General features: G+C 50.6%; 1 protein-coding gene across 1 annotated transcript; it reads right to left on the reverse strand.

The window, feature by feature from the left end:
* Positions 1-2,434: 2,434 nt before the first annotated feature.
* On the reverse strand, positions 2,435-35,067 carry IRS2 (insulin receptor substrate 2). Its single transcript, XM_045481987.1, has 2 exons — positions 30,496-35,067; positions 2,435-4,965 (listed from the first exon to the last, which is right to left on the reverse strand). The coding sequence occupies exons 1-2, from the start codon at positions 34,490-34,492 to the stop codon at positions 4,961-4,963; spliced, it is 4,002 nt and encodes a 1,333-aa protein (XP_045337943.1). The 5' UTR covers positions 34,493-35,067; the 3' UTR covers positions 2,435-4,960.
* Positions 35,068-71,479: the final 36,412 nt, after the last annotated feature.

The raw sequence follows: 71,479 nt of genomic DNA on the forward strand, positions 1-71,479 counted from the left end.
CCAGAACTCTCTCTACGTGTAGTGGCCAAGGCCATGGGTCACTTGAGAGTTGAGCTGGATTCAAGGAAATCATTTTAGCCCCAAATCAAGGAGGTACTAACGACAAGCAGGTGCGGAACCACCAAGAGTTAAACAGCATCCTATGGAGCAGTGCAAGCCAGCCGAGTAGCAGAAGAGACACCGGCCGGAGGAGAGAAAACCCAGCCAGATCCTGGAGGGACGTTTGGCGTTGCCCAAGGGCACGAGGCCACACAGGTCTGTGTCGAGGACCATCTCCACCCCGCAGTGAGTCGTAGAAATCAAAGAAATGTGGGAGACCCGCACAGGGAACGTGGTGGAAAAGACACACCGCCCATTTCAAAGGAGCAGTTATGACCCCCTCCGCCCTTCAACGGGGGGCCAAGCGTGGCTGTGATAAACATGGCACGCCAGCTCCACTCAGAAGCTAGCACGCCCCGTCCAATATCCACACATAAGCGAGTGGCCCGTCTGCCGGGGCCCGCTGGGAAACCCGTTCAGGGATGTGGGACCGGGGACCCCAGGTCCTGCAGGACAGCTCACACACTGGGCACAGCAAGAGGCCGGGAGCCAGTCTGCGTCCTCCAAGTTGGCTACTGAGACCATCCAGTGCAGTGAGAACTGCACTCTTCCAAGATCAACAGAGGGGGATCCCCACCCTCCCCATCGTTGGGTCATATGGGACTCAGCCTTCTCTTCAAAGTTTCCAAATGGTGCTTGGGCGAACATTCGTGGCATTTGTGGACCTTTGCGACAACTCCACACTTCTTCGTTTCCAACTGGCTTTTGGGTAAAGACATTTGCTGATTTCTGCCTTGTACGACTCCCCTAGAATGGCAGCTTTTAGCTGCCCTTCCATTAAAATAGTTAGATTTCGGGGCGCCTGGGTGGCGCAGTCGGTTAAGCGTCCGACTTCAGCCAGGTCACGATCTCGCGGTCCGTGAGTTCGGGCCCCCACGTCGGGCTCTGGGCTGATGGCTCAGAGCCTGGAGCCTGTTTCCGATTCTGTGTCTCCCTCTCTCTCTGCCCCTCCCCCGTTCATGCTCTGTCTCTCTCTGTCCCAAAAATAAATAAACGTTGAAAAAAAAAAAATACTTAAAAAAAAAAAAAAGAAAGAAAGACAAACACATAAACCAGTGGATATTAAAACAGCAAGGCCCGGGGCGCCTGGGTGGCGCAGTCGGTTGAGCGTCCGACTTCAGCTCAGGTCACGATCTCGCGGTCCGTGAGTTCGAGCCCCGCGTCAGGCTCTGGGTTGATGGCTCAGAGCCTGGAGCCTGTTTCCGATTCTGTGTCTCCCTCTCTCTCTGCCCCTCCCCCGTTCATGCTCTGTCTCTCTCTGTCCCAAAAATAAATAAACGTTGAAAAAAAAAAATTAAAAAAAAAAAATAGTTAGATTTCAGGGGTGTCCAGCCTGGAGGCCTTTCTCCTCCTCTGTGTCCAACAGGAGCCCTGAGGAGAATCTGTCCAGGCACGACCAGGCTGTGTGGCCCCCCCGACACCACACAGCTTTTGCCAGTCTCATGCCTTAAAAGCCAACATTGAGGGGCACCTGGGTGGCTCAGTCGGTTAAGCATCCGACTTCAGCTCACCTCACAGTTTGTGGGTTCGAGCCCCACGTCAGGTCTGTGCTGACAGCTTGGAGCCTGGAACCTGCTTCGGATTCTGTCTCCTCTCTGCCCCTCCCCCACTCGCACTCTGTCTGTCTCTCTCTCTCTCTAAAATAAATGTTAAAACAAACAAACAAACAAAAAGCCGACATTGAAAACCATCTTCCAAACTGCTCTGGCTTCATTTGTTCAAAAGAGGGGACACCCATGTTATGGCACTACTTTAATTTTAGGGCAAAGTGCGGGCACAGAGGAATTATCTCTAACAAGGAGGGGAAGCAATCCTTGATGAAAGTCTACAGTCATCATTTCCGTTATTTGCTGCCCCCGGAAGCGCACCTCCCGGCCGTGATGACTCTGTGTGGATGGTTCGTGCGCACCCCCGGGGGGCTGCGGGTCGGCTTGGACGCTGGCTCCTGCCGCTCAGAGCCATGGGCCCTCTGGCAAAGTCATTTCGTCTCTTGCGCCCCGGCCGCCCCATCTGTACAAAGGGGAGGGCGATTCCCACCGCCCGCGGTTGTTGCCCACCGTAAAGGAGCTCGCGTCAGCACAGCGCTGGGGACAGCGCCCATCCAGCAACCGCAAGCATCCTACATCCTGTACAATGTTTCCTTCGTACGCTTACTTTTCATTAATTCTGTGACTTGGGGAATGTTCTCGGCTTGCCAGAATGAAAATATCTAAATGAGAGGAGGCGTCCAAGTATCTCAAGAGCTTCACGTTTTTACTCTGAAACACCAGGAGGTGAGTGGCTTTATGTTGAACTCAGAATCCTCACGCGGGAAAAAAACCTCCACGAGGCCTTATCCGTTTCATAAATAACGTATTTTATTTTATTGCATATGGCTGTTAAGGAGAGCATCCATGATCAAGACAGACTAAATACAGTGCACTATTCTAATTCCATTTATTGCTGTCTCCAGCAACGTCACATCGACCCTTATATACAGCGTGTACAATGGAAGACAGACCAAGGTTAAGTCTTTTGTCATATCACAATAGCAAGAAATATATTTAACATCTTGATATCCAGAAACAATACGTACCCAAAAAGAAAACACTGTTTAATAACTGTTAAAGTTTATATAGCAAAAAATATTTTAAATTTAAGGTAAGTCAGGCAAAATGTACAAAGACCCAATATACATTGCGAAGTTTTAGCAAACATAACATTTATACATTTTGGTTCCATTCTGTAAACTAAATTAAAAGTGTAAATATTGCATATGCCTTTTTTCTTTTTGAAATGTACAGGATGGAGGAAAATTTAGTATATTATCAACTTTTTATTTTGCTTGTTGTAAGCGGCAGTCTGAACGTGAACCATTTGTATAGAGGCGTGACTACTCTAAGTATAGAGGACTACTTAAATACACATCATACACTGTATCCAGCAGGGTCCAGAGTCAGTCCCACTGTACCTGGGGGAGGGGGTGGGGTGGAGGGGGGCGGGTTACATAGCAAATACCACCCATCGATCCCGAGTCCCAAAACGAAATCCAAACTTTGGGGCGTTTTTATACATTTTAATAAAGTATCTGTATTATACACTGAAATCGACCTTCAAACTAACATCGTATGGTCTATACACTGTTGTGATGTGTAATTTTAGAAAAGTAAAACTTTAAAAATGTTCGGGGGGGTCACTTTACATTCAACTTTGTCTTGCAATACAATCCTCTGTTCTAAAAGTTCAGCACGGAAGCAGGAAGACTTTTGCATTGCCATTAAATATATTTTTAAGACATTGAATTTTTTGGTCTTCCTCTAAAAAAGCCTCATTTTATTAATGCATTATTCTATAGTGATATATATCTATATATTTATATATATTTTTCTCCAAAAAGAAAAAAAAAAAAAAGCTCACATCTCCAATGAATTAGTGTAGCCTCTCTGGGACCATCCGAGCAGACGGGGAGCACGGACACGGACGTGCCTGCGGGAGGAAGGTCTATAGCCCTCTGTCACGTGGGGCAGCAAGACGACGGGACATTCTGCCGGTCAAGGTTAGCAGTTTCGGATGACCCCTGCAATGATTACCGCAACACCGATCTTTTCAGAACACTGAAAATATAAAATGAGGGTAGTCTCGTCAGGAAGTTTTCTCGACTAGTCACACGTAACGTGACGTTCTCTGTCGTCTTTTCTTTCTTCTTCCCTTAATGACACAGGGGCCAGAATACCTCTTTTATCAATTTCTTTCCTTCCCTTTCGTTTTTTAATTTTTTTTTCTTTTTCTTTTTTTGTATTGTTGCTCAGGGCAGCCTCGTTGGCCGACACGGTAGCGTGGAGTAAAGATAACACATTTTTGTAAAATCTGCCAAAGCCGCGACCACCCGTGAATCGCTAGCATGCCTACGTGAATTTTTGGTTAAGGAAACGCAGGCTCGAGAGTCAGGGTAGCAGAGACATTTGAGCTTATAAATAGGATCAAAGGCTTTTGCAATCTGATGTACCTACATAAACGTCTACGCAGAGAAGATTAAACAAGTCTGTTAAAGGTAAAAAGATATATTCACCCCCTCCCCAAACCCCTCCCCACCCCCCCGCTACCCAATACAGTTGATGATTTTCAAAAGTAGGTTGCTTCAGTTACATATAATTATTATTATTATTATTTATGAATCCATCTTCAAAGTCCAATCCCAAATTGCATTTCCGTTGAGAAGTGTCAGTCCCACGCTGGGCTCTGGCTGAGTAAACACGCAGGTACCTGGACTGGATCCACGGAGCCGCTGTTTCCTGGGACCAGTTAAATAAGGCTGAAGGCCGCACTCGAGACACTCAGCAGACATCTATGTACAGGAGGTCCTGCCGGCCCCCGGCCACACAAATCCGGCTTCACCTGGAACTGAGGTAGGACTGTGGTAGTTTTGAGTGCATGCCAGTAAATACCAGATTGCCCCACTTCCATGGGTGTTGGTAGCATCTCCCAGCATGCTGAGGGATAAATCTGCTTTGCCAAAACGAAAGTGAGAAGAAATTAAGACACCGGCCACAATTTAAAGGGCCAATGGAAACATCCGATTTTCTTGAGAATACCTTCTTCGGCGAATTTTGTTAAAAAAAAACAAACGAAACACAGCACGAGCAGCAGAATGACGAATGCCCCCTGTGGGAACCAGGGGGAGAGGCAGGTGTCCTCGCCTGGGGGGTTCAGAGTCTAATACAGTCGTAGATGTTCCAAAATGTAGTCATTGCTCAGATCCAAAAGAAAATTTGTAAGCAGCTTCAGATTTAAAAAAAACAAAAACAAAAACAAAACAGTGAGCATCTTCTTTGAAAGTCATTCTCTGATGCGTGACGTCACGGTGATAAAGCCAGACAGATCCTCACTCTGGAAAAGAAAGGAAAAGAGTCAGCGGTGACTGTCGAGGGCACAGTGCAATCCCCAGTTAGAGAAAAGGTCCCTCTCAAGCCGCCTTCACCGCCCGTGTCTCTGGCAAACACAACTCCGTTTTCCAGAAACAACTTGGAGGGGGAACCCCCCCACCAAGTGTCCGAGGAAGGGGAACAGCCAGGTTAGGGTGACTGTGAGTGTGCTTTCGTGAGGCCCTGGGCCGAGTAGGAGGCGGAGGCAGGGGGGCCCCCTTGCCCTTGCCCTTGGGGAGACAAAGGGAGCTGAACTCCGCCTCGGGGGACCCTGGCACAGGATCGCCTGTCCCGGAAACGACCATGCCGCACGAGCTCCTGCAGAGGCACCCTGACCGCAAACCCTCCTGGCCAGGCGGCCGGGTCCAGGTTACGCCATGTGCTCCCAGGAGCCCCGTGGGCGACAGGGTGTTAGGACCCGCCAACAACTCTAACTGTGCACTCCCTTCCAGGCCCGAGGATCAAGCTTCTGTAACCTGTTCCCCATTTCTATCGTTTCTGGCATATTCTTACTTAACACGTTCCTCTTTAAGAAAATGACCAACTTGGGAGACTTTGACATTTCATAGCAAATTGTCTTCTTAAGCTTCTTAGTTGCTTTTTTAAGATTATTTTGAGAGAGAGGGAGAGAAAGAGAGAGAGAGAATGAGCAGGGGAGGGACAGAGAGATTGAGAGAGAGAGAGAGAGAGAGAGAGAGAGAGAGAGAGAATCCCAAGCAGGCTCTAGGCTCTGAGCTGTCAGCACAGAGTCAGACACAGGGCTCAAACCCATGAACCGTGAGATCATGACCTGAGCCGAAAGCAGGAGTCAAACACTTAACCCACGGAGTCACCCAGACGCCCCAAGGCTTCTTGGGTTTTTGATCAAAATGCCAAGTGGCCCTGTGCACCACCCCCAGGGTCACCCACGGGCCCTGCTGGCCATACCCTGCCCTGTGGTTGTACTAACCCACTTGCGCTTGGAACGCTGCTCTAAAATCATTACAGCCCCTCCCAGACTCTCAGTTTACTTTTGGGGGGCTCTAATTCTTCTCTGTTCACCTTGAGTGCAGAGGGCTGATCCCAGCAAGAGGAAACTCCCAGCGCACCCTGCGGCCAGGAGTGGGCCCTGGAGGCCTGGAACCAGCTCCCAGAGTCGTGTCCTGAGTGCAGCCAAAAAACAAAGGCCTGGACACACAGGCCACTGTCAACTGCCAACATTCAACGCCCAATGTCCACATATCTTTTTCATGACCGTGTTTTTAAACATGCCCTACAATGTGATCTTTTGGGGCAGTGCTACCATATTTTACTATTTTCACAAAGCCCTATGGCCTTTAAAAAACAGGTAAACTCTTTCCGAAAGTGGAAACAGGGGCCAAACTCTGTCCTGGGGAAAGACGCGCCCTGTAGCTGGCTATTTCGTCCTTGTCCCCATGAGAGACCGCGTGAGAACCCACATCCAGCTGCTTCAGTCCCTTAAAGAGCGGCTGTTTGCTACAATCCACCCCGGACTTACGTCTCCCCAAATGAGTACGCGTTTTGTCACTGAGGCCGAGTGCCAGGCGGACCCCCAGCCACCCCAAAGCACATGGCCAAGATGCAGTCAGTCTGCTGACCGAACACGGTTGGTTTATTTATTTTTTTACACTAATGATTAAACGCGGCTGAATCCCCTCCTGTTAGCCCTACATCCATTATCTTGAAAACGGCTAAGCCAGTAAATTCCTCACTTTCCCAGACTTCAGCACAGTCCTAGAAATGCGGGTGACAGTTACTGAGAAATGTACCTTCCACTGCGACCAGCAGGCTTGTGGGGCCGCCGCTGAGCTTACCCCATGCGTAAGGACGCTTCGCGTCATGAAACAACTCCTACCACGAGATCGCCGTGCACCCGAATTGGGGTGAACAGGTAACTGTCTCTTTGTGACGTGCAAGTATCAAAATCTCACTTCTATGCTTGAGCGTCGCGGGCAAGTTTGGATACAGGCAAGGCGATCCTGGCTCGCGCGTTTGGGCGCACGGCGATTTCTCCGGGGCCGGGGCCTCCCTGAGGCCCCTGGGTGCTGATGGGTGGAGGGGAGCCCCCATGGGCCTCTGACCTCCCGGGGCAGGGAGAGGAAGCAGCTTTCGTGCCTGGCGCTGAAGGGTGGCCAGGCCGCGGTCACCGGCAGGGAGAGAGCTGGGGGCATGCCAGGCGGGGTGGGGGTGGCAAGGAACACGATTCCCTCGGACACTGAGGCCCTGGGCTGCCCACTGTGATCCCACATGTGGGCTAGGAGAGCCCCTGACGACTGCAGAGGTGACCCCGAGCGCACACACACACCATCACAGTGACAGGTACCTGCTGTTGGCCATGGGAAGGATGCGGGAACTGCAGGAAGAGGAGAGACACCAGCCACCAGCGCAGAGACCGAGGTCGGCATGAAGTACGCAGAGCTCCGAGCACGTTTATGCACACAGATGTGCGCGAGAGCAAACACATGCACACACACCCCGGTGTGGTAGCAGGAGGGCTGAGACTGAGGGCCCCACGGCCGAGGACCCCGGGTCCACGCGGCCACCCAGCATCGCTCCAAACACCCACCCCTCGGTTTACCACCTTCGTGCCTGGGTCCCCCACCACCCGCTGCGGTCCCAGGAGCCGGCGGAGGCCTCGCGCCCAACAAAACAGCTTGGTTTCATCTAGCATCCTTGTTCGGATGCAGGAGAAGGAAGGGAAGCGGAGAGCAGGCTGGGGACACCCCCAATCAGGTCACAAGGCCCATGGCTTGCTGAGGAAAAGGATACGGACAAAATGGACCAGAGGCAAGTGCCACCAAGAACACACACAGGAAAAAGGGGATCGGTTTGAGAAATCTAATTGTAAGTTTTAATTTGTTATGGAAAGAAGGCCTGGGCAGAAGCCCTCTGCCTCAACTGAGACCCGAGACACCCTCCCAACGTGAGGCTGCTGCCCACAGCTAGCGGGGGCCCCGAACCACGGTCTCAGGAGGGAAGCAGTCAAAGGAACAGGTGGCCACCTGAAGGTCGCCTTGGAAGGAGGCTGGGGCTTGCAGGGTCCACAGGCAGCAAGCTCCGGACATGGAGCCCAGGCCAGCAGGCCACCTGGAAACCCCCTCCCCCCGCCCTGCTCTCCCAGCCCCAGAAGGAGGGCTGGAACCCCCTCTTTCTCCACCCTGCTCCCCCCAGGCCCAGAAGAAGGGCTGGAACCCCCTCTTTCCGCCCTGCTCCCCTAGCCCCAGAGAAAGGACTGGAACCCCCTCTCTCTGCCCTGCTTCCCCTAGCCCCAGAGGAAGGGCTGGAACCCGCCCCCCCACCCTGCTCCCCCAGCCCCAGCCGGAACCCGCCCACCCCCTCCACCCTGCTCCCCCAGCCCCAGCCCTGGAGGAAGGGGAAGCAGGAGCTAGAGCCCGAGAGCCGAGCACACTTGCCTTTCCATTTGTTTACTGACTTTTACTCTATGTTAAATGTTTGTTTATTTTGAGAGAGAGTTCAAATGGGAGAAGGGCAGAGAGAGAATTCCAAGCAGGCTCCGTGCTGTCAGCGCAGAGCTGGAAGTGGGACTCGATCCCAGGAACTGTGAGATCACAACCTGAGCAGAAATCAAAGAGTCAGATGCTTAACCGACTGAGCCCCGCAGGTGCCCCCTGACATCCTCGCTTTTAAATATTTATGCTTCCTAATGGGGATTCCAGCAAAATTTCACATACCGTATGATCTGCGTTAATTCTAGTAGAAGCAAAGTACAAATTATTAATTGTACAATCAATCCGCCCTGAACATTTGTGAAAATGGGAGATATTCCTTGAACGCGTCAAGTGTAGCGGCAAAACAAAACAAAACACATGAGGACCCACGTGTTGCTTGTGCAGGCGTTACCAACATACCTGGATGCCGGATTCCGGAGGTAATGCATCTAAAGAGAACCTAAACTTATCGGCCTTCGCTGAATTTGTCATATGATCATACACTGTGCTATTCTGTAGCTTAGACACTACTTTGTAAAGAAACCCACTCACAGCAGCAATGATCTAAAGTAGTTGATTTAGGGGCACCTGGGTGGCTCGGTCGGTTAAGTGTCCGACTTCGGCTCGGGTCATGATCCCACGGTTCGTGAGTTCGAGCCCCGCGTCGGGCTCGGTGCTGACAGCTCAGAGCCTGGAGCCTGCTTCGGATTCTGTGTCTCCCTCTCTCCCTGCCCTTCCCCCACTCGTGCTCGCTCTCTCTCTCTCTCAAAAATAACTAAACATTAAAAAAAATACTAGTGAGGGATGTTTGGGTGAATCGGTCGGTTAAGTGTCCGACTTTGGCTCAGGTCATGATCTCACAGTTTGTGAGTTTGGGCCCCACGTCAGGCTTTGTGCTGACAGCTCGGAGCCTGGAGCCTGCTGGGGATTCTGTGTCTCCCTCTCTCTGCCCCTTCCCCGCCTAAAAAAATAAAGAAACATTAAAAAAAATTTTTTTAAGTCGTTGATTTAAGGGAAAAATACTCTCACACTCGTTCCATATGACATGCCACACTGGCCACGTCTTCTCCATCTTCTTTTTGTTCTATCACACATGACAAATGATGTTCACAGGAAGGACAGAGTTCCATGTACTGGTTACCACCACTCCTGAGGATGGGGGGGGGGGGGGCGCGGCGGCTCCCTGCCTGTTCTCTTCCATTTAAAAGAGCATCGGAATGCAAATGAGCAAAGCACCCTCATTAAAGGCCCCACCTTCAATTCAATCTGGGCTACTTTACAGAAAAAAAAAAAGGGAAAAACATAGAAAACAAATCACTAAATAGTGCATCACTAAACAAGTCGCAGAGCATCTTTGCCATGGACAGCACAGATGTTGGAACACGGTCCCGTCATGCCACTGGTGAGCTGGGCTCCGTGATTACAAACACATTTGTGGAAAGGACAGTGAGCATCAGGTCCAGAATGTTTTAGAGACGAATCGGGGAAATCGGCAGCAGGGCAAATAAATTCAAGCAACGTTTTGGATACACGTTCTGACCCATTGCTTCCTCGTTCTGATTTCTCATGAATATGTGGGTTTGGACGTGCTTGGCTTCACGGTCAATATTTGAGTGGCCAGAATTCAGGGCACAACGCTGTCCACAGAGACCCCTGGTTCTCTCTCTGCAGAGAGCCTCGTGGGGTGCTCCCCAGATTCCATGTGGAGCCCCAGGGAGGGCCGTATGTGGAAATCTGCGTAAGGCCCCGCAAGGCCTCACTCAGGGCGGCTCCATGCAAGTCCCGGGACTTTGCAGACTCTGCGGTGTGTGTTGGAGGCGGGGGGGGAGGGTGCTCCCAGCACAGCTGCACAGAACAGCCTCCCCCCCTCCCCCCCTCCACTGGTGACCAGCCCCCCCCCCCCCCGACCAAAGAAAGCACATCTGTACTTAGCAGGTAAAAACGACGTAACCTTTTCAGGCACATGGGAGTTAGGGGTGCTGCGGGTACCGAGCTGCATGACAAATAAAACAACATACTTCTCAAATCGAAATTTCTATTTCTAGTGGAAACTACGCTTAGGAAGAAAGAGACCCGCGGCGAGCCCAGACACGTCACCCTGTGGCCCACTTAAACCTTTGATGTTAAACATAGGATTACTAGAGAAAATAAACTTTTCAGTTACGTGAGAAATTCCTAGAAAAATAAACCTGATAATTCAGTATCTCCTTACTTGACTAAAAGCAAAACACTCGTGAATACACCCAAAAAAAAAAAAAAAAAGTAATAAAGTAAGGTTAAGTGTGATAACCAACAAGCCAGAGATTCTAAGAAAAACGGTTACTCGAACTTTTCATTTAAATAGGAAAAAAATAAATAAATAACATAAGAGACAGGGAAGAAGTTCCCGGCAGTAAATTACTTTACCAACTCTCCTCGTGAAAGACGTAAAAATGTCTTTTATAGGAATTCCACTTTCTAATTTTTTTCTTTTTTTTTGAGAGAGTGAGCGAGTGGGGACGGGGTTGAGAGAGAGAGAGGAGAGAGAGGGAAAGGGAGAGAGAGAGAGAATCCCATGCAGGCTCCACACTCAGTGCAGGGCCTGACTCAGAGCCCAATCCCACGACCCTGGGATCACGACCTGAGCCGAAATCAAGTCGGACACTCAACTGACTGAGTCACCCAGGCGCCCTGAGATCACCCTTTCCTCTGACAAGTGAAGTCATTTCATCCTGAGTGCTCGCTGTTGAAGAAATTTCCCAGCACCAAGTTGCAATTTGATGGCAATGACGCAGCAGGAGACGGGAGGGGGTGGGGGAGGGGGCAGGGGGTCAGAGGGAAAAGGTCGAGTCCTGGTATGGGGCTGGGGTTCATAAAAGGTAGCTGTCCTCCTTCAGTTCCTGTTTAATCCTTCACGAAAGACCTTGTCTTAATCACGGAACATCAGAGCCGTCGGGTGTCCTGGCCTGTGAGCTACTGCACTGAACCTTCCCTCCACTGAGCCAAGCCTCCCACGGGGGCCTGCGTGAATTCTCCGATGCCTGGCCTCAGCAGACCTCCACCCGACCCTCCAGCCTTCCTTTCTTTTCTGTGCTTGTTATTAAAAAGCCGGACGCACCCATCCCACAAGCTATGCTTCTATGGTGAGAGTTTTCCATCATCCCTGTAGCAGCAACGTCCAACAGCATAGGAGAAATATTACTGATTATTCTTCAGCCCAGACCCCCGAAGGACAAAAGCGCCCCCTGCATTGCTGGGGGACCCTGCTCTTAAATTATGAAATGTCGGACCCTCCCAGGTAGAAACCAGGTGAGGGAGCATCAGTGACAGGTCAGCAGCAAAGGACAGCCCACCCCCCAGGGCTCTGCACGCACGCCTCCACTGGGGCCATCGCTGTCCATTTCTACAAGTAACGAGAGAGGGGTGGGGCTGGGAAGGGGGACAGGAGGTCTCTGACTTTCACTTGGGCCCCGGGAGTTTACACTTTACCGCCATTAACTCGTTACAAAACTCCCCAGTGACACAAAATACCACACAGGCAATGGCTCACTGCCACATGCACCTGTCTCCCCAGTGAGCTGAGGACTCGAACCCTGCCCGTCCCCAGCATCTGGCACGATGCTTGTTAGAGCCTTTCTAAAGCTTTGATGAATTAAGTTGAAATAAAAACCCATGTGGTTTATGCCATGTCTCACAGGCAGAAACGCTTAAAAAAAAAAAAAATCTTCTAAAGGAGGAGGCAACTTTAGAACTGTCTGAGGCCCAAGTGAAAAGAAAACCCTTCTCACCTCACAACAGAGTGGGTTCTAAGCCAGAGGGTCAACAAGGTAGGGCCAAATCTGACCTGCTGCCTGTTTGTGTAAATGAAGTTTTATTGGCACCCAGGCTCATTCACTCGCATATGATGCTTCTGCATTTCAATAGCAGAGGCCTGTGGTTGGGCAGCAACCTTCCCCCCCACCCACCCCCAGCATGGGGAAGGCACCCAGGAGAAGGAAGAAGGTTGAAGTGGTCAAGACAGGGCCATCTATCAACATCTGTGGGTTACACCCGGAGACTCTTCGAGTCCCCGGGAAGATTATCTGTGAACTTGCATCCTTTAGAAATGCAACGCTGTCTGCTGAAAACCATGCTCTCCTGTTACAGGCTCTACTGAAAATGAGGAAGGAAGCCATCAAATCATTTAGGAAGCCAGCACCCTTTGGGGAGTAATTTCCCTCACCTATGGCTCTTTTACTTGGTGTTTCATACGGAACGCAAAAGTACTAAGCACGTATGATTATTACTACATCCTGTGGCACGACACTTTCAACATTAACAGAGGTGAAGTTATAATACACTGGACCTGAAATCCAAGAGGGGTCCAAATAACCCTTTTCTCTTTCTCGGGTCGCTTACGAACGTGAATGTGGTATGTTTCTGCACCGAGAAACAGTACGGATACTTGAGCCAGGCGATAGGACGTGCAGTAAAATTGCAAATATCCTACAAGCAGTGCGATTCGTTCCTCAGATTTCATGCATTATTACGCTTAGGAGTTTACACTGATGTAAAAAATACGTATTTTACGTATCCTATAACAATGTTATATTGTTTGTATCTGATGTTCTCAAACCTAAATATTGTGTTTTTCCTGCAGAATTAAGGAATGTATAAGAATTTATTCAAAATATATCCACCCCACAAAACCCTATTGTTACAGACCACTTTGAATGCACCTTTCTTTCTTTTAAATATCTAAATATTTAAGACTTGCTACTGGGGTTATTTTAATTTTATGACTTCGTTCCTTTGTTTTTATTAGTGAAATCGAAATAGGCATTTTCCGGAAGTCTGAAATTAAGCCAAATACAGCTCAAATCCCACTATAATATCACTGAATAGGAAACAGACCTGTGAGTATAGTTAAAACGGTATGCCTTCAGGATTCTAAAATATACTCTGTTTTTCACATTTAACATACAATAATTTGGAAATGTGTTAAAAATAGAGCGTAATAATCAATAAAGTGCTTGTCTTTCATCACAAGAAAAAAAAATGTTTAAAGAGAACAGGGGGAAATTCTGGAACCCACCACGTCTCCCCCTCCCCCGCCCCACCCCTGCCCAACCACCTCCTTTCCAGGTAGAGTGTCCACTGTGCACAAGCGCTTGGTGGCCTGACCGGTCCCTGCTCCTGAACTACAGGCCACCCCCTCCATATCTAGAACGTCCACATCGTACAGGATGTTCACGTTGTCCACTGGGCGGGTCAGAATCGATCTCACTGAACAGCCCTTGTGAGAAGGGGCAGCCGGCAAAGCCAAGGCTGGGGGTCGCACCCTGCCCACCCCCAGCAACTTCCCGCCACGGTCACTCATCTCGAAGGCATCCCGGGAGCTCAGGAATGACTCAGGTCAAGCCGTCCCTGTGCCTTAAGCCAAACGCCATTCCAAGGGCTCACTGCGATGTGGGTGCGGACGGTCACTGGCCCGCCCCGCAGGAGTAGGGGTCCTGGGGCCCAGGAGCCAGCATTTACCTATCTGTTCCTTCCAAAAATGGGCACGTCATTCTCCTTGCCTGGCGTTGCTCCCCGGGCCACCGTGAAACCACCCAAGGAGGCTCTATGTATGGGAGTTATAAACCAGGAAGTGGAACACCTTCTAGAGACACATGGGACTTTGCTCATGCACAGGGACATCTGCTTCCTGCACCGCTCGCCCCCAGGCAGCTGGGTCCCCCCCTCCAACTTTCTTCCAGCTCCTTTAAATGATGTATACACGTAGCCACATGTTTCGTTTTGAACTACAAAGACTTCGTCTTAATGAGCCCGGGCGGCCCTTCGCTGCCACAGGAAGCCTGACTCCTCCCGCCCCCTCCCCGGGCTAACATGCGTGGCCATGGCTGTGGCATCGCCCAGCGCGCCTGCCATCACGGCCCTTTCTTCATTCAAAACTATACCCGCGAATGACGTCACGAGCAAGTGCGACTTGAAGCAGCAAATAAACAACCGATGAAGGCACAAACACAAAGGCAAACAGCTCCCGGAATGAAATGAATCAGCTCGTTTTAATTGGACAGAAGCGGAACAGAAGCAGAATTGTTTTTCCGGGGGTAACTCCGGGCCATTTAAAGCTAATAGCTCCCAAACGCGGCACAGCACGCCTGGCCTGGCTGCTTTCTTCACGTCCTGCCGGCGGGACGGGACGCCCGGGCAGGGGCCGCGTGTGCCCGGTGCAGACAGCTGCCCCGTCACGAGGGCACAAATGCTCCTCCGCACCGAATGTGCCCGCAAGCACGATGCCACCAGCCAGCTGGGCTGGGTTCCGTTCTCGCGGCCTCACGCACGCAAGTGCACCTGCCTACGGAGCAACGTGCAAACTCCCTTGCCCCCGAGTTAAGATCCACATCCAAGTGAAACGCTATTGGTTAACCTTCCAGTAATGACAAACGCAAAGTGCTGAGCTACAAACCGTCTTTATAAAGTTCAGCTGCTGGAAAAGAAAACCGAGTAAGACAGCAGGGCGCTGCTCCCGCCTCAACCGCACCCCCCCCCCCCAGCCCCCACTTCACAACCAGACAGCACCCGGGGCAGGACAAACACCTACAGGTGCTTTTCCAGCCAGAACGACAAGCGGTCTCCCGGTCACTCACGACTGGAGTCTCAACAGAGTAAGGCTGCCGACTCCCCTCTGCGGCCTTGGCGGAACTTGGCGGCAGCACCTGGCAGACATTTCAAAGGCTCAAGTGCTGGGGGGGACCTCACGCACCAGCGGCTCTGGACCCCAGGATGCCTGGGTCAGGCTCCCATCCTGGGATTTCCCAAGGCCTCCTGGGAGATTGGACAGAGCAGGCGGGTTGGACACCTTGGCCCCCCCACCCCTCCTGGAGGCCCAGGGAGACACCACTGAGACACGTGATCACACACGTGCGTCACCCTTCCCTGTCTCCTGAGAGAAGAAAGCACGAAGGGGCAAAATATCCAACCACAGAAAGACAAGCTTCCCCAGCTGCTGACGCCCGGGAGGGGGAAACAGTCAAATCGGTATGAAGACATCACTCGTGGCACTCAAAGAAGGCTGCACTGTCAGCCTGACCGGCCCATCACATTTCCCGGGCAGAATCTTCTAGGGCTTTTAATAATGGCTTTAAAAGAGGGGCGCCCGGGGGGCTCAGTCTGTGAAGCGTCCGGCTTCAGCTCAGGTCACGATCTTACAGGTTTGTGGGTTTGAGCCCTGTGTCAGGCTCTGTGCTGACAGCTCAGAGCCTGGAGCCTGCTTCCGACTCTGTGTGTGTGTTTCTCTCTCTCGCCCCTCCCCTGCTCATGCTCTGTCTCTCAAAAATAAATAGACTTTAAAAACAAACTTTTAAAAAAGAATGGATTTAGAAGAGACGGGCCTCCCCGACCACCTCTCTGGGAACCACCGGGACAGAAGGCGACAGCAGACGTAAGCTGCACACACAGCATCACCCCCTCCCCCCGACCCCTGCACAGCACAGGCTCCGTGCTCTCCCTTCCAGAGTGCGGCCGCCAGCAGGGTGTCCCATCCAGGGAATCCTTTCCACCAGGTAACAGCTACCGGTTGTGTCACCTTGTGACACTCAGCACATAGGAATTCATAGAGAATAATTCTTAGTTTCTCCATTTTCCTCAAACAACAACAGGCCGTTTTGTAATTTCTACTTGATGTACTGGGGCGACACGAGGGGGGCTTCCAAGCGACCTACGCAAAGGGGAACAGGAAGAAGGTGAGTCCATTCGCCCCGCTGTGCATGGGGAGCCCAGGACCGCTGGTGAGTCGGGGTGTGGGAACCTTCGGGGCTGCACGGACAAGGGCGGACCCCACGAAGGCCCAAATGCGAGCCCGGACCCTCCCCACCCCAGACCCGCTGCCCCCACTCCTGCTGGCTGCCACCAGGCCTCACCCATCAAGCTTCTAGAGTTACCTTAGGAAACAGAGACATCAAGGAGGCCAACGGGCACACGCGTATTTTCTAGAACACGCACTTGGAGAATCTAAATGTTCCATCTCTGGTCTGGAAGAGGCAGGAGGGACCCCTGAGCAGCAGGAGCGACGACGGCCAGGACAGGTAAGCAGGTAGTTAGGTGAGGTCACCGGTCCTGGTAAAATGGACCAGTTTATGTATGCTGACTTTTTTTTTTTCCCCACATTATTTCGGAAAAACTAAGTAAAACTAACCCTGAATCCTGAGGACAGACCCAAACACCGTGCCAAGTTCTTAAGACCACATCAGCTAGAAAGAACTGCCCGCAAGGCCATCTGCCAGACGGCCATGCTTCTCACACACACAGCGAAGGAGGCAGGGTCCCTGGACGCGGGCGGCACGCCAGCTTTTCTCACGTTCTGGAAGCCTTGGCTGCTGGCTCACTCCATTAGCGCCTTCCTGTCAAGGGACCGGGACTCGGGGGTAAGTGGCCGCGTGCACACTGACCCAGGTCCAGACGCACCAACGGCTCATCCAGGCTGAGGGCCTTTATCCCCCCAAAGAAGGTGCGGCCTCACCAGGAAGACACAGAACCAGGCAGGAGCAAACCTACCAGGCCAACAGCTCCCCCCAGTCCCAGACAGTCTCTCCAGGCTCAGGCTGGTTTGCTTCTTAAGTTTGTTTATTTATTTTTGAGAGAGAGAGAGAGGGAGAGGGAGAGAGAGAGACGGGGGGCAGCACGAGCAGGAGAGGGGCAGACAGAGAGAGAGAGAGAGAGAGAGAGAGAGAGAGAGAATCCCGAGCAGTCTCCATGCCGTCAGCAGGACTCAAATCTAAGAAACTGTGAGAGCGTGACCCGAGCCCAAACCAAGACGTGGACGCTTAGGGGTGCCCGGGTGGCTCAGTCGGTTGAGCGTCTGACTTCGGCTCAGGTCATGATGTCACGGTTCATGAGTTCGAGCCCCGGGTCGGGCTCTGTGCTGACAGCTCGGAGCCTACAGCCTGCTTCAGATTCTGTGTCTCCCTCTCTCTGCCCCTCCCCCCGCTCATGTTCTGTCTCTCAAAAATGAATAAATGTTAAAAAAAATTAAAAAAAAAAAAAAAAAAAGACTTGGACGCTTAACCGACTGAGCCACCCAGGAGCCCCTCAGGTGTTTTTTCCTTTAAAACATAAGGGGTTTCCTTTAACCACCCCCCCCACCCCCAAAAGGAGATTCTGAGGACTCGATAACATTTAGAAACGTTTTAGAGATTACAAAGTGCCTTACAAATGTCTGTGTAATCAAGTATGCAATTCCGCCAATAGGCGGGTGCTTTTATCTTGTTCATCATCTGCCGGGGCCCCTCCCCCCATCACATCTCAGTGCCTCAACCCACCTGCAGGGCTGCTCAGTCTACATGCGACTTTTGAGAAGGAAACTCAGGAGTGGCAGGCAGAAAAAGACACAATGGCAGAATTAGATGACTCCAGTCGAAAAGCTTTTAAATGCTCTATATATCGTTTCAAAGACTGTTCCACTTCATGCCTGTTAAATATGACATGAAGTCTTTACAATGGCTGACTGGACTCTACAGGTCACTGTCCCTGGTCATGTCCCCCTCTTCACCTACTACTCTCCTTATGTCCCTTGTCATCAGTCACACTGATCCACTTCTTATTCTGGACCATACTAGCAAAACTTCTGCCCCAGGGCCTTTGCACGGCTATTCATTCCCTTTGCCAAATGGATTCTCCCCCTAAATATCTACAAGACCTGCTTCCTCATCACCTTCAAGTCAGCACCTTTTCCCTCTCTCCCTTCCCAGCTATATTTTCTGGAGCATTTATCACCACCTACAACACCTGCTGATCTGAACACATTTAAAAATTAAATGTATTTCCTAGGTTTCAAATATAAACCTGAAGTTACATTTGTATTTAAACTGAGTACCTTTTGTGTTTCTTTTTAGCTTGGAAACCAAACCTCTCTCTTTGTGGCCTACACTCTAATATTTTTCAAAGGAGCGAAACATTTGATAAGTATTTAACAACTGACAACTGGCATCTTTGTGATGAAAACATATTTAACAGTCTGATTAAATCTGGAAGTTGAAGGGAGACCTAACCTTTCTGCCTCAGTCTCTCCTGCCCACAGCCCATCTTTCCACTCTCCCAAGCAGCCATTAAGCGAAGTTCCTATTGGTGTGTGTTTGTTTTTTTCCGGAAAGAACAGTTAAAAGGCGGGAAGATGTAAGAAGGACAGAAAACTTCCCAGGAAGCCGCTGGTCACCAGGGGAGGGGGTCCCTGGCTAGGTCATAAAAGGACGGGATCTATGCTTTCAAAAGGGCTTCCGCGGGGTGCCTGGGTGGCGCAGTCAGTTAAGCGTCCGACTTCAGCCAGGTCACGATCTCGCGGTCCGTGAGTTCGAGCCCCGCGTCGGGCTCTGGGCTGATGGCTCAGAGCCTGGAGCCTGTTTCCGATTCTGTGTCTCCCTCTCTCTCTGCCCCTCCCCCGTTCATGCTCTGTCTCTCTCTGTCCCAAAAAAAATAAATAAACGTTGAAAAAAAAAATTTTTTTCAAAAGGGCTTCCAAGCCTCCTGCACACCATTAAAGGTGTGTCATAAGAAAACACAGCCCTAGTTGGAAATCGTTAGGACAGGGACTCAAACCTACATGTTCACTTTTTACGGAGGGCCCACCGGCAGACAAGCAGCAGCAGTCAACATCTCAAATGTGAGCTTCCTACAGGCAGCTAACAAAGCTCTGGGGTTGTTGAAGAAAGAATGAGTTCATGGCAAGAACTCGCTTCAGACAATCAAAGAGAGAGCATCTTGGGGCACCTGGGAGGCTCAGTCGCTTAAGTGTCCAACTCGATTTCAGCTCAGGGCATGATCTCACGGTTCAGGAGTTCGAGCCCCGCATCGGGCTCTGTGCTGGCAGCATGGAGCCTGGCTGGGATTCTCACTCTCCCTCTCTCTCTCTGCCCCTCCCCCACTCTCACTCTCTCCTTCTCAAAATAAATAAACATTTTGAAATGAGAGACAACATCTTTGTTAAGCAGGAGTGGATGGTGAGCCAAGAAGAATCAGATGGCACAGGAAAGGGAGGTCATAACCTCGTGTTGGGAAGTTTCTGGAAGACTACCCCTGAACGCAAAGACTGGGCACAAAGAGAAATCCCAGGACGGTTACAGGGCAGGCTAGAGAGCCGCATCCAGGAGCTGGGTGGGTTTTGCATCCAGCAAAACCAAACCTATAGTTTCTGAGAAGTAAACTGATCCAGAAATGGTGCCTGATGGGACGTACCCCAAGAGTGTGGGGGGGAAGGGACTCAACGCTGGAGCGGCTCCTTCAGAATCTTCCAGCAAGGCCACCCCACTGTGAAGGGTGGGCACAACACCCCCCCGCCCCCGCCCAGAGACAGCCTTTGTGAGGGGTTCAGATGGCCCCTGTGGCTGCTGGGGGGTTGGTACACACGGAACCTCTGTCAGACTGGCTGAACCATCTTCAACCTTATGAAATGGCTTAAGACCCGAAAAATTCTGAACATTCCAGCAACACAAGACAGACTCCAGAGTCGTGGAGATTGGGTGTGTATCACCCAGAGTGATTCTAGGAACTTAATTAAATCCTTCAAGCTGGAGAAACTCGGGTATTTTACTGCTGTGGTTATTTCATTTGGAACAAAGACTGCTAATAAACCGGCCGTACTGATAAGCGAAGCTACAAATAATGATAAGAAGTAAAATGGAATTAAGGTGAGTCAGTTCTACTGTATCTTTAAAATTCTGATACGACCCTCCATACCAAAACGTCATTACATTTGGAACCTGCATAAACTTTCAACGACAATGCTCATTTGGAAAGAAATGTCGAAGTAGGTAAAACTCTGAAGAATGTTTTCAGATTCATTAATGTTTGTAACTTTGTCAGGCTTTCATATCTAATATTTCCACAACACGCATTATTCAAGTTTTAACTTTTTTACTGACCCAGCTGAAGTTAGTTTTCTGATGCTGAGTGTAAACTAACATTCCCCTATAATCCTACAGGGGGAAGAAATATTGAATTCTCACTTTTGCAAGTAACAGCAAAATCATACCTAAAGGTTTGCAACTGAACTGTATGTGCATTAGAAGTTGACTTAGCAAACTCATGAAACGGGCTTCGGAAAAGTGTTGATCAAACTTACTTCATAAATCTAACTGGCAGAGAGTATGAGTAGCTAACGGATTTGTTTTCTGTTTCATTTGCATCGCAAAGTGCTATTTTAGGTCACTTTTATGCCAGGAAACAACTTATGAGAACCCTACTGTCGTATAAAAACAAAACAGAAGCACGCATTGCCACAAATCACCTGAGTAATTTATCTTTTAAAAAATGCATCCACGGGCGCCTGGGAGGCTCTGTTGGTTAAGCGTCCGACTTCGGCTCAGGTTATGATCTCAGGGTTCATGAGTTCGAGCCCCGCGTCGGGCTCTGTGCTGACAGCTCAGAGCCTGGAGCCTGCTTCAGATTCTGTGTCTCCCTCTCTCTCTGCCCTTCCCCCACTCGTGCTCTCTCTCTCTCTCTCTCTCTCTCTCTCTCTCAAAGATAATTAAACATTAAAAAAAATACTAGTGAGGGGTGTCTGGGAGGCTCAGTCGGTTGAGCGTCTGACCTCAGCTCAGGTCATGATCTCATGGTTCGTGAGTTCGAGCCCCGCATCGGGCTCTTTGCTGGCAGCTCGGAGCCTGGAGCCTGTGTCTCCCTCTCTCTCTTTCTCTCTTCCCCTTCCCTGCTCACGCTCTGTCTCTCTTTGTCTCTCTCTCTCTCTCTCTCCCTCTCAAGTATAAATAAACATTTAAAAATTTTTTTTTAATTTAAAAAAAAAAAAGCATCCAGGCTGTAGTGTAAGAAACTGACCACCGGAATCTCCCTTTCTAGCAATTTCTGTCCTCTCAAGAGCACAGGAGCTCCAGAACGCTGTCGGTTTCCCCAAGCCCCGGTTCCTCCACGCATTTTCTTCGCACAAAATCAAAGTGCCGTGCGACCGCTAATCCCTGCCTTGTTTAATCCCGTTTATTGCTCAGAGTTTCTAAAGCATGATTTGCAGAGTTTTCAGACTGAGTAAGAACATCCTGGCCTATTTCCAAAACCTCTTCCCCACGTCACAATCTCCCCCCACTCGTGCGCCCACCCTTCACCCTTCACCCGGGGTGCGTGGGCGTGGCCTCCACGGCAGGCCTGGGCCACTGACAGTCGTCCCTGCTTTGGGTGGCTTCCCTCCACCCGCAACGGGCAGGCTGCGCTGAGGAAGGGATCCAAACCCGGCCCCCGGGGAAAGACCGCTGGCTTCCTTCACCAGGACTCCCTACAAGCAACATCGGAACATCAGGATCTTGCTTCCCAGCTCTTCATTCGACCCCGAAAGCGCTCCGCAGGGCCAGAAGCCGGACACCGGGAGCTCTGACCCCCGCTCCCCCCTGAACCCGGCATGGAAGGAAGCAGCGTCTCCCGGTCTGGCCGACCCCGGGGCAGCAGGTGGCCCCGGATCCCGCGAGGCCGGGTGGAGTACGGATGCACACGCCGCTCACAGTGGCAGGCGCGTGGCCCCGGGGCTGCCATCTGCTAGGAAGGAAGTCGTCTCTCCGAGGATGCCGGAGAGACTGACGGCTCACGTCAACAAAACCCTGAGTCACCCGCTAGAGCACAAGCCCGCGGATCCCGATGACATTTTTTTAAAAAACACGCACAGCTTACGAATTTTTGTCTGTCTACACCTTCCCTTTACGCCTTTGAAAGCGGGGTTACAGTCGCCTCGTGAGGAAGGCAGAAGAACCCTTTCTCCTCGTATAAAAATCCAGTTACATGGTTTTTTTTTTTTTTTTTTTTTTTTTTTTTTGAGAAAAACAAGATGGGCACTGGTGAAAGTATCCAGTCCCCGGAAGATTACCGACCACCTCGCAACACCCGATGGGCTAATGTGTCCGTCTTTAGGCAAATTCTACACCGGTTAGTTTTCAACCACACTCATCAAGTAGGTTCATGGCCCGTTTCTCAGAAAACCACTAATGGACTCGTTCACGATGAGGAGTACATGATATTTCACTTCTAGAATAAATACATCACAAAGACATCTCAAGCGGTGACGGGATCCGCGGGGCCAGGCTGGACCAAACACAAAGAGCAACTTACATTTTCCCAGATAATACAGGCTTTTCCATTTGAATCACCCCAAGAATTTTCTTCTTCTCTTTTCTTTCTTTTTTTTAACAAGCAAGCACATGATCTTGAATGTTTGCCAAACCTTCGCTCCTTCTACCTCACCAGTAAACACTGCCCACATGGCCGTGAGCCGCGGTGTTTCCCTAATTTCCACCACACTTCCTTATTTAGGTGCCTCAGCCTGTCTCTCTGTCTGCCTGTGGACCCGTTAGGCTGTGTGTGAAGCAGTTTACTAAGATGTCCTAAAGTAAAAAAGACAGAATACCACTTCCATAGAGGCTGGGTTGTTCTGGAGGGAATGGGATGTATCTTGGGAGAAAGTTATTCATCAGCACACAAAGGACCACAGACACAGAGCATACTCTGTTCTTTCTTGATAATATTTACACACATTTCTACCAACCAATTAAATGGTGACCTTGGAGAAGACGTCTGACCTCCCTCGGCCTCTGTGCTCACAACCTTAAGGGAGTTACAGGATACTCATGGTTCCCAGCCCTTCTCCCTCACTCAAAGCAGCCTTGTATTTTCTTCTGATTGTGTCCACACAGTGTGGAAAGACTTTTAACATATTTGGTTGGAGGGCAGGGCGGGGCGGGATCTTATCAAGCATAATCCACAGTTGGCTTTGCTGAAATGAAATCAGCTAGAGGAACAGGAGTTTTGTGGGTGCAGACAACGAGGAAGGGAGACTGGAAACCCCCAGAACAGAAGAGCGGCCAACGACCGGCAACAACTCGAGAATCCACAGACACAATGACAGCCATCAAAGTCCTATCCAATTCTAAGCGCTTCTCACCGCCAGGTGTTAAAACTGGTTTAAAACAATTAGGGGGCTTTCCTTCCATGCCCTTCCTGCCTGACTGCCAGCTTTGTACTCCAGATGGATAAATGCCCCGAGGAAAGAAGAGAGAAATTAAGTAACTATCACCCAAGTGAAATAAAAAACAAAATGTTACCGTGAAAGTTGCGCTGAGGCTGGTCTACATAAAACCCGAATGTAACGATTGCTGGGAGCTTCCAAAGCACAGCCGGGGGTGTAGGACTTGGAGACAACCTGACCTCATGTAAACAGCACTGGCTGGGGATTAGGTGCTCCCAGGCAAAACGCAAGACAATGCTGGTCCATCAGAACCCTTCCGTGGTTCACCTTGTGGCTCAGGGAACCTTTGGGTGAGTCCCCCGGCCTCTCGAAGCTGCACATTCCGCATTCCCAAGAAGTGGCCCAGCCCACGTCACCGGGTTATGAAATACCATGTGGTAACATAGGTAAGAAAATGTCTCCACGCTATGAAGCGAAGAAAAACACTTTCTGGATTTTACACAATTCTTTTGACCTAAAAGGGGATGGGGCACGCATTAATCTTTCGGCATTAATCACGACAACGGATACATTTTCAATTCAGCATCTCCAACCCCAGCTGCCTTCTTTCAAATTCATTCATTGTCCATCAGTTTTGGTATTGTTACACGCAATTTGGAGCCAAAAGATGATCTGATTTAAGTAACTCCTGTTAAATCTGCATAGAGGGAGCTCGGTATCACGTTCGTTAAGTATTAAAGATTATGCGTTAATACCATGTAAAAGCATGAATCATTCTCAGCTAAACATGGAACCTAAGGTAACAATTAAAATCACATAATATAACGGAATCTGCCATAATCCCCATTTTTAGCCATTGAAAACACTGAAATTTAATGCTAGACTCTAACAATCCACTCAAGCGTTTATACCACTACCATATGGATGGATCAAAGCAGCAGTAAGATTATAATTATACTTCAGGTTATAAAGTTTTAACACGATTAGAGTACACGTCACTATTCAGTAGTTGAATCTCAAAAAAAAAAAATTCACGCCAAGCCTCTTGTAACATGACTACATGAGAAATGGACCCCCCCCCCCAATATTTACTTCTGGAAAATTTGATACTCCTTACAATCAATACTAAGAAACCCACGAGTATTTACAAAGTGCAACACATGTGGTCATTTATCTTGAAAGTATATGATGTACCACAGTATCTGACCAGATATTGCAAATTTCAGTAAAAACACAGTAAGGAAGGAGTGTTTTTTAAATCTTGTCTGTGGGCACGAATATCACGTGCGGCACAAGAAAACAGGGCCACATCTGAAGGCACATTTACCCCGTCAAGTTTCACAATGTCCCTGTGCACGTAAAAGCAACCTCGTGCCAATTTTAGAATTTTCTAGTCCAAGAAATCGGAACCGCTGACCGGACTGTATTTTGTCTCTGGTAAACACGCAGCCTTGAAATTTTAGCCCAGTTCCATCTCAGCGTCCGCATGCGATGAATTCAATCAAGCAGCGAGAGCACCACGCACAGAAGGGTCCGTGTCATCCACACTCACGGAGAGAGATGCCAGCATACAACATGCAGTTCAGCTGCCTCTCCTCAAACTTCCCTCTGAGCCTCTCGTTTCAGTGCAGTCAACACACACGTCTCTGGGGCTCTCTAGAAAGAACTCGAATCGTCACTAGCAATTACCGACCGAAGCATTTCCCTTCAACGGTTGTAAGAAGAGAACCCACCACTGAACCCGGTCTCCACCGATCTACCTTGAACAGTTACTAACAAAACAAAACAAAACAAAACAAAACAAAACAAAACCAAGAACACTGCAATCTTGAAGGACGCATTTGGGTGAATAAAACAAACACGGCGTCTCCCCCTTTAGATTTGGCTGGTGCTGGTTTCACGAAACCCACCACCTGATCAATAAACATGCTTGTTTGTAACTGATCACTTTGGAGGTTCAGAACACTTTGTTTTCATTTGCTCATTAAAATGCCAACGTGACAACGCCTTGCTCAGTTTGTCCAGAAATATGCATTCTATTCATGTCTGCAGGAGAGAAAATCTACAGAGAATTCCCCTATTATTCGTGGACTTGCTCAAGACCTGGCTTCGGGGCCCGTGTTATTTCCCTCTGAGTTTTTCCCCCACTCTACTTGGCAGGGCAGATAAAAGAGTAAAGTTACATTTTCCCTTAAGTTTCTGAGGTGAGACAGGACGACTGGATTCTGCGCTACCCCCAACACCAAAACAACAACAACAACAAAACCCTCTCCACTTGCCAAATCTGATACCCTAGTTAACTAGCTCCTGGAACTACCCTTCTACAGAAAACGCATTAGTGGGAATTCTAACAGAAAGCCCACTTTGCCCATGCTGTGACTAAAACTGCTGAAGTTCTCCTCTTCAGAAAAAGAGACACAGATTCACTTGATACAGAGAACTCTAAAGAAAACAGCACGTTAGTTCTCTATTAAAATTCCTCTTCAGGAGGCACGGGCCCGCAGAAGAGTAAACGAATCAAACAGTGGAGGTGTTCCTACGGTGTCTGACGACCAAACGAATCCAAAGCACACAGCAGTGGCCACCCTAACCGAATCAACCGGAAAACTGAAGCCCCAGTCCCAGCACTGGATTCAGCAGCTACAAGTTGACGGGTTCTGTGTTTTCTTTTGATACATCCCGCGTGAAGAGCCCACACTATCAATTAAAACACTGTAGGTTCATTCTGGTTCTCAATTTTCATGGTGACAGTATGTCTTGGTATGTAAACAAGTCATAGAAAGAAGGTAATCAAAAGTACGGTCTTCATGGAGTTTCAGCAGGAGGATGCTATTTTCCTCGGTTGTTATTCTGTGATGTAATTTAAAACGCCACTCCATTGCAATTGATAATTATCTGCGAACAAAATCTCAAGTTAAATAAAGAGGGCGAAAACGTGGTTCTTGGAGACTGGAGTGGAACCGGCAGTCAAGCAGAAAAGGCATGCAATTCTTAAAAAGGTATTTGCTCCATTTTCAGAGGACCAGGAGTTGTTGTTTGTTGTTGTTTTTTTAAGAACACTCATTGACAAAAGTGAGTTTCGTATAAATAACTCATGGTTTCAAGGTAGTACCAACAACATCATTGGATTTACCAGCACGATCCTTTGGAAGAGCATTTTAACTGTTCCTGATTTTTCCCTCCCAGGGGCCAAGGACACAGGAGGGAGAGGGCTATAATTGCCCCATTTTACAGACAGAGAAAGTGAGAACCAGGGATTAAATGGTTTCCCTCTGTCACACAATGACTCATTAAGATCAGCAACCAGAAACCTGGTTTCCTGATTCCTGGTTTAATGTTCCACATACTATGCTTCCTTCTACGAAGTACTATTTTCGTAAAGGTTTCTCTTTCAATAAAGGAAATAGAACAAGTCACGTGACTTTCATTCACGAAAGCCTGTGTGTTTTCATAAGCACCTTGGCTGTCTGTTCCTGGGAACAGGGCAGGAGCGGTGCTCCTTATTATCTTATTTCGACAAGAGCTGGCCGACCGAAGCAGGGAAAGCACGCCCGACAGAAAAATAAAGGGCATGTGGTCAAGCAATCTCACTGGAGTGCTAAAAATATTCAAGTTCTTTGTTTTAAGACTTCAACAGGCAATCTTTTTAAACACAAATTGTGACTGTACTGTACCTTTGGAAACCTTCCTCTTACCCCCAACTTCTCTGACCCTAGAACATGAATATATGGTCCTTAAATCAAACAAAATTTAAACGGCAGATGCTTTCAATGGTCATTCTTGTCTAATCTGCCTTACTCGTACATAAAAACCAATTTTAGAATAAAAATCCCACTAAAGAGGAACACTAAGACAGCACCTTTCATAATACACACCAATCTATCATCATAGCACAAAAATGTATAAAATGAATTTTTACATGCTGTTTTAAAGCATAGATTCAGTATTACATTTCCAGGTCCCAAACAACAACACTCTGACAGATTGGTTAGACCTTCCTGCACATACACACGCAAAACACATGGTAAGTACCCTCCCTTGCTCCCTAGTGAGACGCAGAATTTAGAGTTCAGTTTTTACTTGCTCTGGATCAATACAGAACGATTGTATTATACATACTATTATTATGTGTTAATGCAGAACATGCACACATGCACACACACACACACACACACACACACCCCGAGGGTGCATTAACTGTGTCTTTGGTTCTAGCACTATAATCCCCCCATCCCCAATTCTATGGTAAACAACTACCAAAGGCTGGCTGCAGGAACCTTACGTCTTTGTTACCACTCATGCAAATGCCAACCCCTATGCAAATGACCCCAGACTATTCTGCTCTGGCATAATTAACGACGTGTCTCCGTGTGGAGCTCCAGGAACTCGGCAGGGACACACACACCACTTCCCAGAGCCCGGCCAGCTCATGCGATGACCCGGGAGCTCTTTTCCCACTTCATCTTCAAAGAAATGCTTTCCAAGTCCTCCTGCTATAAATCATTCTCCCAAAGGACGCTTATCTCCCGTGAACTTCGTATTTATGAGCACCACGCACAAAATTTCTACAGCCACACGTGAGTTAAATAACAGTGGACGTTCATCTGGAGTTTCTAAACGTTTCCCTCCTGGCTCTGCAGACCACAGTTCAGGTTCCACGTGAATTAAGCCCACATCCTTGTCTTTCCTAGCCTCCTGTTCTCTGTGTCAAAGGAGCTTACTAGAAATCCATTTATCATGGGGTGCTCCTCACAGACCGGTTTTGGCACAAAGGGTCAACTGCAGCTCTCGATTTTGCTTAAAAATAGTCCTTTTCCTTCTTAAAAGGGTGTTGACCACAGTGCTCACAGAGACTCTGGAAAACCAGCAACCAAATAGGATCTCATCTTTGCTCAGCCACTCCGGGGCATCTGAACTGCGGTTCTGGCTTCAGTCCGGAATCCTATAGGTTGAAAGGAATTTTATACTGGTGGGAACACAGAAGAAGCTAAAATCAGGTCTCTGGCTCGACTTATCTCCCGCAGTTTAAAATGTTCCCGAGTCTGGAAAGGGCATTATATCATACATGAATCACGTTTCTGAATGTATCTCCTTTATCAGAAAGGCCTTGAATCCTTTCCAGCTTGCAGACACAAACCCCCTGCTCACTCCTGCTTCTGCAGAAGCCCGCTCCGGGGCCCTCCGACTCCAGGCCGGGTTTTGGCCGCCTACTTCACCCAAAGCAGTAAAAGGTGTTAGGTTCTCAGGCTGCTTCTCTGATGAGAATCAGATTTCAGCAAAGTGTGCTTTCGTGTTCACTAAGGCATAGACCCATTTGGGCACACGACAATAACTTTTGTGTGTTTGTCTCTTTTTTCCACTCAATTCCGGTCACGCTGGTGTGTTTCTATGGTCTGGGTCCTAGACTTCACTCGTCCTCCAACTTCAGGGCACAGTCAGTAGCAATTTTTCAGAAGTACCTGGACCGCCTAACTGAACTGCGAACAAAGTGACCTTTAGTTGAGAGTCGTCGTTGACGGGGCAGTCTGACAAGTTCCAACTGATTTAATTCCACGCTCAAGCACCATATTCCTGACAATTCTCTAGGACTCTTTCCACCTTTCATTCTATGGTTTTAACAAAAAAGTAAAGAGTTCTTCTTTTCATATTAGAACAGGCTATTTACTCCGTAGCTGTGCTGTTAAATCCCACGGACTACAGGTCCCAGGCATGTTACAAACCTTATGGCGGACTTAGCATTCGGCCGGTCTGTGTACTTTACCGACAAAAGGTGTACGGATTCCCAAGCCACCTCGACCATCACCCTGGATCCGCTGCAGACTGCTGACCTTAGGCCAGCATCTACCTAACACCACTCTCACGGCTTTCGGTTCCCGGGTTCCCACACAGCTTCCACCTTCCTAGCAGCAACCTCCCCGCCCCGCAGAAAGATCCATAACTAGAAACTTGTGAATTGAACATTCACCCCTTCTGCCCCCAGCCCAGTCTACACCACCAGCGGCAGAGCAAACACACGGCTCTCTCCTCATGGATATTTAATGGACTGTGAACAACACCACGGGACACCAGGCTCTCGGACTTGAAAACACCAGTGCTGTTGTCTCCCGCCCATTTTCTCTAAAGCACTGATTCTGAAGCCCGACTGCACGGTAACATCCCCTGGGCAAACTCTGAGAACTGGTGCCTGGGCTCTGCCCACTGGGTGCTTTGCTTGAGTGCGCCCTGGGTGAGGCCCATTCCTTGAACCTCCTCAGGTGAGTCGAACACGGGACAGAGTTCTCAGAGGACGCCCCCCCCCCCCCACACACACACACATACAGCATCCCCCCAACAGCATCCGCATAGCCTGGGAATTTCTTAAAAATGCACATTTTAAGCCACACCCTAGACCTGCTGCATCAGAATCTCTGGGGCTTGACACGGCCCAGCCCTCCAGGTTTCTGGCAAACACGGACCAGGTGACTCCCGGGCAGGCTCAAGTTTGAGAACCACTGCCTTGGTATGGTATTTAAACACTGTCACCGTTGCAGACCCTCAGGAGAAAGAGAGTCTCCCTTAAGGAAAAACCCTGCAGTTTACTTGTAAAACTGGAACAGTTAACTAACTGTTCCCTGTTGCAGTCACCAAAATGGATGCTCATTTTCCAAATGACTTTCAGACTTGTTTTTGTAAACTCTGAGGCTCAGCAGAAATCAGGGGGGACCTGGTTTCAGGAAAACAAAGAGAAAGGTGAGGGAGCAGTCAGGACTCCAGGTCAAGAACCGCCAGCGGGCACCCTGGGGGGGGGGGCCTAAATGGGGGGGGAGGGGGGGGCCGGACTGGCCCTGCCCTGTGAAGGAGGAGGAGAGAGGCGTGGGAAAAGAACAAGGGGGCGGGGCCCAAACAACGAATCCCAGCCTCCTGGGTGCGAAGCTGCACATTCAACTCAAAGACCACTGGGCCGCTGAGGCTGTTTGGCGAAGAAGGAAGCCGGGGGAGCCAAGAGGAAAGCAAAACAAGGCGGCTCGTCCAGTATTTTGGCGCTTGTGTCCAGGTACCAAAGGAGCGGATGGTGGTGAAGCCAGAGCGGCCCTCTCCCGGGCCATCCCACCCTGCCTCCCGCCGACCGTCCGCAAGATTCCAAGGGCCTCACCTTTCACAATGGTGGCCTCCTTCAGGTGATGCGACAGGAAGTCAATGCTGGCATAGGTGTTGGCGGAGGGCAGGGCGCCAGGGCCGGGCCCCCCGCACACCCCACCGGTGCTGCTGCCCCCCACCGCGCTGAGGAGACCCCCCAGGCTACGGGTCCGGCCCCAGGCGCTCTTGTCTCCCGGCTGCGGATGCGGAAGCTGCTGCGGGCCGGGCGACAGCCCAGGTTCGTCCCTCACGTCGATGGCGATGTAGTTGAGGCCGTTCTGGAAGCCGGCAGAGGTCTCCCTGCGCATCGGAGAGCCACTGCCCCCGGGGCACCCGACCAAGCCCCCTGGCTGACTCGGTAGCCACGGCCGCGCCTGCTGTGGGGGCGGTGGCTGCAGCTGTCGGGGGGACGTGGGGCGCTCGTCGCCCCCAGCCAGGCCGCCGCCGCTGGCCCCTTCGCTGCTTTTCCTGAGAGAGACGTTTTCCACGGAGGCCGAGTTGTGGCGCTTCGGGTTGTGGGCGAAGGACGGGGACACGGGGGTCACAGTGGTGGTCGAGGAGAAGGTCTCGGAGCTGTGGCGGCGGCGGCCCCCCTGCGGGTCTGCACGGATGACCTTGGCCCCCCGGTGCGGGTCCGGGGGCTGGCTGGCCTGCAGGAAGGCCTCCACTCCCGACACTTGATCCCTGAGACTCAGCCTCTTGACGCCGGACGTGGGGCTGGTCACGCGGGCACCTTCCGGCTTCGGGGGAGCGGCGATGGGTTGCGGCGGGGTGGCAGCCACGCCGAAGGCCATCTCGGTGTAGTCACCATTGTCCCCAGTCTCCGAGGACGACGAGGAGGCAGCGCTGGGGCCCTGGGCAGCGGGGGCGGGGGGCAGGCGGTACAGCTCGCCTGGAGGGGGCGGCGGCAGCGGCTGCGGCTGCAGGGCGGAGGCGGACGCCGCAGGGCGCGGGGGCAGCGGCGGGTAGGGGGAGGAGGCCTCGGGGGACAGGAGGGCGTCCAGCGAGCCCACGGGGTCCCCGCCCTGGGGGCCCGGCTTGGGTGACTTGGGCGAGCTGAAGTCGAGGTTCATGTAGTCGGACAGCGGGGAGCGCTGTCGGCTGTCGCCGCTCGTGCCTGGGGTGCCCGAGCCCAGGGAGGAGGCCGGGCTGCTGGCGGACAGCAGCGAGGACGATGAGGCGGCCGAGGCCAGCAGCGGGGGCGCGGGAGGCGACAGGCGAGCTCCCGCGTCGCCGAAGTCAATGTTGATGTACTCGCCGGGGCTCTTGGGCTCGGGCGGCAGCGGGTACTCGTGCATGCTGGGCAGGGTCTGAAGCCCCTCCAGGGACAGGCGCGTGGGCCGCACGGCCCGGCAGCGCTGGTTCAGGAAGCCCTCTGGGCGGCCGCCAACGCTGCCACCTGGCCTGCCAGGCGAAGGCACTGCTGGGTGAGGAGGCTGGGCGTGGCCGCCACCGCCGCAGCTGTTGGACGGCGCGGTCCCCGGGCTGGCCGGCGGCTCCAGCCTCTCCTCTTCCAGGATGCGCCCCACCGGAGAGCTCATGAGCACATACTGGTCGTTGTTGTCCCCATTGCAGGTGTAGGGGGCCTTGTAGGAGCGGGGCAGGGAGCTGTGGCAATAGCCGGGCACTCCCCTGAGCGTCTCCCCACTGCCATGCAAGGCGGCCGAGAAGAAGTCGGGAGGGGTCCCCGAGGCGCCCGCATCGCTGGGGGACATGTTGAGGTAGTCCCCGTTGGGCAGCAGCTTGCTGTCTGCGTTCTCCATGGACAGCTTGGAGCCACACCACATACGCATGTACCCGCTGTCCTCGGGGGAGCTCTCCGCCGGGGAGCTCGCCTTGTAGCTGCCCCCGCTGGCCGGGAAGGCCCTGCCGGCCGCGGGCGTGGACACCGGCGCTCCCGCGGGGGGCAAGGCCGCAGCGGCAGCCCGAGGCTGCAGGATCTGCTTTGGGGCGGACACGCTGGTGGGGCTCATAGGCATGTAGTCATCACTCCTACAGCTGCCACTGCCACCCCCTGTGAGGGCCGCGCCGGGGGTCATGGGCATGTAGCCGTCGTCCGTGCCCAGGTTACTGCTGGAGCTCCTGTGGGAGCCGATCTCGACGTCCCCGTAGTCCTCGGGGTAGGGGTGGTAGGCTGCTTTGGGAGACGAGGCGGGGCAGGACGGGCAGAGGCGGCCGGAGCTGCCAGAGAAGGAGACCCGCATCAGGGTGTATTCGTCCAGGGACGCAGAGGAGGGCTGGGGCACGGGCCGCTGCCGGGCAGGTGTGGTCAGGGAGTACGTCCGCTTCCTCAGGCCTCTGTCCACGTCCTGGGCCCCGTCCCCGGAGACTCTGCGGTAGGGGCGGCCACAGTGGCTCAGGGGCCGGTCCATGGTCATGTACCCGTACAGCTCGCCCCCGCTGCCGTCCCGGGCCGGGGGCGTCTCGGCAATGGACTCGGGCGTGTTGCTCCGGTGGCTGCAGAAGGCTCTCAGGTCCCCAGGGCTGGAGCCGTACTCGTCCAGAGACATGAAGCCGGGGTCGCTGGGGGACCCCGAGGCCGAGGCGCTGCCGCTGGAGGGCCGCTGGCTCGCGGGCTGGTGCAGGGGGTGCTGCAGGTGCGGGTGCGGGCCCGGAGGCGGCGGGTAGGAGCCGGAGCCGTGCCCGCTGCTGGACGACAGGCTGCTAGGGCTGGTGGCTGCTGGGGGCGAGTGCGCCACGGGCATGGACATGGAGCGGCTGTGTTGCAGGGCGCCCCCTGCCGGCGCCAGAGCCACCTTGCCCGCGCGGCCGCCGCAGCCGCCGCCGCCGCCGCCGCTCAGGGTGTGTGAGCGGCTCAGGGGCGTTCGCACCGGCCCGGGGCTCAGGGGACTCCCGGCCACCGACACGGGCCTGCCGCCCGCCGCCCCGGCCCCCGCCGCCGCCGCGCCGCCGTCGCCCTCGCTGGCCGTGCGCACCCGGCACGAGCTGCACTTGGCTGCCGGCGGGGTGGCGGCCAGGCTGTCGGTGCGCGAGCGGCGCACCAGGCCCGTCTGGCTGGGGGGCAGGTTGACCAGGTGGTGGTGGCGGCGCGCGCCGGGGACGCTGATGGGGTGTGTGGAGGACGAGCCCGACGACTGGCTCTTGCTGCGCGGCCGGAACTCGAAGAGCTCCTTGAGCGCCTTCATGGCCTCCAGGATGGTCTCGTGGATGTTCTGCGCCACCACCGAGTCGTCGGCCTGCATCCACAGCTCACCTGGGCCCGTGACTGCCGACCGGCCCACCTCGATGAAGAAGAAGCTGTCCGAGTGGCCGCAGCGGCGAATGTTCATGAGCTGCAGCGTCACCGACGGCTGCTCACAGTTAAGTTTCACAAAGCCGATGGTGCGCGCCGACAGGCACAGGCGGTACACGCCCGTCAGGTTCCTGCTCTGGCCCAGGCCCTTGGGCTTCAGGTTCACCTGCCACACCTCGCGGTAGGCGGCCGAGGCGGGCGCCACCAGCCCGTAGCTGTCATCGGCCGCGGCGGCGCCGGCCGAGCCGCCCAGGGCGCCGGGCAGGGAGGCGCTGCAGGACGCGGCGGTGGCGGCGGCGGCGGGGGGCGCGTCGCCGGCGCCCGCGCGGCCCTCGCTGACCAGGTCGGTGAGCGCGCGGTACCAGCCCTCCTGCTCCTGCTCGTTCTCGGCCGCCACGGCGAAGTACTCGTCCTTGGTGTAGAGCGCGATCAGGTACTTGTGCTTGGCGTCGGCGCGCTTGTTGATGTTCAGGCAGCAGTCGAGCGCGATGACCCGCTTCGGGGCGCCCGCCTTGCTCCGCCACTTCTTCTCGCTCTCGTAGTACTCGAGCCGCGGCGGCTGCGGCGCCGGCCCCCCGCCCGCCGCCGCCGCCTCGTCGCCGGGCCCGCGCAGCACGAAAAAGCGCTTGTGGCCGTGCTTCTGCTTGCGCAGGTAGCCGCACTTGCGCACGCTGTGGTTGTTGTTGTTGTTGTTGTTGTTGAGGTTGGGGCCGTCGCCACCCGCCGGCCCGGGGGGCCCGTGCAGCGGCGGGCTCGCCATCGCCGGCGTCTCAGGCCGCGCCGCCCGGCCCGCCGTGGAGGAGCCGCGGGACAGCGGAGGGGGCGCGGGCGGGGGCGGCTCCCTCCCCGCCCCCCCACCCTACCCCCTGCTCGCCCGCCCGAGCCCGCGTCCCTCGGGCCCAGGAGGTGGGGAAGGTCGGGGGAGGCCCGCGGGGGCCGGCACCGCGCGGTGGCGCAGCGCCCTCCGCGCTCCCGGGCCCCAGAGGATGCCCGGCGCGGGCGGTGGCCGCCCCCTGGCCCGGCTCCCCGCGGCCGCTTGCCTCCCGGGCTCTCGGGCGGCGCCTGGGGACTCGCTGGCTGGGCCGGGAGTCGGGGTCCCCGAGCCGCGGGGCCGAGCTTAAGGCGCGCGCGGCCGCACCGGTCCCGCCGCCGCGCCGCGCTCCGGGGTGCCGGGGTGCGCCCGGGCACTCGGGGTCCGCGCCGCCACCCGGGCTGCTGCTGCTGCTGCTGCTGCTGCTACCGCCGCCGCCGCTGCCAACGGCGACCCGGGATCGTCGCGGTCCCCGCCGCACAGCGAGTAACACATCGCGCACCGAGTGACTGAACTAAGAGCAAAACAACATGTGACTCGGCGTGACGCAGGCACACACGGCGCGGCCGCCCCGCCCCGCCGCCCGCATTGGCGCCGCGCCCCCCGACGGACGGCCGGCGCGGCCAATGGGCGCGGGCCGCGGGGGGGCGGGCCGCGCGCCCCCGCCCCGCCCCCCTTTCTCCCCGGGCTGCGTTTCCCGCCGTCCCCTCCCCCTCCCGCGGAGGCCAGGGCCCGGGCGGGGTGGGGGCCGGCCCCGGCCTCATTAATCAGAGGCTCGTTGTGGATGCCGGCGGAGGAGATGCCACCCAGGGCGGGAAAAGGGGCGCGCACGAGGGGCGGGGGCCGGCCGCCGCGCGGAGGGCCCTTCCCTCCCGCCTTTGACTCAATTAATTGGGCTCGCAGCTTCCGCCGGGGAGGAGACCGGGGGAGGGGACACTGCAGGGGGCGGGGGGCCGGCGGAGATCAAGGGCCGAGACCGCCGAGCAGGGGGCCGGGCGCCGGCGAGGGGGGCGGCAGCACCCTTCCCTCGGGCCCCGCGTCGCCCTGCTGCCGCTCCACTCGCGGGGGCAAGAAGGGGCAATGAGCTTGGCCGCCCTCTCGTAACCCCCTCCCACCCACACGCACGCTTGGGCGAGCGGATCTGGCGCCCAAACTCGGGGTGGGCGCGCGCCCGCCCCGCCGCGGCGGGTTTGCGCCTGGGTGGTTCCCGGGTGCCCGGCCCGCGCCTTGTTTACGAGCATCACATTAGTCACCGGTGAGCGCCGGATCGATAGCAGCTCGGTGCCCTTTCCTGGAAGGAGGGGAGGGGCGCGGCGCCCCCTCCCTCCCCGCCGCCCCCGATCCGGGGCCGCGCTCGCCTCGGGCGGCTCCCAGGGTCCCACCCGCTCGGGGGCGCCCTTCCCCCGCACCCAGGTCGTGGGCTCTTCCGGGGCGTCATCAGCGCCATTCACTTGTCAGGTTCTCGGGAAGTTGAAATCGTCTGTTTGGGATGGAACCAGAGAAAGAGAAGGAGGACGAGCGGGCGTACAAAAATGCAGTTTCCATAGTGCCGGAAAGAGGGCGGGCTCCAGCGAGAAAACAGCCCGCAGCCCCGGTGCCCGCGGCGGGTGCCCGCCTCCCACCCGACCCTCCGGGCCCCGCGCGCGTTGGCGCGGACGGCGGTGGGCGGCTCCAGACCTGCGCGCCCTTCGCCGGCAGTCGCTGCCGTTGAAGATGCCCTTGAAGAAGTGCTTCCGATATCCCCGTCTCCATGGCTTTTGTGACGGCTTTTGTGACTTTCAAAGTCGATTGCAAATAAGAACCCACGTGGTCGTGTCTCCCAAATGTCACAGTGGGGGCAGCTGGTGAGGATGTGTGTCCCTGAGTTCAGACCGAAGCGGGCTTCGGGTCTCGCAGGAACTGAGAAGGCTAACAAAACAGGCCCTTGTCTGTTTTCTTTCTTTAATTCGTGTGTCTTCATGAGATAATTGGAAACAATAACGTTGGTTATTTTTTATTAAGTCCTGGAAGTTTGCCTTTGAATGCCCTCTATAGTTTAAAAGAGTCTTTATTTCAAATGCAATGAAGTCTTAAGTCTAAGGAAAATGTAGGTTTTGAAACGGTGATAAATATGTTAACATACTTGTAGGCATGTGACTTAAAGATCCTGCTAGTTAATGTTATGTGCCCCCAAAAAACGGCGTTTTTACTCTTTAGCACGTACACCGTTATGATTCTCGATGAGTGGCATAAATTTGGGAAGAATAATCGGTGAGGCATATATCATAGGAGGGTTTGATATATAAAAAGTATATTTAGAGTCCATCTTCCATTTTCAGTCATGCTTTAAAAATTAATACCTGTGGAAATGTCGTTTCACGTGTGTGCCTGCACGCATGTGTGTGTCCTGTACCTGTTGGGCGCACCTTCCTGAACACGGTAGTCCGGCTTCCTGTTCCTTTCAGATCTTGTTGTCCTTCCTCCGTTAGCAAATGTTGCCTAGCAATAGGTCTACTGGGAAAGGAGGGATGAAGGAATTCTTATCTGGGAGTGGAAGGGAAATGTGGCCCAGTTTTATTGGCTTTGTGATGATTTCCGCCTCCCCACAGGAAGGGTCTGAATGGGTCTGCCTGTGTGTTCAGGAACCCTAACTAGCAGACGGGGACGTGGCACAACCTCTAACTCAGCCTAATGGGATACTGAGCTCCACTGAGCTCCTCGAAGAAAGTACTTCTTGCAATTGTTCCGTTCTTTCCTTTTTGGTTGTGGCTTTTCGTACAAAATTGCAAACTAATTGTCATTCTGAAGTCCTAGAACCTCGAAATACAAGTGTGGGAGGTACAATTTCCATTCTCATTAAGAAGTCAGCCCATGAAACCGACAGTAAGGAACTCTGTCATTAGAGGTATCCCTGCCTTCCTCCCTTCCCATTGCCAAATAAGCGCTTTATTTATTTAAAGCTTGTTCGACACCTTGTGATTTTCCAACTGTTCCCCCATACTTTTTCAGCAAAAGTCAGCTAATAACATCTGCCAAGCTGCTCTCCACGCATGGTCTGTTGCCAACAAGCAGCCTGGATGAAAGTTTTTCTCAGGGTCCAAGACCTTCCCTTGGAAGTTCTCTTTGGTTTTACGGATAACTAACTGGCCGTATCTTTTAGCAAGGAGTGTTTTTCTGTTTGCTTGTTTTGCTTTCTTTACATAAAATCGTACACGAGGACTCTTTTATTAAAACAAAAAGTCCTTACTGGAATAATTTAATTACCTATTATAAAGCAGTCAATTTCATAAAAACGTAGACGTTAAAAACGCACCACAAATCCACAATGCAAATAATAGTAAGCATCGTTAATTCTCTTCTCTGTTTCCTGTAACAAAGGCACAGTAAGGAGGAGAAAAGTAGGTAACGTTTTAGTGCTTGTGAGTTTTTTTTTTTCTTTTTAATTCTTAACCCTGTGTAGCTGTTTGACAGCATTTTCTATCTAGATGAACTGTATCTAAAAACTAACTGGGCAGATAGTTAAGTGGCATACTATACGACCAGTTAGAATAGCTTCAGTTTAAAATGTCCTTTTAAATTTAAAAGGACAATTTAATTTAAAATGTGCTTTATGAGGAAAAAAATAAAGTAAAATAAAATAAAATGTGCTTTAGAAGTTACAGATTTTAAGTTCAGAGGCTTATGTCAGAGGACATGTTCAGTCTTTTTTAAAAGTAGAGCATTTCATCACATTTTGCCGTATTAAATAATGTGTTTCAGTAGCTCATTTAATAAATTTTTCTTTCTCTGATGAATGAACCAGGAAGAGACAAACTTTTCCCCATCTAGAATTCATAAGGGGACTTCCTGAACTTTCAAAGCTGGTTGTTTTTTTTTTTTTTTTCACAAATATATTTGCTAATATGTTTCAACTGAAATTTCACAAGAATTTTGTAACATGCTAATTCTGTGCAACAGAATGATTTACAAGAGAGAATGTAACTGCTGTTTGGATACCTTACTACCTGTGCATGACTTTTCAAATATCTAAAGCACCAAGATTTAATGGATTGTATTGGTTCCTTGGACATTGTGAAGGTTTCCACTTTAGTATTTATTTTGCTCATTGTAAGTACTTGTGTATCTTAATTTGTGTCTTTCTGAAATATTCACTGGGGAGAAGGGATTTTCTCAAATGACTATTTCATGTACACGTAAGGTGAAGCAAACTACTATAACTTTAAACATGAGAATTCTTCTGGAAAACGTATGCACTGAATCAAAACTCCTTGGAGAAAATGCTCATGTGGTAGCACAGCTAACCCAATACTCGCAACATTTTCATTTTAAATATGTTGAAGAAATGTATAAACCAGCAATTACAAAGTGACTATGGTTAGTAACTTAACATTTTTATTAATTCACCTCTGGATTTTGTGGTGTTTGAATTTTGAGACTATATTTCTAAATTCAAAACAAAACAGACCTTCCCCCCACAGACTTTCCATGATAGAAATTAAAATTTTACATGAATGACTGCCTAACATTACTGAAGCGTAAAACAAACAAAAACAAACCAAAAGGGTTTCTTCTTAGAATAACCCTCTTGGGATGCTTGGCCCTATAACAAAACTCACGTTTTGCACGACCAGATTGGTGCCCTGGGTAGGTATTGGCTGTCAGCGTTCTAGCTGCTGGGTTAAAACGTTGTTTGGTTGGTGTTACTGTCGTTTTCTGTCAGAGCAAAGCAAAATTGTCTGCCTCTCAATGTGTTGATCACAAGCAGATGACATTAAAAAAAGAGTCTCTAAAATGACACAGCTATATTTTCTAGAAGGGAGGGGGCATGAGCGGTGAGGAGAGCCATGTGTCCTTGAACAGAGCAAATGTTAGGGAGGAAAGATCAGCCCGTGTTCATTGATCCCACTGTTTGCTCTAGGAGCGAGCTTTCGCCCTGTTTGTAAACTGCTGCGGGCGTGGGGGGTGGTGAGCAGGACACAAGCCACCCTGCTTTTTGCCAGCTGCTCCGGCGTTTTGTGGAACTGGATTGTAGTCACAAACCTTCCCCTTTGCTGCAGCTCACGTGCTGTCCCAGGCTTGCCTTTGAGTCTGTTTTCTAGAGTTGTTTTGAAATCCAACCTAAAGATAACAGCGAAATGTGACCCGTTCTTGTGAAGAGTGCCACCACCCGGCCGTGCTTCTTCCTTAGGCAGAACAGGCTTTTTTGCAAGACGCTGCAGCCAGGGAGGTGGCCGAAAGTTGGTTACAACCTAACCTACCTTACACTTGCTGTGCACAAATCTCTAAATAGGTGGGTAGAAGCGGTTTGGGATAAATCTGACAATGAGCGACTCGGGGCACAATCAGAGGACAAATGAAAGGACACATTCAGTTTAAAAGCTTATTTTTTATGATTGGGTAAGTATCAAGCTAATATGTTCACATTTTCTAATATATTTTAGCTCAATTTGCATATTTCCTTACCAAGAGCAGTTACTGTATGAAACTGAGTATCAATGTTCGTTTAAGACTTTGGAAAACTTCATAGGCAACACAATGAAAACAAACAAGGATCTGAAGTCAGGATTATTGTGGAGTAAACGTGAGTTACAGTCAAAATTGGTCTGTCTTGCAAGCAAGCTTTTTATCGCATTTCTTCACTAAGTCGACTTGTCAGTCTCAAATTTTTGTTTTTAGAATAAGCCAGTCGTCTTGAGGGATATTGAAAAGCAACGTTTGAAAAAGTACAGATGGGAAAGAAAATGTATCTTAAAAGCCAAGAATAACAAAATCATTTTTAAACTGCAAATAATAAGTGGCAGTTAATAAATGTCAAATGTGGCTATTTTTTATTAAGATAACGTGAACTTACGCACTCACAACTTACCAACTCTAAATGTAAAAATTACATTTTCCTTTTACTTGTTTTCATCCGTCTTTAGGGAATGTAAGTACTAGAGGTACTCAAGGTAGGAAATGGAGTTTAGAGGTGAGTTATCTACGTAGAGTGAAGAGATGAGAAGATTTGCTTTCTTTACTGCCAAGCAAGTCTTTCTGGTGCTTTTCTCTGTGGTTGGACAAAAGATGGTGATATGTAAAACAGCAATAATAATAACTAGTAAGGATAGCTCATCCCTATACTCACGTATGTTATGCAATGCGATCCGTACCAGTCTGTGGGACGAGTAAAATATACACAATAATCCCATGATGCTGATACTGTAAATACATGATTCCATTGCAAGTGGAAATAGAATCTTGTTCTTTTCATTCCCCACCCCCCCCTCCCCGGGCAAGCTTCACTAACCTGTCCTGTGCACCCACATACAATGTTTAAGACGCACGATTAACTTCTTATATATTATTATTGTACTTTTTACCTTCTTTAGATCATGTATAACAGAGGATATCGACTGCACTAGCTTGAGGAAATACGAATTAGTGAGGTTCACAAGAAAATAATGCAGGTGCATTTAGTGCCGTTTTCTGCTCCCGGATGGGTGTTAATTGCAGATAGTCAGTTTAGATAAGCTGGTTCTCAGAATGACCACTGGAAACACCAGCCAGTGTCCCGCAGCTGCCAGCTCTTTTTTACATGTAGGCCAGCCTCTTGCTAAAAGAGGACAAAAATAAGAATTCCATATAAAAATTTTCTTTTTAAAAATTTTTATATTTATTTTTGAGAGACACCGAGCATGACCAGGGGAAGGGCAGAGAGAGAGAGAGAGAGGGAGACACAGAATCTGAAGCAGGCTCCAGGCTCCGAACTGCCAGCACAGAGCCCGACAACAGGGCTCGAACTCACAAACTATGAGATCATGACCTGAGCTCAAGCCGGCCGCTTAACCAACTGAGCCACCCAGGTGCCCCTAAAAATGTTCTTAAAATTACTTGTTGTACTGCAAGACTGCCTTTTTATGTAGCAAATAGTAAGAATTAAAAAGCCATATTTATGGCTGCTGTTGAAAAGCAAACGGACAATGGAATATATAGCTATTTCGAGAGTTGACATTTTTCTGTTTTTATTTTGGGAAACTGGTAGCTGACTTTAAAATTTCTACACCGTAGAGGTGTATTACAATTTCAAGATGACACCAACATCCCTTATAGTCTGAGTTAGAAAGGAAACCAATATGCATGCAGTAACTTAACCTCGTTGGATAAAGTCACTCTATGTTTTCATTATACAGTAATAGAAAAATACGAATATCCTTCACTGCTCAGGTGAATTGATATCTTCCTCAATCCAAAATACAAAAATCACCAAGTTACCAGGCATGTGTCCAGTATTTGTTAAGCATCAAATGTATTTTAGGAATTACCTAGACTGTAAGTCTTTGCCCTTCATTTTCTGTCTAAATAATACAGCACTGTTTCCTTAAGTGATTAACGTTTAAGTTTCTTTTTTCTCTTGTAGCTTTTATTCGATATTGTCTCATAACTTGGACACAAAAATCATTAGATGTTATTATGACCATCATCCAGCATTTTCTTAGTGGTTTATATTAATTCTTAAGGCTGCTATCTTAGCCTCTTCTTGCCAAGAATATGTGCCGGAGAAAGTGATTTTCGTCTCCGAGCACAAAACTTTTACCAACGGTCTCACATCAAATTACATGTTCAGGAAAATTGCAGGACAAGGGGATATGGAAATAAGAAAACAAGAACGGAACTTCACCTTGGTAAATAAAACGATCTTCCAATTGTAATTTTGTTTGCACTCAGAGGAAGGAGGGATGCACGAGAAAAGTACGAGGTGAATCGAGGCAACTTTAAAATGAATCTTTTTTAAGGTGTCTTTTGATTTGATTTGATTTGATTTGATTTGGTTCCACTGATGTTAGGCGTTGCGCAGTTAACATGGGAATAGCTTTGCACGTGACCCTGAGAGAGTTGGTCAGGACCACAGCTCCCAGGGCCTCTGGTTCCTGCACCTGTAGCATCAGGAGTTCCCCTCGCTCCCACAGAAGCATGTCTGCCCTGCCCCCGTTCTGATTCAGTGCTCAGGTAGAGAGCCATAGCCCCATGGTCCCTGTGTGCAAGTCCCCATCTCGAACTGCTCCTTAAATACGATGAGCTGGTGTGCCGTGGCATCTCACTGCCAGTCCCCTTGGTCCTTCTCTTCCCTTTGAATTCTTTTTTTTTTTTTTTTAATTTTTTTTCAACGTTTATTTATTTTTTGGGACAGAGAGAGACAGAGCATGAACAGAGCAGAGAGAGAGGGAGACACAGAATCGGAAACAGGCTCCAGGCTCTGAGCCATCAGCCCAGAGCCTGACGCGGGGCTCGAACTCATGGACCGCGAGATCGTGACCTGGCTGAAGTCGGATGCCTAACCGACTGCGCCACCCAGGCGCCCCACTTCCTTTGAATTCTTAACCCGGTTCTCTTTTCCACCTTCTGAATGGTGTTTGCAGTCTCGAGCTCATTCCATAGGAGGCCAAACCCTTTTTTGTTTCCCCAGCTTTGTTTACCGGATGGTGTTCCCCGTTATGATTGGATTACAATTTCAAACGTGAAAATGCATGATTAAAACGTTGTGGCGATAAGCACCAAGAGCCCATCTTATAAATAAGGCCCATCCGTTTAAAATAAATTAAGGGCACTGAAACCGGCACATGCCTTTCGAAGCTACCCTCCTACCCTCCTGTTCCAAACTGAACACATCCTAGGGAATTAAACTAGTAAACACAGTCTCCAAATTTCTTTCCATGGAAATCAGTTGTAATTAGTCAAACATTACTAATTCTGTTAAGTCCAGTGTTAGGTTGACTTTTAAAAAAGCCCATGTTCTGATCCCACCTCGGTCTGTGGGCTAAGGAACTGTTTACATGGTATAAAATAACACGGGTACGTGCTTTCTGGTTATGCTATCTGGTGACCAATTCATACTAACCCAGTGAAATATTTGATTCGAGCAAAGTTATCAATATATTTCAAGCATTTCCTTTGTGCCAGATACCGTGTGTGGTCCCGTGGGCACAAAAGTGCAAGCCGACACCAGCCACCCGGTGGTGCCTGCTCGTTCCCTGGGTCTCTTGGGCTCCCACACCGATGGCTGGGTAAAAGAAATAAGCATGGCGACCTCCCTTCCCTCAAGCCATTTCTAGGAGTGTGTTTGCAGACAACCGCCCTGAGATACGAAGCGATGGGGCCTTCCAGGACAAACGGCAGGCTTGCTTCTTTCCTGCTACAAAAGAGGTGGGTTCCCCCAGCCCGTTGAGTGAGCTGTGACAACCTTCTGCACAGGTAGCATGCACCGGGCTTCTCCATGGCACCCCCGTGGTACTTGGGGAGGGAACAAGAAGCCAGTCACACTATTGTCTGTGTCACGAGTCTCTGACCCTAGCAGCTCCCATCCTCTGCGGCATGCATGGCACGGGTGGGGGGAGGCTAACCAATGAGCTCGTCAGGAAGAGGAAATGCTCTTTCAGACCCGACAGCGCCCTCTGGAAGCTCACCGAAGAAGAGAAACTACATGCAAATTGCTAAATCAAAGGGCCAACTAAGTGCAGAAAGATCCAATGACACAGGGGAAATGAGTGAGTGCGTTACAAGGCTGGCATTTTACCTCACTGGGGGAGAAGACAGATTATCCAATAAACAGGGTTTGCATGCCTGGAAAATATATCTGAAGACACGTTAAGGTTTATTTATTTTTCAGACAGAGAGAGACAGAGCATGAATGGGGGAGGGGTAGAGAGAGAGGGAGACACAGAATCCGAAGCAGGCTCCAGGCTCTGAGCCATCAGCACAGAGCCCAACGCGGGGTTCCAACTCACGAACCGTGAGATCATGACCTGAGCTGAAATCAAGAGTCGGACGCTCAACCAACTGAGCCACCCAGGCGCCCCTGCAGACACATTAAATTTGAATGCCTGTCTCCTTTCACTAAAACGTCAGTTGAATTGAGGATTTAAGCATTAAAACACAAAACCATAAAATGTAGGAGAAAATGAAAGAAATATTGATGACTTTGACTTTCTGAAACAATCCTGCAGGGAGAAAATACAGTAAAAGCAAAGTCAAAGTGCAGAAAGTGAACTGGGAAGAAAGCATAGCCAGCATCACAGATAAAGTGCTAATTCTTATGTCTTTGTATAATACCTTAAGGGCTCCTGTAAGACAATTTAATAAAGAATCCAAAATCGTAGTGTAAAAATGGGTGAAGGAACTGAGCACAGATGTCATGATAACATAAGTACATGCCAGAAAGTCTTAAATATATGAAAGTTTGCTTAACCTTTCACATAATAAGATAAATGCAAATTAAAACCACAAAGTGGTACAATCATTCACCTATCAGATTGGCTCAGATTGAGGATTTGATAACACAGTGTGTTTGCCAGAATGTTGGGCAAAGTTCCCACACAGGGCTGTGGTGGTACCAACAGAAACACGTGTGCTGGGCAGCTTGGCTGTATCTATCAGAGTGGCAAATGCCCACACGCCTGGACCCATGATTTAGCTTCTAGGAATTACTTGTGCATGTGCGAAGTGATTTCTTTATGAGGGTATTTATTGCATTGATGATTGCAATAGAGACAAATACACATATGTGAAACGATATGTATTGAAGTATCTTCATTTCAGTCTTGCCTGGAATAAGAAAAATGTGGAAGCAAGTTGAATGCCAACAATTTGGAACTGATCAAATTTTATCTATGCCTCCAGCTACCTGCCTACCTATCTATCCATCTTAGCCTGTAAGGAAATATACAGATGGTGTTCCGAATCATGACTGGATTACAATTTCAAAGCATTTATTTTGTTTTGCTTTTTTAGAGAGGGAAGGAGAGGGAGGGGGTAGGGGCAAAGGGAGAGAGAGAAAAAGACAGACAGAGAGAGACAGATGCAGGATTCGATCCCATGACCCTGGGATCATGACTGAAATCAAGAGTCAGGCGCTCAACCGACTGAGCCACCCAGGCGCCCCTGGATTACAATTTCAAACATTAAATTAAATAATTAAAACATTATAGTGCTAACAGCCAAGTGCCCCTTTTATAAACAAGGCACACCCATCTAAAACCCAGTAGGGGTAAGGGTGGTGTAAATGAATCGCAGGATATATGTGACGGGAACAGGAACGTGTCAGCTCTGTTTACAGTGACCCATAATCACATTTGAGGATCTGCTGTAAGGTGGGCATGTAAGTCACAGTGTGGATCTGGGCTGGGGCAGGGTGGAAGACGGGTTTTCTGAATTTTGTAACACAAGAATCTGTTCAATGGTCAAAGGGGTGAAAATAATTAATTTTAGTTTTAACTAAGGGCTCAATAGACCTTGGTGAGAGTTTGGGCATGCGAGATGAGGGGCAGAGTCAGAAATGGCTACTGGAAAGTCTTGTGGGGCGACTGGGACCCACAGAGCCCTCTCCTGAGAGAAGGTGGCAGAGGGAGAATGGAGAGGTGACCCAGCCACCCAAGGGAAGATGTTGGCAGACTGTCGGAGGGGTTTGGACAGGAAATGAGTTTGGGGGCCCGGGCAGGCTGCTAGAGCCATGCCAAGAGGGTGAGTGAGAGGAAGGCCCGGCTGCCCAGATCACACTGGCATTGGGAAGGGCAGAAGGAGGAGCCCACTGGGGGCCCAGGGAAGAAGCAGTCTTTGAATGGGAGTGGGGGGACCAGCAGGATGGGGGTCATGGGTGTGAGCAGAGCGGGAGCAGGGGGTGGCAGCAGGCACAGTCGTGACAACCACAAGGAGTCATCCGGTGAGGTAGGCTTGGATCTCCTCCTGGGCATCTGTGGAGAGGGAGGGGTTGGAATCCAGAGATGCACGTAAAACGGGCCAGGGTCCCTGAGGAGGAAATGCAAGGGACAGAACACTTCCCTTCTGCGTTGGAAGGTCTGTGCGGCCAAAGCCATGGGCGTCAACAAGGATGGCAGGTGCAGGTGTGAGAGAGCTGAGCTGGGGACCAAGGGCAAGAGCTTGGGTTCCCATAGGACACACACTCAGGTTTACAGTGGGGTGACTCTTAGAAGGATGGACTAGAAGTGTTCGGGAAACAAAGGAGGAAAATGGGGCTGGTCGAAAAGCAAGGACCACTTAGCATGACCCCGTGGGAGCAGGTGGATGGTGGGAGGGGCGGGATGCATGACAGGTTGAGTTTTCATAGTGTCTGTGAAGATGCTTACTGAACTGTGTGGCCGGGAGTGAGGCTTGGCCTCTGGGAGGGTACCTGAGTCCCCTTCTCTTGGTTTTGCTTGTGCTGGCATCCACGATGGGTGCGGCACGAGCTGTCATGGGTGCACAGAGAGGCACCAGCCAGGAGGTACCTCGTGGGGGACAGGGACGGAGAGAGATCCGTGTGTGCCCCTGATTGTTGTGTGTGGGCCTCTGTCATGTCTGGACATGGGTCTCCATTGTCCCCTCTGTCTCATGGCTATCTTGTTGTGAATCTTAGAGCCCCCATTACCGACTCTCCCCCAAAGTCAATGTCGTCTTGCTCTTTCTTTTTTTTTTTTAATGTTTATTTATTTTTGAGAGAGAGACAGACATACAGACAGAGTGCGAGTGGGGGAGGGGCAGAGAGGAACATGGGTCAGAATCCCTTTCCTCGACTCAAGCTGACAGCTTGTTAGAACTTGTTCACATAGTACCTGTGGCGGATGCAACTTGTTTATACCAGCAGCTCCCTTTGAGTGCTCAGGTCAAGAATTTCCAGAGGTCGTGCCGTTAGACAACTGTCAGGTGGCCCCAATCACGCGTGATGAATGTCGATGTTATTCTGGAACAGGCATGGAAACTGGTGCCCGACCTTTCCTCCCGTCCTCGCCGCTGCAGGCTGGCTGGCTTTCTTCACCCCACGGCCTCAGAGCACCTCTGTTCGTGGCCCCTCAGCCCTGCCTTGGGCCGCTGTTGATTCCCGCTTTACCCTGGATCCGCTTTGTCAAGGAACCACACGATTGATGCTCGACACATTCTTGTCCCGCCTATTCTACCTTTTTGGACTATACTCGCATACTTTTTCCTCCACTGGAACATTTTTGCGATTATAGAAAGGCGCAAATGAATGGATACATTAAGCCCTATGAATCATAAAGGGCCGGCACATTTTTTTTTTCAATGTTTATTTATTTTTGAGAGACAGAAAGAGACAGAGTGTGAGTAGGGGAGGGGCGGAGAGAGAGGGAGACACAGAATTCAAAGCAGGCTCCAGGCTCTGAGCTGTCAGCACAGAGCCCGACGCGGGGCTCGAACCCACGAACCATGAGATCATGACCTGGGAAAGGGCTGGCACATTATACGTAGTCAATAAAGGTTTGTTATGACATTGTGTTCTGTGTCATACCATCTGCAGGCCACAGACTCAGAGACCTTGTGGACCTTCTGTCTAGGGAGTGGAGGGCTGACACCTGAGGATATACACAGGCTTGTTTCTCTAGGTCGACGTGTGGGAAATCTAGAAGTTGCATCAAATGACCCAGGAAGGGGAGCAGTGGATTTGGGTGCCGGGAGGGGGTGGGGTGAGGAGGGGAAAGAGGTGATCCGGGAAACCTACATTCTGAGTGCGACCCCAAGTTACAGGGCTATGAGCTGTAGAGGAACTCACTGACTTCAAGGTTTCTAGAAGAATCCATCCCAGCACCTCCTGATGAAGGGATTGGGTGAGGTTGGCAAATCAAAGTTTACGACTAAATCCTCTCTACTTCTTGTGCTATATTGTGCATTCTGGAAAAACATGCATGAAGTGGATATATAGTACAAATTAGTAGGTTTTTAATAAATATTTCTATGTATAGTTCCAGAAAAGTGATGGTTTATTTTCTAACCATCGCTAGAGGGGGAAAAATGAATGGAGCCAATCAGAAAGAAAAAGCTGAGGATCTCTAGGGGACAAAATGTAATTTTGCAAAAAAGGGGATTAATAGATAAAATCTTAGTCTATTTCTCATGTACTATTACGGTAGTGTAGGATTTGTTTATTCTAATTCTTAATTCCAGAAACCGCTCAGGACGAAGCGTGTATGTGTTTGTTAAGTTTTTATTTAAATTCCAGGTAGCTAAGGCCTGTGTATTTTTTAGAGCTAGGGACAAATCTGCCATCTGGGGGTCAACAGGTAGAGAGAGGTTAACCGCCCCCCGCACCTCCCCCGCCCTGTCACTCTCCTGCGGTAGAGTCATCTCTGTGTCTTTGTAGCAGATAACTCTTATTTCGATGCAAACATACTTCTTGTATTTTGAAATCTACTTTGCAAGATGCATCCTGGGTAAGAAGTGTACCATTCTGGTGAGTGATGGTAATAATGGTGAGGCTGTGTGCGCAGTGTTGTTATAAGCATAAAAGTGCTCTAAAAAAAATAAAGCCTTAAGGGGCGCCCTGGGTGGCTCAGTCGGTTAAATGCCCAACTTCGGCTGAGGTCACGCATGATCTTGCGGTTCGTGGGTTTGAGACTTGCGTCAGGCTCTGTGCTGACAGCTCAGAGCCTGGAGCCTGCTTCCGATTCTGTGTCTCCCTCTCTCTCTGCCCCTCCCCTGCTTGTGCTCTCTCTTTCTCTCCCTCAAAAGTAAATAATGATAAACAAAACTTTAAAAGAATGACTTATTTCTTGAGCATGTACATGAAAGGAAACTTACTTGCCACATAAATTATATTTTGTGATGTGGGAAGACAGAGGATAGAACAGAAATCTGCCTTCCCTTCCAGATTTAAGTACAGGTGACGCTCTGGAATAAGCTGACAAAGAACGTAGGTTTGATGTGTGGAAAATCTAGAAGGCGCATCCACTTTTTACCATCCACTTCTGGTTGGTGGAAACTACCGCAGAGGCCCACACACAACATCAGGACCACTGTCCCTGGATTCGGGCAGAACGGTGGCTCTGGTCTTGTGGCAGATGACATCCCTGAGCATGTAGCGACTCACCGGTGAAATGCGAGCCGTGATGATAGGGCTCATGCCGTGGATGAAGATGGTAACGCGCACGAAGTGACTCCACACACGTTATGCTACCTCTGGGCACATCTTTGGGAGAACGTACAAAGCTGCTGCAAGGGAAATCTGCCAGATTTCTGCTATCGACTCAACTCTGTGAAGAACTTCAAGTTACGGTATCACGTCACTCAAACAGCCGGGTTCGAGCCAAGGGCACCCGCGGACAAGAGCGAGCTGGTTTCCTGCTGTTCCCTTTCGTCTGACCGTGAGCTAGGGAGCGTCATTCTTTCCATCTTCTTTCTCCTGGGCACCAAGAGTATTTTCTTAGCTCAGCACAACACCAAGTTCAAGAGAGGAGTGCAGGAACAGTGACCACCCTTCACTTCACTTCACTTTGGTCTCCCACCTGCCAAAGAACAATGTCTAGCCCTTTGCTGTGTTTGGTCCGACACTTTTTTTTGGGGGGGGGGGGCGTCCCTTAAGGACTTTCATTTATCTGTTGATATGTACTGTGTCTTTCTCCAACTCTTCCTGTCCCCAGCAAGTGTGACCCCCAGACCTCCATCCGGAACTCAGCTTGATGAACCCACAGCAACCTTCACTGCCTGGGGGCCATGAGAAACTTCCCTGTGTCAAGTGCAGGGGGCAGGATCACACACATCCGGCTGTTTCCTCCCTCCACCCTCAGCACCACCCTGGGACTATCCAGGGTCCTGAAGACTCCACAGTGGCGATTCTCCAGTTCCGTGGTTTACAGGTCCTGCGGCCACCATCCGCGTGGGTTCTGCTCTGGAGGGTGATGGACGGATGGTGGGGCCCTGCACTGCACCTGCTGTCCCGAGTCTGTCCTGCCCAGTGAGGCTGCTCACACTGGTCCTCAGGGTGTGACGGAAGTGCCAGTGGGCCAGTTGCCCTAGCTCTGCATGACAGTGTCACTTAATGGCTGCCTCATCCTCCATGAAGTCACCATAAGGTCATACAGTCCTTTTTCTCTGTTTCCGATTGACAGGTATCACTTCTCCCCTTGTATTTTGCCATGATAAACAACCTTCTGATGAACATGTTATGCATATATTTTTGTTTCCATTTTGCATTATTCCCAAGGGATGGATTCCTGAATGTGGAAATGCAAGTCCAAAGGGACTAAATGTTTTAAAGTTTGGTACTGAGTTGCTTCCCGGAGAAGCCGTCCTGATAGCTCCCAAGAATGCCCCTCTCTCTGCTTTCTCTCCAGCTCTCAGTGTTAAGATTGCTAAGTATTTGTACCTTGCGATATGTGAAAAATGATGTCCCCATGGTTTAATTTGCTCTTTTGATTCCTAGTAAGGTTGGAATGTCTTCATGTTCATTAAACACATGTGTTTTGGGGCACCTGGGTGGCTCAGTTGCTTGAGCAACAGACTCTTGATTTTGGCTCAGGTCATGATCCCAGGGTAGTGAGATCAAGCCTTACATCTTCTTTCTCTGCTCCTCCCCTGGGCTGTCTCTCCCACCCCCTCTCTCTCTCAAAACAAATAAATAAACTTAAAAAAAAAACATGTATTTTATCTTATGAATCCATTCCTCCGGTTTTGCTAACTTTTTTCTTGGGTTGCTAATGTTTTCTCACCAAACTTTATGTGAACTATTTATAGTAAGGTTATCCCATTTGTGATGTATACCACTTGTTATACATGTTTTTCTGAATTATTATGTGAGTTTAATTTAGTTCATTATGTCTCTGGATCTTAAGAAGTTTTGTTTGTCTGTTTGTTTTGTTTTTGTTTGGTTTGGCTCACTGACCGGGAATCAAATAGATCTTAAGAAGTTTAAAATTGCCATGCGCCCAAACATTTTCTTTATTTTCCATTGTGGCTTATTTAAGAAACAATATTCATATTTAAGAATTCTTTTCTTGCCCAGACATAAGTATTTGCTTATGTTTTCTTGTACTCTACTATGGTTTTATTTATTGATTTGATGCTTTCATTTTGTAAATGGTGTGAATAAAAATAAAAATTGACACTTATCCATATATAAGTATTGGTTCCCAAGACTATGTATGTATGTATTTTAATAGTTTATTTTTGAGAGAGAGAGAAAGAACATGAGGCAGGGAGGGAGACACAGAATCTGAATTATGCTCCAGGCTCCCAGCGGTCAGCACAGAGCCTGACACGAGGCTCCAACCCACGAACCGAACCGTGAGATCGTGACCTGAGCCGAAGTCAGATGCTTAACCGACGAGCCACCTAGAAGCCCAAGACTACATATTTAATGATCTGTTTATTCCCTATTGATTTCTGTTGTTCCTTTTTCTGTATTGCAAATAACACATTGATGAACTCTGTTATATATAAAGCTGTAATTATATCAATCCTTCTACAGACATGGGTAAATACCCAATAGAAGTGGGTACTCGTTTCCACCAAAACACGGGTACAAGAACATTCTTGGAAGCTCTTTTAGTAGGAAAGACTAGATAAATAGTAGCAAAGACTAGAAACCAACGAGATATCCATCAAGGTGATAATGGATAATAGATTAGGTTGTATTCATGAAATGGAACAGTAGACAGCAATGAAAAAGAAGGAAGCACTGTGCAAGACCATGGCGCAAATGAATTTCAGAAACAAAATGTTGAGTGAAAAAGCTCATACGGTGTGAATCTGCGCATGTAAAGCTACAAGCAGGCAAGACTGAACTTTGGTAGTAAAGCGCATTGCCTGAAAGGGGCATCAGAGATGCTTCTAGATTTGACAGATCCGGGTGGTGGCTATGCAGCAGTCTGTGAAAGCAAACATTCATCCAGCCGTCTACTTAAAAGGTTTGCGCTTTATGCCTCAATAAAAAAGTGAAACGTGTTCCTATATGGAATCATTTAGAGCTTAGAATTATTTTTCTGCTGTGTGCCACGTACTGAGGTAAACCTTTAAAATCACACAGGATGTAGTGTCAGCTTCTTCTTAGCTGGTCATACCTCCCTCAGAGGGGTACATCGCTTCAGACCGAGAACAGGGATCTGGATTCCAGGCTTATCTCTGCTGCTATCTGTCCTTGAGAATTAACCTCTAAGACGCCATTTCCACATCGTGTAGGTGGGGGTGCAAATGACATGAGTGCCAGCTGTATGCCGGGCATGACTACCATTTTGGGCATATTATTCCACTTAATGCTCATGCAACACAAGTAAACATGACTGTGTCACCTAGAAGAGCCCAGCAACTTCCAAGCTTTTTGACAATAGCCCCAAGGAAGAAAAACATTTTACATCATGACCCCATATATATGCATATACGTGCACCTGACAGAAACAAATTTCTTGAAGCAATACTTACCATGGGCTATTGTCTGTTCTTTACCGATCTATCCTGTCTATTGGAAACAGTAGTTATTTATTAACGTAAATACCAACGGGCAGGGATCCACAGCTTGGAAACCACTGGACTAGCCCTCAAAGAAAACAGAATATTAACCACATGACATTCACAGTGAGTGTTAAATTTTCTTGTGCTTCCCAGGGAACATCAGAAGTGGTGTACCACCTGCCCCCCCCCGCCCCCGTGGTGATGTGGAAGCCCCCCCCCCACTCTGGTCCCTGGTCCTCTCTGCCACCCCCAACCCTTCATCCATGACCGCTCGCCTCCTCCCTCCTTCCTCTCTTCCATTCCGGTTCCTTCTCTGCCAACATGTCTCATTCTCTCAAGATTTGGGTCTGTTTCTTTCCCATATACACCTGCTCGGTCTGTGCTCTGTGGACTTTCTCCATGTTTCGCAAGGAAAAAGTGGTTACTGGGGCGCCTGGGTGGCTCAGTAGGTTAAGCGTCCGACTTCGGCTCAGGTCATGATCTCGAGGTCCATGAGTTCAAGCCCTGCGTCGGGCTCTGAGCTGATGGCTTAGAGCCTGGAGCCTGCTTCCAATTCTGTGTCTCCCTCTCTATCTGCCCCTCTCCCGTTCATGCTCTGTCTCTGTCTCAAAAATAAATAAACATTAAAAAAAAATAAAAAAAAAAAAAGTGGTTACTGCATTCATCGAAGAGCAGAGAGCCTCGAACACCACAGGGAGAAACCAAGCCAAAAAGTGGTCAAATACAGTCAATTCTGTCCCCCTGCCCCTGGCAAATGTACCTTTATTAGGGGGTACACGTCCAGGTTCAGATTCAGGATTCCCAGACTTCTCAGTGTGCGCGTCAGCCCTAGGGGAGACTGGGTCCCCGCGCCTGGTCTGCAGCAGGCCCCGCGCCTTCTCCCACCCGGGCTCTGTCTTGCACCCGGAGGGCCTCGCGTGTGCACGTGAGACGGACACCCCCGCCCAGCACTAGGCAGCCCTGTGCACCTGCCCCTCGCCCCCTGCCCCTCACCTCACCCTGGCCGCCAAGACCAGAGTCTTTGGAACACATTTGAAAAGGGGGCGTGCAGATCTCAGGGGTACACCACTCAGCCCGAGCTGACAGGGAGGCCCTCTGAGATTCTGGGCTGGGTCCAGAAGGACTCCCCTGCAGGAGCTGGTGGCAGGAATGTGAGTTCTCAGGTGGGGAATAAAAGTACTGCTCACTTTAGAGGATTTACACTCACTGCATCGGGGCGTTAAGCCATTTGGGGCAGAGGTAATGAGGAAATGGTGGCAATTAAGGATGAGGCACTTACCCAGGACCTTTGAGAAGGGCGGACACATTTGCCCTCAGGACGTCAGTGCCCGTTCCCACCTCATGGAGAGGGCTGACTTCGCTTTGAGGGAATGACTCTCGACCTTCTGGTGCGAGGCCAGTAAGCTCTCCTTTCGTGGCCTGGGCCACTTTGAATGGGATGCTCCGCCACCTGAACAAGGAAAAGTCTTGCCTGTTAAGCGTCCCAGTAAACGACAATACAGCGTGGGAGACCAGATGTCAGGCTTCCTGCGGCATCCTGAGCCAGCCTTTCCTTCAGGACGGCAGCTGGAACTCTCTAGGTGGTTTTTCAAGCCATGCTTAGTTTTCATATTCTCGGATCATCTAAGTAGTAAAGCAGATTAATTTGTCTTTTAGGACAGTGAAAGTGCTTAATGAGGTAAGTCACTTTGTAAATGCTCAATAAATTTTGGTTATGGGTAGACAGAAGGTGTCTGGATCAGGAGCGAATGACTCAGTTCCACAGAGCCTGTCCCTGTCCCCTGCTGCCCTCCACCCCCACACCTGCCCCCCTCATTCAAGAGGACTGCATTGACAGCTCTGTCCCTCATGGGGTTTCCGCTAAACTCTGAGGTCGCTGGGTCCTTATCACCCAAGCTAATGCTGACTTACACAACATCTTGATGACGGCTGTTTGGTTCACCTGTATTTTAACATCGCAGTTAGGAGCCCAGACTCTCTGAGCGGCCTGCCTGGGTTCAAATCCCAGCTCCCCTGGTCAGCTGTGTTACCCAGGCAAGTAACGAGTACTCTCTGTGCTTCGGTTTCCTCATTTCTAAACTGGAGGTAAAGGTAATTCTTACAGCATAGGGAGGGTCAAATAAGTTACACTCTTGACATGTGGGGATCACATAGTTAATTTTTTTTTAATTGTTTATTATATTTTATTTCAGAGAGAGAGGGCATACGAGTGGGGGAGGAGGGCAGAAGGAGAGAGAGAATCTTTCTTTTTTTGAGAGAGCGCCAGTTGGGGAGGGGCAGAGAGAGAGGGAGACACGGAATCAGAAGCAGGCTCTAGACTCTGAGCTGTCAGCACAGAGCCCGATGCGGGGCTCGAACCCAGGAACCATGAAATCGTAACCTGAGCCGAAGTCAGACGCTTAACCAACTGAGCCAAAAAAGCACCCTGGAGAGAGGGAATCTCAGCACAGAGCACCACTGGGGGGCCCGATCCCACAACCCTGGGACCATGACCTGAGTGGAAATCAAGAGTCTGATGCTCAACCCAACCGAGCCACCCTGGTGCCCCCACATATGATCATTTCAAAACGTGCTGAAGCAAGGTCTGGCATTCGTGCACATGTCAGTGTAAGCAGTCACTTTTTTTCGGGGGAGGCGAGGGAAAAGCCCAGGGGCTTTAAGTTCAGATAACCTTCAGTTCCAGTCCTGCTCCAACCCTCCTGCCTGTGGTCACGGCAGAAACCACAGGGCCCACAAAGCCCAGAGTGTGTACCATCCAGACCTTTCCTGCAATCCAGGCAGGTTAGCACCTCTGTGGATCCTAACTGAGTGCTGGAAGGTGTTCACGCACCGGCGTAAAGAGTCCCCTCCCCTCCTGCCTCAAGTGCGTGGCCACTGCCCTGCGGTCCACCGGGCCCCCTGCCTCCAAGGTCAATGCACAGGCCAGGAGCTCATGCTTGGCAGGGAGGCAGTGGAAGGGTCAGATCTGGGGAAGTTTGGTTGCCTTTGGCTGCTTGGTATTAAACAGATATGTGTTGAATAGAAACAGGTGAAATTTGAATCTTTGGAATCCTGTTTCCTACCTCAGAGGGTTGTTCAGAAGCCCCCACGGTAGACACGCCTGGCAACCCCCGGGGACAGTGTGCTGCGGAGGGCAGCGTGCACGGCCCTCGGCGGGATTCCCAGGGGCCCAGCACGTCCCACCCTGGCTGGCCTGGGTTGCGGCCACAGGCTCCCCGTTAGGCGCTCAGGCTCCTGAGACGTCCCTGACCCGCGGTTCCCCCAGAAGGAGAGCTCTGGTGCCGCCTGCGGCTGCCCCTTCCCTGAACAGCCAGGGAGCCCAAGCACAGGGGCTCTTTTCTGGCTCAGACCTTCTTTCTCCTTGGGGATCTCTTCCTCCAGCCCAAAGTGCATGTTGTGGTGTGAAGAAGGCAAACTGAATCATTTGCAGAAGGATTAAACGTAATGCGGGGCTGGCGGGAGGGGTAGGGTGGGAGAAAGCTGGGCGGCTGCCCGGCTGCTTACTGAGCGCACTCGACCCTGGGTCCCCACCGGCCCGCTGGGTGCCTGAGTCACAGGGGACAGGAGGCGGCCGGCCAAGCCCGGTGGATGTGGGCTCTGTGAGTTAGAAATGGGTGTAGCCCAGTTAGCACAGGACACAACCAATTGCAAAACCAGGAGTCGCGGAAGGTCAATTACCAACACTCAAAAAGAGAGAAACCAGTGTGCTTTGCGATGGCCCGGAACGGCTTCATGGAGGATACGATGTGAGCCCTGGGCCTCCTTCAACTCCCTGTCCACGTTCCGGGAGCCTCAGCTGGACTGTGGGCGGCCCAGGCCCGCCTCCCAGGGCAGCATCTCGGCCGCGCACAATGTGCTCTCTGCGTAGCAGCCCGTAGCTGGTGGCGTGGGACCAAGTCTCCACCATTTCTTGCCTGTGGGACTTTAGGTCAGTTTTTAATCTCTCTAGGATTAAGGACGCTTTTACATTTGGGGGTGCCTGGGTGGCTCTGTCGGTTGAGCGTCCGCCTTCAGCTCAGGTTGTTTGTCAGTTCGAGCCCCGCGTCAAGCTCCGTGCTGACAGCTCAGAGCCTGGAGCCTATTTCAGATTCTGTGTCTCCCTCTCTCTCTGCCCCTCCTCTGCTCACGCTCTGTCTCACTTGCTCTCTCAAAAATAAACATTAAAAAACATTTTTTTAAACACAGGATGTTTTTAAATTTTAAATCTCAAATCTTAGATCTTACATCACTCTAGACTCAAAGATGTTTTCCTGTTCTTTAAATATGACATGATTACTATCTACCTTATAAGTTTGTCTTCAGAATTGGGGTCCTTCTGTGAAGAGGCAGGCGCAGAAGTTGGCACTCGAGAAGCACTTACTAAAAGGAAGCTGTAATATTTCGTGCATTCGATCTGCAAACACCCACGGGACGGCCGCCGAGGGCAGGTGCCGGGGCCAGGCCAGAGGCTGCCAGTGAGCAAACAGGCGCGGCCTCTGAATGGTTTGAGATTGTAGAGAAGTTAATGCGTGAACGCACATCAGTGTGGGCTTTTCTATTTTAGGAGGGGGCTGTGGATAGTGAAGGGGGAGCCCTCGCCAGCATTTAGGGGGCTCAACGCGCTTCCCAGAGAAGGGCTCTCTGTGTCGTGAGGACAAACCTGTCGGAGCCTGGATCAACGTAAACGAGGGGAATCTGGAATCACACTCCAGGCCCAACGAGCGACCTGTGCAAAGCTTGGGAGAGCACAGCACGTGCAGCGGAGGGGCAAAGAGGCCCTTCGGAGAGAGACAGCCCCGGGCAGCCTGGCTCGGGATGGACAGAATCTGGGTCCTTGCTCAAAAACAGTCACCTTGCTTCTCACTTTATTCCCTCATCTATAAATTGTGTGTCTGTGCACCTCTGCAAGCTCCTTTCATCAGCTAAGCAAAAAGCACCGTGTAAGGTTCCCTCTGCGCGAGGCGTTGTGCCTCCAGCCGGGTGGGGAGGAGCGATGAAGCCTGTCCTGTGGGCTCTGCCCTGGGGAATCTTATTTAAAAAAAGTTAGAGAGGAAACAGACAAAATTGGAATGGCTACGTTTACTAGGCTTTTACTATGCACCAGGAGCTCAGGTTAGCATCCTTGGGTTTGCACCTGCCTCCACCCCCACGCACCCCCCCACCCCCAGAGACACAAGGGACAGAGCAGTTACTAGCGGCCCTGAGGCCACTGTGCACCTTAAAATTCCTGAAGGAACTGGTTTCGTTGATGGAAGAGTCTGAGTTTCAGAGAGTGACCTATCTACTCTTCTGCCAGCAGAGCGATGCGCGTGACCCCCCAGGGAGAACCCAGATCTTAGCTTGCCTCTCCCATCCACAGGTGGCTGCTTGCTTCCAATGGGCTCTGGTGAAGGCGCTCCGGGGAAAAGCCTGTCCTGTATCTGGAATCTGACTGCAAACACAGACTTGAACGACCCTCTCTATATCATCGAATATGCCCTGGAGCAGAGCTCTGGGCTCCCAGTGCCCCCCGCCAATGTGCCGAGGCTGAAGCTGCTCCTGGGATACCTGCCTGCAAACTTATCTGCAAACTTGGCCCAGGGATAACTGTCTTTAAGTTTCTGTTCTCTGTCTGGAAAGCTTGGGAGCAGTGGTTGTCTACTTCGCCTTGGGCCCTTTGGTGGACGGGGAGAGAGTTACCATGCCATCCTGGACGAGCCCAACAGGAGTGCTGGCCAAGAGGGGAAGGGAGCCCCCGGGGAAGAGGTTGGCACATGAGAAAAAGGAGGGCCGGCTCCCCTGTCCAGCCCGGCTCCTCCGTCTTGCTTCTCCACAGGTCCTGCCTCTTGTGTCCCCCGTATCCCTTCTCCGTTCTTCCTCCCCTCATGGTGACTGGAGGAAGCTTTGGGCCAGCTGACTGAGCCCACTAAGGACTTTCCAATCTGCATGTGAGTCACCCAGTGCCAGCTGATGGGATGTGACGGCTGCCACTCTCCAGACGCGCCTTTGCAGGGAGTGGACATGTACTCCCAGACTTCGGCAGCCGGAGGAACGGGAGTGAAACGGAGGTGAAAGGTTTGTGGTGAAGACGGTACAGCTGCCCTCCCCGGTGCCTCACCACCTACTTCTGGGTTGACCCAGAGTCCATCTTGGGCCCCTGCTGTGGGTACGCCTCCTAGCCTCCCAGCCTCCCAGCCTCCCAGTCTACCAGCCTCCCAGCCTCCCAGCCTCCCAACCTCCCAGCTTCCCAGCCTCCCAACCTCGCAGCCTCTCAGCCTCGCAGCCTCCAAACCTCCCAGCATCCCAGTCTCCCAACCTCCCAGCCTTTCAGCTTCCCAGACTCCCAGCCTCCCAGCCTCCAGGCCTCCCAGCCTCTCAGCCTCCCAGCCTCCCAGACTCCCAGACTCCCAACCTCCCAGCTTCCCAGTCTTCCAGCTTCCCAGCCTCCCAGCCTCCCAGCCTCCCAGCCATTCAACCTCCCAGCCTCCCAGCTTCCCAGCCTCCCAGCCTCCCAACCTCCTAGCCTCTCAACCTCCCAGTCTACCAGCCTCCTAGCCTCCAAACCTCCCAGCTTCCCAGCCTCCCAACCTCCCAGCCTCTCAGCCTCCCAGCCTCCCCGTCTACCAGCCTCCCAGCCTCCCAGCCTCTCAGCCTCCCAGCCTGCCAACCTCCAGCCTCCCAGCTTTCCAGTCTCCCAGCCTCCCAGCCTCCCAGCCTCTCAGCTTCCTGGACTCCCAGCCTCCCAGCCTCCCAGCTTCCCAGCCTCTCAGCCTCCTAGCCTCCCAGCCTCCAGCCTCCCAGTCTCCCAACTTCCCAGCCTCCCAGCCTCCCAGCCTCCAAACCTCCCAGCTTCCCAGCCTCCAAACCTCCCAGCTTCCCAGCCTCCCAACCTCCCAGCCTCTCAGCCTCCCAGCCTCTTAGCCTGCCAACCTCCAGCCTCCCAGCTTTCCAGTCTCCCAGCCTCCCAGCCTCCCAGCCTCCCCGTCTACCAGCCTCCCAGCCTCCCAGCCTCCAAACCTCCCAGCTTCCCAGCCTCCCAACCTCGCAGCCTCTCGGCCTCGCAGCCTCCAAACCTCCTAGCATCCCAGTCTCCCAACCTCGCAGCCTCTCAGCCTCGCAGCCTCCAAACCTCCCAGCCTCCCAGCCTCCAGGCCTCCCAGCCTCTCAGCCTCCCAGCCTCCCAGACTCCCAACCTCCCAGCTTCCCAGTCTCCCAACCTCCCAGACTTTCAGCTTCCCAGACTCGCAGCCTCCCAGCCCCCAGGCCTCCTAGTGTCTCAGCCTCCCAGCCTCCCTCCCTTTTAGCCTGCCAACCTCCAGCCTCCCAGCTTCCCAGCCTCCCAGCCTCCCAGCCTCCTAAACTCCCAGCTTCTCAGCCTCCCAGACTCCCAGACTCCCAGACTCCCAGCTTCCCAGCCTCCCAGCCTCCCAGTCTCCCAGACTCCCAGCCTCTCAGCTTCCCAGCCTCCCAGCCTCCCAGCTTCCCAGTCTACCAACCTCCTAGCCTTCCAGCCTCCCAGCCTCCCAGCCTCCCAGTCTCCCAGCTTCTCAGCCTCTCAGCCCCCAGCCTCATCTCTGACCCCAGCCACAGCAGCACTGTCAGTGCAGTGAGGCTGCAGCCTTCTCGTGCTGACGGTGCCCCACTCCCCTCTTGCTCTCTCCCTGGACTCTGCTGAGACTGATGACACAAGGAAATGTCTTCCTCACACTCATGCCTGTACACCCTGGATGTTCAAGGGCGTCGGCGTACCTTGTGGCAACTCCCAAGCCGTGGAGGGTGAGAACAGGTGGGTACACGCCTCTCCCTTTGAAACCACAGTCCAGGTCGTAGAGTATCAGCTGGGTGAACGCAGCACAACTTGTGTCCTTCCAGAGGAAAGGAGACACAGAGACGGACACTGACAGAAGGAAGGTGATGTGAGCCCCCAGGGACAAACCACAGGACAGTGAGGCAGACGTTGGGGTGACAGCCAGCCACGCTGGAAGCTGAGAGAACGGCATGGAACTGATTGTCGCCTAGAACTTTCGGAGAGAGGGCGGCCCTGCCGATGCCTGACTTTAGACTTCTGGGCTCCAGAGCTCAGAGAATAAATGTCTGTTGCTCCGAACCATCAGTTTATGATGCTGCGCTGTGGAAGCCCTGGGAAATGCATACAGTTGGCCTGAAACATGTAATGCCAGAAAATTAGGAGGCAGTGAAGGCTGATTTCAGAAGAACTGACAAAGCCAGCTTGACAGATCTCCCACCGTCCAGAAGGGTGCAATTTGGGTTTCGATGGATAGAAATGGCAAAGATTGACATGTATCACACGGCCTTACCTCTTTGTGATTATAATGGTATTTTTAAAAACCAAATTGGTCACTTTTTGAAGAGACCAATTAACACACCCATCATGTCGAAACCTCGGTAAATAAAAGCAAAGAATCAAGCACTCCTTTGCTTATCCTAATCAACTGTATATACCTAACTAAAAATCAGATGAAGGGAAAGGGCTTCTCAGAGGTTTATTCTAGCCGATAAATGAAAACAAAATGACAGAGGAAGATAACTATTTTCCAGGCCCCAAAGGCTCTATCGACCGAGGCACTGAGCGCTAATGGCCGTTTTTGTTGAAAAGGAGCGAAAACCAGACAGAAAGTGCCTCCTGATGATAGAGGACAATACCACCTGGGGTCTTTCCAAAGGAATCGGACCCAAATCTGATCAAACCTCCCAATCCAGCCTCACACAGAAGACACAGGTAACTGCCATGTGCAGTCAACAGTCAGGAAGACCTAGTCTGCGGGAAAATCTACAGGACAGATGGCCCACATTCTTCAACAGGTGCACCGTAAGAAGAAGAATGAGACAGGTGAGGGGAGCACGTAGGTTTTAGGACATATCAAGTTCAGTACAACAATAAAAAGTGCAAGGAAGTAATTAGTATAAAAGTCAGAATGGGGCGCCGGGGTGGCTCAGTCCACGGAGCATCTGACTCTTGATTTCGGCTCAGGTCATGGGATTTCTCACAGTCATGGGATGGAGCCCCACATCGTGGTCTGCACTGGGCCTGGAGCCCACTTGGGATTCTGTCTCTCCCTGTCTCTCCCTCTGCCCCTCTCACGCTCACGCGCACTCTCTCTCTCTCTCTCTCTCAAAGTCAGGATATTGGTGACTTTGGAGTGGGCCAGAGTGTATGATTGGGATAAGGACATACCCAGGGCTTCTGCGGAGGCTGACATAGCTGTGGGCATCGACCTGGCTGCTGTGACAAACGGGCTGGCTTTACAATTCACAGAGCTCTACGTTTGTGCGGTGTGCTGGCACCCATTTTGTGGGCTTGTCCCGAAGGATGCTCTGATTTTCTTGTTATTTTCAAGCTGGTGGAAACTCACCGTGCTGTCTTGGAGAGTCCTATTGTCTTTTTGACCATATGATAGAGTTTACCTTTCTGTGTCCATAGAGACAGATGCACACTTTTCTCGGTGGGTGGGAAAACGGTCTCCCCAATTGGTAGTACTGAAAATGGGTCATGAATTTTCACGTGGAAAGTTACTGGCCTGAGTACATCAGGATAATGGCGGTGCATGGGTTCCTGTGCTCACTTGCTTGTGTACGCATTCATCAAGCACTTGTTGCCAGGGAGTGGGAAAGAGAATATTCAGGGCCTCTGTGTAAGCGGAGGGGAATTCCTAGGGGTTGCCGAATGAATGGGAAGGAATTGAAACACAGCGGTAATAAGCCTGACATTTACAGGAACGTACCAGGGCAGGCGCAAGTCTCTCTAAACAGCAGACCCCAAGGTCTTGGAAATGAATGAGAAACAGGAGGTGTGCACGTCACGACTCCCTGGCTTGCAGCTGACCCAACTCGAGCTGAAGTCACTGGAATGGAATATGAAACGGAACTTCCCCAGGGCCTTGGAGATTCAGGGCGGCGGGGCAGGGTTGCCTTCATTGCTAATGGGAAAAACCACAGGACTTGCCAAAAGTCCTTTCTGAGATCCTTTGCCTGTTGCCCACCTCCAGCCGCTGTAAAAGAAGACAGGACATTCGAGGACTGGCTAGGGAGCTTGCTTTCCTGGAAGAGAGTGGTTGGTCTGGTTTGGGTTTTACCGCCTTTGTTCCCCCAAGTCCAGTGAGGAGTCTTTAAGCAACAAGATGAACTCTCAGGAAGGGGAGGCTTTCTGTGAAATCTCACAGGTGGGCGTGGCATTAAGAGGTGCTTGCCAGGATCTTCTGGGGGGCTGAGAACCATCGCCTTGAACTGGTGGGCGTATTCGAACAAAGAGGTCAACTCACCTCAACAAGCAGGAAGGCAGAATGCTTAGAGCAGCCCATGATGGCGGGAGCAGATGTGGGAGACACTTGCTTTTCCCAGATTTGGTGGTGGCTGGGGGAGTGAGCCGAGTTTCCTCCTTGTCCAGATGGATATACCAGGGTCAGTCACTGAGCTGGAGCCCGACTAAAAGACTTCTCCCAGGAGGACCGCAGGGGAAAAGCAGTGCCAGGAGATGGTCTTCAGCGGAGGGTGGGTTCTCCTAAATCCAGAATCCAGAGAGACACCCGCAGACAGAAAGAGTAAGCAACTAGATTATGAACTGTGTCCAAGTAGGACTTCCCCCTTCTCTTCCGAAGCAGCCAGAGTAGCAAGGGGCAAGACAGACAGAACCTCGGGAGTGGAGGGACAAATACCGAGCCCAGGATTTCAGGGGTCCCTGTGCTAGGAAGCTGAAGTGTCTGAACAGGAAGGTGCAGTAAAGTTTGGTTTTAGACTGGGATTAAGACTTTTGATGTCTGTGAATGGGAGCCTTCCAATCACCAAGAGTGACAGAAGAGGCATGGGACCTGGTTAAGGTATCTTTAGGAGGCAGAGATGGGAAAAGATGTAGAAGGTGTTCAAGATCAGCGGTACCCCTGATCGCACTGGCTTAATGAGCAGCAGGATTGCCTGGCCTCCGGCTCTAAGCCCAGAGCTAGAACGACTGAGCACACGTTTGGAATCTGGAGCTTGCGTGGCATGGTACAATCTGCTCTCTCTTCTTGCCTCCCTCCCCGCCCCTCTCATTTTTTCTGGTTGGCTCTATTGTCTCCTGGTGCAAAGAGGCTCTCCCAGTGTAGGAAGGATAGGTCCCGGCAGCCTCCCGCCTTTAAGGCTGGTGACTCTAAGGAGGAGGAGCCTCTCTCTTCCCACGTGTGCGCCATTTGTCACACAAGGACTCTCCCTGGCCCTGCCTGGTGTTGTCTCTGCCCCTTGAACCCGTCCTTGCAGAGGGCAAGTGAGACACCAGGATGGCCAGCCTCAGTCAGTGGCCGGAGACTGTGGCCCCAGAGTTAACCATCCAGTAGAAAGAGACGTGGGGGCCAACGAAATAACAGTTGTCCCCTGTTTGGAGAGCTGGTGGGTGACAGCACAACTGGGCCTAAGCAGAGTGCTGCGGGAGCAGTCTGAGGTCACAGGACACAAGAGGCTCCAGATTCAATGTGACTGCCATCGTCACTGGAGCAGAAATGAGCTCCCACCTCTCCAGTCTGGGAACCATGGAGCCTGGAGCTGACAGATGCCGACGGGGGGCAACTAGAAGAACTGAGTTTACGTTAACATTCTCAAAATAGGTAAACTGCCCAGGAGAACAGTGAACTGAAGGTCGACAATACAGGTGCTCAGCCAGGCTGGAAATTCCAGCCCACTCCAAAGTCGCTTACTGAAACAGAACCGCGCACTCTCTATGGCCAATAGTGCAGATTTCCCCACATATGACGAGTATTTTTCTTCCGTGTGCGGCAGCCCAGGGAACGCAAGGGAACGCATGGTCCATGAATTATCACCAGGCAGCTGGCATACATTTTAATGCAAATGACTACATGAGATACAGCCCTTTTGCCCACACCCATCCTGCTTCCAGAAACCACCTCGAAGCTCCGTGTTTGCAGACATTACCGGAAGACGCAATCATGATGGTTGTCTTTCCCCTTCTGTGTAAAGGTGTAATTTAGTGGGAAAAACAAATAGGTCAAAATAGAACATAGATACAACAATATGGTTCCTTTTCATTCTAATATTATTTGGTTATTAAAATGTGTTCTGGGAAGTAAACCGTCCCAACAACCAATCACAGACGCCTAAAGGAGCTGCATTTCAAATGGGGATGTATGTGTCTCCATCATGTGTGTGACAGATGCTGAGGTCCAGCGAGTTAGAGATGTGGCACGACACCAGCCAACAAGCAAGGCCCTGAATTCTACTTTTGCTTCTGCGATCTAATGGCTGTGCGGTTACGGGCAGCGCACTCACCCTAAGTATTTCCTCATCTAAACACGTGCACAGATGCTGGCGAAGGCTTTTTCCTGGTCTGGAAAATTACATTCCCCTAAAGTGTTCAAACCCAGAGCTCTAATTTTGTGAGAAATGTAGCTTTGGGGCTGTTATTATTTCCATTTCAGAGTTACTAGGCAAAAATTATATGTGGGGTACTCTGCCAGGAATTGGAAAATGAAAAGCAACTTAGTGGGGCTCAGGGTTCACTGCTGCTCCCAGGTCCTCATCATCACTCAAACCATGGCTTCTGCACCCAACTGGAAAACTGCAGTCAACATAGGACAAGCACAGCCTCGCACCTACTGCCCACCGCCTTGCGCCCTGTCCCTCACTCACTTGTGCATACGTGCAATTCCCGTAACACACCCACTTGTGCATATGTGCAATTCCTCACCCTTGGGCAGCTCCACCCAATAGCTAAGGGCGTCCAGAGAACACACAGACCACACTGCCGGGTGTCTCACCAACTTCCCCAGCACGGACAGCACGGGAGCCCCGGCGGCTGCACTGCTAGCTGTCCAGTGTCCCTGTGATCCAGGGACCCTCCGCCCACCCCCAACACCCCTCCACCACCCTCACTCTTGGATCATGTGTGAGTTTCCCCAGGCCTGCGGTGCCAACACACTGCCATCGGGGGGACTTAGAACAAAAGATGTGTGTTCTCTCGCGGTTTAGAGGCCAAAAGTCTGCATCAGGATGGGGGGAGGGCCATGGCTCCTTCTGAAGGCTCCAGAGGAGGATCCTTCCTGCCACCATCCTTGGTGTGAAGATCCAGTGCCCCAACCCCTGCCTGTCTTCACGTGAGGTTCTCCCTGTGTGTCTCTTCCTGGAAGGCGATTGGTCACACTGGACTGGGGTCCACCCTAATGACTTCACCTTAACCTGATCACATCTGCCAAGATCCTATTTCCAAATAAGGTCCTATTCATAGGTACTAGGGGGTGGAACTTCCTCATATCTTTTTGAGGGACACAATTCAATCCCCTACAAGCAAGATGGTGCCTTTTTGTTCCTCCTGCATAGACTATATTCAGATCTCCACTTGGCTCTCTCTTTCATTCTGGGGAGAAAACCCAAGGGCTACGCAGTAGCCTACAAGGACCTCTTCCCCCATGTCTTCTAACTCTTCCCCTCTCTGCTCCTGCTACATCCACAGACTTGGTGTCTTGGCACCCCGGGGGGCCATGACTGCGCCTTGCTGACCCTACCCTGACATCCTCCTGTCTCCTTGAAAGCTTTGATAGAATTCCACCTTCGCTGATTCTCTTTACCATCTTCTGCTCTCTCTTTCATAACACAGGTCACCTTGTACCTTGTAATATATGTTTATTGATGATCTCTACTGTTGGCAGTGCATTCCCACGGGGAAGAGAGACTCCACATCTTTTGTGCTCACCAACTCGCTGATTGTCTGGAGTCTAGTGGCCTTCGGTAGCCATGTAACTTACCAATGTATGTGGCAACTTGTTCCAACATTTCTTGGAATTGATCAAAAACTTTGGAGGACCTACCCCCTTGGAAAAAATTATTGGTTTCTATTTTTGTTCAAAATGATGTAATGAGCCACAAGTTAAGTATAGCACTTCGAAAATATGTATGTGTGTGTGTGCATGTGTGTATAATAACATATATGTAAAATGTGGAGAATGTATTATTTTGGTCAAGAGTATACGAGTTGATGGATTTCATTAGTAAAATTTGCAAGTGAAATATGGAGTTATTCAAAAGTTTTAAAGGTACATTTTACTCTTTTTTTTTTTTTTTGTCCCTAGAAACAACACACGGGGTTGAGGGGCTTTGTTGCTGTGTTTTCAGTGAAGTCACAAATATTCATGCGTCTCAAGACGCTTTCCTCAAGCGTTTATCTATTTTTCAATCTGAGTACCATTGAGACAATATTCCCGCTCATTAAAAGCATAGTTAGGAAAATTTCTGTAGCGCGTTAAATTACATGAAGTGGCAGTAAATATTTGTTGGTCAGATTTCAAATAGGAAATAGAACTTGGGGAATGGGGAGCTCTCGGCATCGAAGATTCTATCACATGAAAGTATTCCAGAGTGCGTGGATTCCCGTAGGGAAAATGTGTCTCTGTGGGCCATTTGAAGTAAATATTCAATTTAATAAATAAAGGATGTGGTTGCAAAAATAATTAGGAATGACAATTTCTTTTAAATAACATTCCATATGCAAATAACTTCCATAAGTAGATTTATATAAGTACCTTAAAATATTCCAAGTTGGAACGATTTAATATTATTCATAGTGAGGATGATGTGTGCGCGGAAAGACTTTTCAGTCTAGAAAACCATTCTATGCGTAGGTATTAGAAAGGCATTGACTGATCAAGGGGTCAACCTTGAATAACAATGAGATCAAACACGTGCCTTTGGTTTACTTGTATTTGTGGTTGTTGCCCCCTCCCCCCACCAACACAACACTTAACCCGGTAGTTAAAACAGTCCTGTTGAGTCATAGGTGGGATTGATCAAGTACAAACCTGCTTCAAGGGAACAGAGCTCCAGTTATGACACAAACATTATCAGAGGAAGGGTGTTTCTCTTGGTATAAGTTTAAGAGCAGTGTCTTCCCTCTGTCCAATGCTTACAGCAGAAAATAAGCCTCTGTCCTAAAGAGGCATTTAAAATCATATCAGATGTGCTCAATTACATCACCGTGAGTATCGCGTGGTTGTGGGAGGACAACATGCCCATAACTTAGAATCCACGGGAAATGTCTTGTTGAGTGTTAGGGCAAGCAGGAAGACTTGGCTCTTGTTTTCCTTGGAAAGCTCCTTAAATTTGAGCACTCGCACCACTTGATAAACAATAGAGGAGCATCCGTGATAAGAAGTTCCAAGACATCTTTGCTTATTCACCTGAAGCCAGTTTCTCCAAAAAATTTTCATCCAAAGTGTTCTGCGCAAGACACGGAATCAGGTAGAAACACGTTACGAGCCAATGACAGGCTCCCCTATGCACTTAATAAACTGCTGACGTCTTATGTCGTGTTTATATCCAGAATCTGTCGTTGCACCAAACCAAGTAAATGCTTTGGAATGAATAAAACAGGCATGGTCTTGTCATCTGACGTGACGATTGGAAGAGGGATTACAGTCAAGCATACTAATGGAATGACGGAGCTTGGAATTGTCCTCTGAGGCCACACCAACACGTGGGCTGGGCGTGTGGGGGTCCGGGAGTCTGGGGTAATCTGCAAGGGCTCAGTGGGTCCACATCTTCCTAGCTCTGTGACTTTGGGTAAGCTAATTAATCTCTCAAGGCCTCAGTCCCTTCATCTGCAAAATAGGTGTGTTAATAGTGTACCTTTATAACATCACGCACGTAAGTAACACAATGCTTACCCCTTACGTTTTCAGTAAGCCAAAGCTCTTATGGTTTTATAGACTGAATAAATTCCATTTCTCGTATATGTCCGGTGGTAATCTCAGAATTTTCAGATGGTATTGTGATTACTGCATTACACGTAAACTTACCACAAGTCCCAATGACATGTATGTATCAGCCAAGGACATACGGCATTCCTCGGAGGGAAGGTCAGTGTACAGCCTGCAGAATCCCCACTTTGCTGTATCTCACTGGGCCTCTCAGAGCAGAGGATTGGGGAATCGATTCAGTGTCCTTACCATAGAGAGCCCACTGGTGATCAGGGTCATGGTCGTTCTCAGATCCAAACTTCGAACAACGGCATCGATCCTACTTTTTCCTATAAGCACATCATAGGGTTAATGTGAGAGTAATTTTCAAGTCTGAAAATTAACTGGTAAGTTGATATTTTGATAACTGGGTCCATACAGATCAAATGAGATTAGTCAGAATAGCAACGCAATTTAACAAATTAGTTTTGTTTGCATACAAGATGGTAGTTTTATCCTGGTTTAAACACCTACGATGTTTACGTTTATCTGTATTACTAAATATTTTCAAAACATTCCCCCCCGTGACTTCATTAATTGGAGCCTGAGCTTCTGAGGCAGGAGACAAGGTACCGTTATGGCCTGAGTCAAATAAAATTTAAGCAAACTTGTTGACAAACATTTTCATTATTGCCAGAACTCGATTGCTGGAATAGTACTAAGAAGCCCATAAATCACTTAAGACTGTGCGTTCTGCACTTTCCCCAAGAAACCTCCACGGAAAACACTGTAAATGGTGTATAGCTTCTGATGGATCACATCACTCCCTTTCCTAATGTGAGGTTGAGCTTCTCATTATTAAGCGGTCCTCCGCCAATACAGCTGTTGGCCTAGCGGTCAATTAAATTTCAAATGGACTTCAAAGGCCAGGATTAGTTATTTCCCTTTACTCTCAATTCTCCAGTGATAATTTACTCAAATCCCCAAGACATTTTTATTTTTTAAAAATGTTTATTTGTTTTGAGAGGGAGAGAGAGAGACAGAGCACGAGCAGGGGAGGGGCAGAGAGAGAGAGGCAGAGAGGGAATCCCAAGCAGGCTCCATGCTGTCAGCACAGAGCCCAACTCGGGACTTAAACCCACAAACTAAGAGATCATGACCTGAGCCGAGATCAAGAGTCGGACGCCCAACCGACTGAGCCACCTAGGTGCCCCCCACACCCTGCAAGAAAATTTCAAATGTGCTTCATTTCCAATGGGGGTTTAAGAATTTTAAAAGCACTGTTTTCCAAAACAGTTTTAATGCTGAGACTTTCTAAAATTTTTTTAATGTTTATTTATTTTTGAGAGAGAGACAGAGTGCAAGCAGGGGAGGGGCAGAGAGAGAGGGGGACACAGAATCCAAAGCAGGCTCCAGGCTCCGAGCTGTCTGCACAAAGCCCAATGCGGGGCTCGAACTCACAAACCGCGAGACAGCGACCTGAGCCGAAGTCGGATGCTTACCCGACTGAGCCCCCAGGCACCAATGCTGAACCTTTCTAAATAGCAGATCTGACAACGATGAGAAGGACCACAGGGTTGGAAGTAACAGTGGCTGTGACCACTTGTCAGACCTGCCGTGTCTTCCTTGCAGTGTGGACGAGGCTCTCGCCCCGCTTTGAGGTTGCACACTCCTGGCCCGCGTGTCTCAGAGGGAAGAGCTCTGTGTGCACACCGCTGCATGGGCACAAATATTCTAATCAATGTGACCACTGTCGGCAAATACTTTACGGAGGAGTAGTGTTTAGGAAAACACTTGAAAATTTCTGGTTGGGTTTTCCCACTGTCATGTGATTTTGCTTATTTTGCACAGGACTTTAGTGCTGGTGGAAAAAAGTACCTGCATTTCCTACACCTCCAATCAAACGGGTGAGGAAGGAGGGGCACCAACTCCCGCCCGTAGCCCCACTGTGAACCCAAGGAGCGTCCCCTGATTAGCTGTGTTATCGCGACAGGGCCTCGTGCGCCACACTGCAAAGTACCTAGAAAGCCATGTTGTTTTAAAAGCCGGAATACTGTAAGCTTCTGCTCTAAGGTAATCTCTGTTAAAAAAACAAGAAATCCATCTCAAGAGGTCTGTCACATACGTACTTGAACATGGGTACCGCATGCAAAATGGCAAAAGACGTTGTGAAGTCCTGGGTGTCCCGGCCATACAGTTGATGTGCAGGGACAGAGTGCCTCTGGCCACCCCGGGCTTCTCTGGGCTCCAGCATGACCCAGGCTGCTCCCCCCAGGGCTGGCAACCGCTGCCAGCCCACCTGGGCTATGGAGGTGGGGGTCCCTGAGAAAGGTGGAGACAAGAGGCAAATCCCAACTAGAAGACTCCTGAGCTCTTTTTAAAAAAAAAAAAAAAAAAATTTTTTTTTTGGACGTAATTATAGAGAGAATCAAGGCATCGCATTGCAAAAATCATACAGAGAAGTCTCCCTACCTGCAGAGAAGCTGGTGGGCGGGCGATGCATCGGCTTGAACACAGGACCTTCACTACCGGAGACTTCCCAGGGATGCCCACGAGAGGCAGCCGTGGTGCTGGTGGGGAGGAGATTGGGAAAGGGGGCTTTCAGCTGGTTGGGGGTTTCCAGCCCCGGGAAAAAAAAAAAGAAACCACAAGCAAATCCATTTGTATTTTTATCAACACGTGTACCAAACTACATATTACCCAGAATCAGTAAGTGAGGTTTTCCCCACGTGAGAATAAGTTGTCTGAGTAAGTAAAAATGCATCCTTCAGCCTCTGGTGTATTACTCTGGCCACTTACTGGAAAGTTTTCTAAATTGAAATGCAGAGCTCCCAGCCTCTTATACACTATATACCCCATGGGTAACTGAACGTGTTTTTCCTCACACAATGTGTCCCCTTAAGAACATCACCCCCATGAGTTTGTAAAAGGAACTGGGTTGTAGGAGCACTTTTGCTTCCAATGAGCTGGACCGCAAAACAGTGCTTTAGCAACCTCCTTGCTGTTTGAGGGTGCGACGCTGACCGAGAGGCATCTAGAACCGTCTTGACGGAGCCCCCCTGGGCTCCCTACCCTTCTCACTAGAGCAGGACTTCCTGTAACTTCACTGTTTATTTTGCAGCAT

This window comes from Leopardus geoffroyi, chromosome A1, assembly GCF_018350155.1.
Source record: "Leopardus geoffroyi isolate Oge1 chromosome A1, O.geoffroyi_Oge1_pat1.0, whole genome shotgun sequence".
NCBI lineage: Eukaryota > Metazoa > Chordata > Mammalia > Carnivora > Felidae > Leopardus > Leopardus geoffroyi.

Coding starts and splice junctions, on each gene's coding strand:
- IRS2 (XM_045481987.1), bottom strand. CDS start 34,492: ATGGCGAGCCCGCCGCTGCACGGGCCCCCCGGGCCGGCGGGTGGCGAC.